We start from the raw sequence: 71,392 nt of genomic DNA on the forward strand, positions 1-71,392 counted from the left end.
AACTTAGGCCAGAACATTGAAATACTGCTTTCAAAGAATTGCTTAACAGCTGTCCCAATTCAACTAGTGTTGACCTAGCAACAATGACTTTCTAAAAGCTAGGTAATGGCAGAGTAGAATGGTGCATACCTGCCATCCAACACTGGGTATGTGAGGTAGAAGAGTCATGAGTTAAGAGGATGTGCCTGGCTACACAACCTGGGCTACACAGCAAGCCCAACTAAACAAAACAAAATTAGACAATAGGCCAGCCTCTTGTCAGTAAGCACACACCTGAAAGTCTCTAGACAGTCATACTATGGGGACCCCATTTCTGCCAGACTCTTGCCAGGTTCTGAAACACAGTCTGGAGTTATGGCAGCAGTAAGAATAAAGACACTAACAACTAGCTGTTATTCAAGCAAGAAGCCCCAATAGCTCAAGCAATTTTTATTTATACAAGTTCTAAAGCAGTCAAGCGTGAGTAGTTTCAAGTTGTTTCATTTTCCAAAAATCACAATACTTAGTCATTTTAGTTTCTCTTTCACACTCCCTTGTTTTCACTGACCTTTACCCATGTCCAAGCATTATTTAACCATTACCTTGTATCTAACCATAAATTTTATATTGCAAGCCAAATGATTATATCTATCCAGGCACATCCTATCCATACTGTACCTAGGCCAGCAGACGTAAGCCCTAAGACTAATCTTTATTAACAGTATGCTATATTTTTAGAGTAAGCAGAGAGTATGATACTATACCTAGAATATTTTCCAGGTATAAGTCTAATAATTCCTAAATGGTTTACATACCACTTTTACAATAGCAGCAGTTCTTTTGATAGGGTCCTGTTCTTTTCTTAAACATTCACAGAATAGTAATAATTGATGTTCGCCCGATTCTTAACTGTTAGGATCAAGTTTCATTTCTTCCTGGCAGTTCCTACTTTCACTTTTATCTCCAAAGGGACTGGAAGATTTAGAATTTTTTGTTAATTTTTTGGCCCCAAAGAGATGTCTGACCTTTCCCACCCTTCATCTTTTCCCATAGATTTTTAATAGCATCTCTTAAGAAATCAACTCCTAAATGCATGAGATGTATTAATCTCTTCTCTAAAACACTTAAGTAAGCAAGGATCATTAACCTAAGTGACTTTCTCCAGCTTATTCATGATTGTAGAGACAGCCAGTAGTAGGGAGAACCAGTTTCTACGTTCAAAAAACAAAAAACCCAGGTTCAATAAACTACAAACTTTAGAAACTTTAGAAAATTTAATAAAGACTCTTCCGAGAGGCTTTTGTTCCTAGTAAATTCAACTGCAACCATGACTGACAAAGGAAAACTAAAAATTACCTTAAGAGTAAACAGAGCCAAACCCTGGAGGGTCTGGGGCCCAGGGATCTCAGTAACATTCCCACTGGCCCTTGCCAAGTGGGCAGGAATCTCCAAAGGCCTCATCCTGAGGACCTCCATTTGCAAAACATGGTTACAGCATGGCTTTTCACATTTCCACAATATTTTGTTGATTCCTAAACCTACAAGCACCTGACCAACAATCCCTAACCTCTTTGCTTCCCTAAACCCAAATGAGATCAGTGTTCATGGCTCTGCTGTCTCTAGCTAGAGCTGTGTGTTCCCTTGCTGAACAGCCTGTTCCTCCGGTTTCATACCATGGTTCTTCTTTCAGCTTCTGGATGCTAAGGTAATCCTGGAATTGATCCTGGAATGCAGGTTTAATCTCTGCTGTCTGCCAACCCTTACTTAGGCAGGACTTACCTTGCTTGGGAGAAAACTGGCTAGAGAACAATCACCACACACCTGTAATTTGTCAAGAGCTGGGTATTCCTGGCAGCAACCTGAGCAGTGCCTTGATTTTGTTGCCAAGATGGCAAAAAACTTGCAGACATGGCAGTGGGCAGTGTGCCCAGAATGTGTCTCTTCCTAACAAGCCATGATAAGGGACAGTGAGGAACAAGCTCCAGATAAAGGAATGGCACTTGGAAGCTGATACTCCTCCCAATGACCAGCTTTGTTACCCCTTAGCCTCTTTGGCAGTTGGCAAGCAGCTCACTTTTATCATTAGTGGGCTGAGGGGTGGGCCCATGAAGAATGTAAACACATCTTCAGCTAAGCATAGAGAGATCTCTTTATATTATACTACATGAGCAGCCCGAAGGTTTGAGGGCACAGGTCAAATTTCAATCCACTAATTGCTAGATGAAATTTGTAGCAAGCAACGGCATCCTGTTAAGTTTTTCTTTCTCTAAAAGACATAGACAATAATTGTACCAAAATAGCTTCAAGGGAAGAATTGGATGAAGTCATGCATAAGACATTTAAGGCTAAGCGTTGTTCATTTTATGACCACATAGGAAAATGTGGTGTGCTCCATTCAGTTAGATTGTTTAAAAATGCCTTGCCAGCATAAAACATTTCCCAGCAAGCTTTGCTGCAGGTTATGGTCATGTGACTGAGAGCTGGTCCTTTTGATTCACCATGAATTGGGACTGCTGCTTCCTAGTGTGCATTCTTCATCCTCCCATGATGCCCTCAGACATACACCAAGACAGACCCATGACAACTTTTAAACTGAGCTGCATTACATCCTCTGGGGAAGATTCATGCACTGACTGCTCACCCAACTCCAGACTTGCCTCTTCAGTATTCACATATTCTAGCCATCAGCTTGATACCTTAAGTTGCAGACTTGATCATGGCAGGTTCCATTATCTCATAGGTGCACAAGAGGCTTTCATGGCATACCTACTGTGAATATGTGGCCCGAAGCAGACAGCAGACAGTCAAATCCAAATCTTGTCTTGACCCTGCCCCATCACCCAAATGGTAGAGCACAGTGCCTCCCTGTTAAGTGAAGATCATTAATAAACTAGTGGGACTCATTGGTAAGAGTATGAGAGGGAAAACACCATTAAGTCAGGAAAGAGAAAACTAACTGGTTCAGGCTCAGGCTTGCACAACTGGATCCCATGAGGGCTGTGCTGGCAGGGCCCTTGATTCTTGTATTTCAAGGTTCTTCTTTGGCTTTCCTTATTAACTCTTATACCGGGCAAGATGTCAACTGCAACCAACAGAAGACCCAAATGACATGTTTTGGTGTGTACATGTGTGCTAGGTATGCTCAGTGTCAAGTGTCTTCCTTAATCACACACTTCCACTGTTTTTTGGGTTGTTTTGTTTTGTTTTGTTTTTGAGGTGGGTCTGGTCTTTCACTTAATCTGGAGTCTGTCAATTCAGCTGAACTGTCTGGCCAGTGAGCCCCAGGTATCTGGCTGTCTCTACCACCTCAACTACTGTGCCTGGCTTGGAGGGTTCTGGGGAAGACTGGACTTTGGTCTTCATACATACAAAGCAAACACTTTACTGACTGAGCCATCTCCCAGGCCCAAGACAACTGCTTTGAATGGGGCTTTATGGGGGCTAGCTCCTACGTCAACTGGACTCTAGGTAGGGTTCACCTGGGAAAACAGAACCTTGACAAAATGTTTCCATTAGATTGCCTGTAGGCAAATCTGTAGGGCATTTTCTTGACTAGTGATTAATGTGAGAAGGCCAATTGGGCAGTGCCACTCTTGGGCTGGTGGTTCTGGGTGCTATAAGAAAATAGGCCAAGCAAGCCAGAGGAAGGAGGCCAGTAAGTAACACTTTCTCTGTGGCCTGTACATTGGTTCCTGCCTCTGGGTCCAACGATGACTTCCCTCAGTGATAGTGATGTAGACTTATAAGCTGAAATAAACCCTTCCCACCTCATGTTGCTTTTGGTCATTTGTGTTTTATCACAGCAATAGAAAACCTAACTAAGGCAGGTTTACTGTGTCCCACAAGAATGGCTATAGTGCAGGACTTAACCTGGTTGTCTGCCCTACCCTCCTAGACCATGTCTCTTCCATTAGCCAGAAAGCTGCTGCAGATTCCTAGAAAGCTGCCAGGGCCCAATTCTTTCAGGGACCATCTCAAGAAAACCAGGCTTTCTGGAAGACTTTCCCCATCACCTTAGGAGCCTTTCTATCACATTGCTAGAGTTTTACAACTTGTCTGTATCTTCTCCTATATGAGATCAAACTGGCTAGGGCTATCTGTACCCCCTGTGAAGACTGAAGTACACAAAAGAAGGAAAGGGACACAGGGGTTAGACTAGCAGTGATGCCTAGTCTCTGGTCATGTGCAAAGGAGGATAGCACTCAGCTAGTACTTCAGAGCACCTGTCATACATCAGACATTATGTTGAGGCCACAGCCATAAGCAAACCAGCTGCTGTCACTTCCTGATCTTGTGGAGTGATGCCTGAGATGTTATTCTAAAGATTGAGGAGATGTCTGGTGACAAGACAGTAGGTGGCACAAATGGGAACCACACACCTGGGCACCACTCTCTCCCAAGAGCACGGGGACCTTGTTAGAAAGATGTGGGAGTGACTGCCTGCAGAGCTACTGAATTGGATAAGTGCTGATGCTCCTGGCAAGGGTGCTGGCAGTATCTGGATCCTCCTCTATATCTGCAAAAGAGAGCTAACAGTGTCAACGTGGCAGAGTGCTGGGAGTTTAAAGAAGCTAAACCATGAAAGTTCTTGACTGCCGCTGTCCACTGTAGCACTGACAACACGTGGCAAATAAAACGAACTGTTCAAATCCTAAGTGGCAATAGCCATGTTTTGAGTGTTCCATGGCACAAGTGGCTGGAAGCTGCCAGACTGCAGGGGAACTTGTTCAACACATGGTCATATGCTCTGTGTGAGCTCAGAGTGATACCACAGAGCTCAATGTAGACCTCCTCACCAAGTAGGCATCTAAGAAGTCATTTATTGAAGAAAACGAAGCATTGCAGCCCCAGGATCTCAGCCCTGTGACTGCACACATACTAATCAACACCACCAATCCAATGGTGCCCGTGTTCTCTCAACCTCCACCCCAGGCCCAGGAGAGCAGGAGGTTAATAGTCTTCAATGTCCGAGTCCAAGTCTGAGCTTTGTTGGTTCTGAATCTGACTCTGCTTCCGGTACAAAGAGGCAACCTGAGGAGAGTGGGAGAAGGGGGTATCAGCAGCTCCCCAGTTAGCTCCCATCTCTACAGCTCCTAGCCAGAACCAACCCTCTACCCAGGGCCTCACCTGGTCACTGGTAGTGGCCTGCTCTGGCTGCTTGTCTTTACGGACACGGATGAACCGAGGAAAACGAAGAGAGATCCCTTTTTCTTTGTCCACCTGTGAAAGAGGATAGTAGTTGGGGAGGGGCTCTGCTGGGCTCCAACTGCAGTAGGCCGACAAGTGACTCCCTATCTGATCTCTTCTTTCCTGACCTGGGCCTTAACTCAATGGGGGTGTCAGCATTTTTGAAATCTTGGTACCTGATGTACTGTAAAACTCAGAAAATACAAGATTCTATACTTACTTATGTTATTAACATCCTGATAACCATGAGTGCTGAAAAGCAATCAGGGATTTAACGTCAAGAGTTTTCAGGAGCCAAGCAGCACTTACCACAGCTCTCTGTGAACACAGGTGCACAAACTGGCATTTCTGTGAGGCTTACATGGGTGATATGCCAGTTATTCAACTATGGGTGAGTCATAGTAAGGTAGGACAAACGTAGCTCCTTGCACTTGGTGCCAAGGGTCCTGGTTCTCTACTGTATAATAAGTATAAAAAAAAAATTTAATGAGATAAACCAAGCCTGGTAAAACTTGCTTGTAATCCCAGGTGCTCAGGAAGATTAGGTGAGGCAGAAGAATCTCAAGTTCAAGACCTGTGTGGGTTAATGAGAACTTGTCTCTAAATAAACAAAGATAACAAAAATACACAAAACAAAAACATAGGGGGAAAAAAGAGGGGTATGGCAAAGCAACAACACCTCAGAGAAAGGACTAGGTTCAGAAATAAAGCCCCTACCTAGAATCCCCCAGTGAGGGGCTGGGGGGGGGGGGGCATGGCTCAGTGGTAGAGCCCCTGCCTAGAATCTCCCAGTGAGGGAGGGGCTGCGGCGTGGCTCATGGGCAGAGCCCCTACATAGAATGAGGGGCTGAAGTCATAACTCAGTGGTACAGCATCTAGAATCACACAGTGAGGGCATTTACTAGTCAAGCAGTTATCTTAAGCACCATAGAAACCCTAAAAACCAACAACAGCAAAACCCTAGGAGGTCTACTTTGTAAAATACAAGTCTGCTTCTACTCAGAAAGTACATACCAGCCAAGCTTCAGGACAGGAAGAATACTCAAAGAAAGAACCCTTTAAGTTCAGTCACACTATCTCCTGTGTGCTGCTCACTGACTGCTGGATCCACCAAGACTATATTACTGATCTGTTCTAACATATGGACATTAGCCATGGAATTGTAAAACATGGTACCATGATAACTAATTCTGAGTAACTTAAATCATGAAGGAAACACTGGTGAGTCATGCTGAACTTCTTTTTAAAACTAGGTTCTCAAATTACTTTGGAGACAAAGGTGAGATGCTATCAAAGGGAGCAATGCCACTGTCTTCTTTTATAGCTGAGAATGATGTCTAACACCCAAATATACTCAAGGTTTTTTGATTAGTATACAGGAACAGCACATCCCAAGGTCTCTCCCCATCACCTCTGCCTTCCTTCCCTTTGAGAGTCCTTCCCAGACCCCAGAACTCACCAGACCCCGTGCAGCAGGGTAGATGGGGGACAGGGAAAGATCAGCACACTTCACCTCCCACACAATGCTTGGGTCCAGCCAATGGTCTGGGGCCACTGCCCCATCAATCCTCACATAGGGGCGTGGGGTAGGCAATACCAGGGCCTGCAGTGAGCAAAGGAAAAGAAAATGAGTTTAAATCTCAAAGCCAGGGCCAAGGCTTAGAGGGATGGAGATTAGGGATGAGAGAAGGGGAGAAGAAAATGAAGCAGTCCTTAAAGTCAAAAAGCTAGACAAGGAATATCAAAGGGAAATGGGAAAAGGAAGGTGACACATTGGGACTGAGACGGACACTAAAAATAGAGGCAGAAGTCCAGAGAAACAGAGACCAAAGATACAACACACAAGGGGAGGAGAAGTTTTTGAGGGGGGAAGCTCAAGCCTGGGAAACAGCAGAGAGATTTCTAAAAATGGGATAGAGATGGGGTCAAACCTTAAGATACCAACACACAGGGCAGAGCCTCACACCCTAAAATGCCTGAGCCCACTAAGAAAAATCATCCTTCTTTAGAGGCTCATGGCACTTCTCAGGGAAAACTACCAGAGCCCAACGGCCACATGTGTGCTGGGCTGGGACATGCAGTCCCTTGGATAACATCACCAAGAAGTCGCTGGTAGATCTGGGACTTGAACCTGGATGTTCTGGGATCCCATGAAGCCAGAGCCCTACACAGAGTTAAGTGTGGTGAGAGGCACAGGGCAGTCACAGGGCGCACCTGCAGGCTCTGGTGATGTTCCTCCAACTCCTCATCGCTGAATCCAGTTCCCAGCTGCAGGAGAAAATGGCAGATTAGAAATTCATCTGGCTAGCTGGTCCAGCACTTAATCCTGTTCTGCCACCTCCTGAGATGAAGTGATGTTATTGAGCTATCAGCCACAATTCCCTGCCCTGAAAGGCTGTAGTTTTCATGTACTGTCCTTTGTTTTCTAAAAAAAAAAAAAATAAAAAATAAAAAACCACTCTCCTCTGTTGATGCTCTCCAATGTTTAGGCAAGATCTCTACCACTGAGCCACATCCCAGCCCCTCACTGGGGGATTCTAGGCAGGGGCTCTACCACTGAGCCACATCCCAGCCCCTCACTGGGGGATTCTAGGCAGGGGCTCTACCACTCAGCCACATCCCAGCCCCTCACTGGGGGATTCTAGGCAGGGGCTCTACCACTGAGCCACATCCCAGCCCCTCACTGGGGGATTCTAGGCAGGGGCTCTACCACTCAGCCACGCGCCCAGCCCCTCACTGGGGTATTCTAGGCAGGGGCTCTACCACTCAGCCATGCCCCAAGCCTCTCACTGGGAGATCCTAGGCAGTAGCTGTACTGCTGAGCCACATTCCCAGCTTCACACCCAGAATGGCATTGGCCTTCTAATTCCCTACCTCCCAAGTGGCTGGGATCATAAGCTTGCACCACCACTTACCACTCCTACTCTTAACATTACCAAGGCAATGCTGTAATGGGAGTAGTAACAGTCTGTGCTGGCAGCTACCTGTAACTGCTTATGTAAGTTTCTAATTAGACAGGTGCTATCTGTATTAATGGCCTTATTATTTCTTGCCTTCTACCATAACAATAGTGCTTTTAAAACTCTACTCTAAATAAATATTATAAAATGGTAACATACTAGTGCCCAAAAATATAACAAATTACAAGCTACTAGATCACATGGGTAAACATGTAAATTGTCACTCATTTATTCAAAGTTGATTGAACACATGCATAATGGCATGCATGATGGCAGGTACATCCCAGAGTAGAACTACCTACATCCCTCCCAATTCTGTGATCAGCACCCAGTGCCCAGGACCTTGCATATAGCCTGAAGCTCTTCACTCTCCTCATCATAGGCAGCCAACAGGAAGCCTCCATACCGGCCAGCCCGCTTCCCCCGGCCCAGGTAGGCACCAATCACCACAAGGTCCAGAGTGTCGCCCACACCGTCAAGGTAGTCCTTCTTCAGCTGGAGGAGGGAAGTAAGGAATAAGAGGGGCAGAAGGGCAGATGGAAACTTGCTACTTGAGGTTTGTACTTAAGAGCTTTGAGGAAGAGAAGCAAGGCTCATGGGAAGCTGTAGGCCAAAGTGTTTTTCAGTTTGAAGCAAAGCAAATGAGCTGGAAGTGTGTGAGGGGCATCACCTTTTATCTTTCCAGGTTGATCTGGAATCTGGATCCTCCTGCCTCACCCTCCAGAATGCTGGAGTTATATAATATGGACCACACACCCAGCTTGGAAATCATCTTGTTTTCCTGTTTGCTTCAGTTCCCAAAGAGCCAACGTTAACTCACTCAATCCATTCCTTCACACTTACCCATCCATTCAAGACATACTTATGAAGTACCAGCTGGGTGCCATACAAGTACTTAAGATTATGGGGAAAAAAGTGAACTATTGCTAAGTCAGGGAAGGTTTGTACACAATGGTCTAATTCTAGGCAGGAGAAACAGACCAGAACAAAGGAAAAAAAGTGTATAGCAGGACTGGATTGCACAGCTCCCAAGAGCCTCCATCTGTCATCTTATACCAGAAAACATTACCCCACTCTCCACATTTATATCCAAACATTCACTAGCTTATTCTCAAAAAGCAGCCAAAGGACCCCTGCAAAATGACAACAGGATCACATGACTTTCACTAAGCTCCTGCTGGCTTCCTGAAACCTTTAGAAAAGAATCTAGTTTCATCTCACAAGGCCCAAGGTGCTACAGTCTTACAGCCTGCTCCCTCTGTGTCCAACAATACTAAGCCTACTCCACCTCTAGACCACTGCACCTGTGGCTCTCCTGTCCACCTACTCTACCCTCTTTACATAACCCACCCCTTCCTGCTGTCCACTGCTGGGCCCAGATGTCACTTCCAGAGAACTCTTCTGAACTATGCAGGGCCTCTCAAGACTCTCCCTAACCAAGCTCTTTCCATGAGCTCATCAGAGGCAGGTTACCCTGGACACAACCTAGAAGCCTCCCCTTTGTACACCTCATGCAACAAGGACACAAGGACAAGGGACATGAAGACCAGACTTGGCTTCCTCACCCTGATATCCCTAAGGCTTAAGCTAGGGAGTTCACAGTGAGTTCCTGGAAGAGCCATTAACCACGCTTTCCTTCAGGAGGACACCTGACTGGGGTAGAATCATATAATGGAAACCCATACTCATTAGGGAGTGGATGGAGACTCTGTGCACAGTAGGGATAGACATCCATCCTGGGAAAGACAAGCAGAGGTCAGAATCACCTTGAGCCAGTTGTGTGACCTCTTGGCAATCTCATAAGTGGCATCAACATCCAAGGTCTTCACCATCAGGCCCTCACAGGAGTCTGTGGGAAACATGGAAGCCTAACTAAGGAAGCAGTGGCTCACAAGACATAAGCAGGCAGGATTGCAGGCAAATCTCAGGGTTTGGGAGCTGGGAACATGGTCAGCACAGGTACAGCAAAGCTTCAAACCTTGGGAGAGAAGAGTAGTTATACTCACCCTTCACGGACTGCTCCAAGAACTCAGCAATCTGCTCGGTGTCCTTGGTATCCAAAGAGGTGGTGAAGACAAACTCACCCTCTGTCTCCACGAAGTTCTCACGGAGCAGCTGCCGGCGTCGAGACAGGGGCTGGCGAACCAGGGACTATGAGAAAAAAACGTAGACAACACTCAGGAAACAAAAATGGTGTAAGTCCAGACCTTGACAGCATACAAAAGGGTCACACGTAATGATGTGGTTATAGAACACCTTGGGGAAGGACGAATCAACAACAAAAGCTGTATTAGAGCTTTAACTGCAGATGAAGGAATCAGAGAAAGGCAGATCCCACTAGCATGCGGAACTCAGAAAGACCTAGAGGGGAGCCACCGGCTTCCTGGTGACAGATAAACACTTTGTGGAGTTATAATTTAGTTTTTGCTTATTATTTGTTTGTTTATCATAGTATGCAGATGCAGGTATGGATATGGCATGGCATGCATATGGAGGTCAGATAATTCTGTGGGGCCTATTCTTTCCATCCATCTTCACATAGGTTTCAGGGACTGAAGTCATGTCATGAAACTTGCCTGTTAAACACTTTTACATGCTGAATGCCAGGCCCCAGTTACTATATTTTTAACCCTGCCCAACAAGGGTTAGGACCATGAAGTCCATATACATATCCAAGAGGATCTTCACTATGCTAATGAAGGACTGGAAATCACCTTCTAAGTGAGAAACACATTAGTCAATGGAATGGTCCTTCAATATCTATAGAAGCCCTGCCCCAGATACCAAAGTTCAAACATGTTGAGATAGGTCCTTTATAAAACATGGTTCAGTAAGCTGGGCAGGGGTGGTGCCTGCTTGCTAACTTAGGAGGTTGAGGCCAGATCACACACACACAAACTTTATACATACAAACAGGACAGATATAACCTGAATGAGATGCTATCTATCCATGGGAAGGCTAGCCTCTGCTCATCTTTCTTCTCCAAGGTAAACTCATCTGTCTGGTGGATACAATATGCACTCTATGGTTCAGTTGCCAGGACCATATAGAATGTCCTGATGGCCCAGTAACAGACTCAGATCAGGACCAGTACAGAGATTTGACTGGCACTGGCCAGACAGAAGATATCAAGAGGGCTGGTGAGATGGCTCAGTGGGTAAGAGCACCGACTGCTCTTCTGAAGGTCCCGAGTTCAAATCCCAGCAACCACATGGTGGCTCACAACCACCCATAATGAGATTGGATGCCCTCTTCTGGCATGTCTGAAGACAGTTACAGTGTACTTGTGTATAATAATAAATAAATCTTAAAAAAAAAAAAAAAAAAAAAAAAAAAGGAGACAATGCCGGGGCCTAGCAAACACAGAAGTGGATGCTTACAGTCAGCTATTGGATGGATCACAGGGCCCCCAATGGAGGAGCTAGAGAAAGTACCCAAGGAGCTAAAGGGAACTGCAACCCCATAGGTGGATCATTATTATGAACTAACCAGTACCCCAGAGCTCTTGTCTCTAGCTGCATTTGTATCAAAAGATGGCCTAGTAGGCCATCACCAGAAAGAGAGGCCCATTGGACTTGCCAACTTTATATGCCCCAGTACAGGGGAATGCCAGGGCCAAGGGGTGGGGGTGGGTGGGTGGGGGACTGGGGGGGGGGGAGTGTATTGGGGACTTTTTGGATAGCATTGGAAATGTAATTGAGGAAATTACCTAATTAAAAAAAAAAGAAAGAAACAAACAAACAAACTACAACAAGAAAAAAAAACAAAGTGAAAGAACAAAGACATAACAAACAAACAAAAAAGTGAACTTATGCAAAAACAAGATCTTAGCAGGTTAAAAGCAAATTGGCACCTCCATAGCTAAAATCTGGAGTTCTTAATGCCATCTTCTAAGCACCAAAGGGTATAGATGGACCACCTATAGAGCTTGGCCACCTGCTGCACATACAGCTTCCCTGGTAAACTTGGGCAAACTCCACCCCCACAGCTGAAGCTTTCCTTCGAAAATTTCTCACTGCCTTGACATTTCTGATATTAGATCATCTCCATAGCAAATGGGCTTTTTCACCTTCTAGTTTTTCAAAATGGCCCTTCTGAACATTTTCACAGGAACTCTGATCCTCCCTGGCCTCAGCAGGTCTTCTCTCCATGACCACCTCCATCTTGAATCTTTCATGCCTCTCAAACCATTACAGCTTAGGTATTTGGAACCCTGCCATGCTCTCCTGCCAGCTGAAAATGTAGCCCAGCTCCCTTGAACCACAGCTATGTCAGGTCTGTGTGCTGATCCACACAGATCCTTTTCCTATAGTCCCAGTGATGTGCAGGAAATGCCTTTACAACAGTGCTGGTCTCTCTTATCAGCTACAGCTGCATCTTCAGTGCAAGCCTGCAAATCTTCCTGCTTAGAATTTTTTGATGCTTGAATTCAGTTCTCTTAAAGTTCTATGGATTAGTGCAGAATACATCATGATTCTTGGCTCCCTGGTGGAGTCCCTGTTCCCCTATGAAAGCACACAAGCTGGGCTTCTACTATAATATTTTTGTCTCAGAATTCTTGTCTTCTCACCTCTACAAAGAGGTTCTCCCCAGAGCAGTCACAGATTTTGTAGCTCAAACTTCCAAGTTCTTTCACATTCTAGTCATATATCAGTTGTGTAAGGACCACAAAATCTGCTTTATCACAAGAGTTCCACTCCTTAGTAACAATTTTGGTTCTGTATGTTTGTTTGTTTGTTTGTTTGTTTCTGTTGCTGTGATAAATGTTGTTATGTATGAAGACTTCAAAGAATAAAAAATAAAATACTCTGACAAAAGAAAAAGAAAAAAAAAGATATCAAAATAGAAGCAGAAAGACGAGGCAAGAAAAGAATGAGAGATCTCACCACTAAGCCCAACCCCATAAGCACACAGGATGATTTCTCACCAGGCTGAGGTGAGAATGATTTCTGATACCCTTAGTGACCATTTTCAAACCTTCAGTCTCAAGAACCTTAATAATCTTTTTTCTTTCCTTTCCTTTTCTTTTCTTTTCTCTTAAAGAAGAGACTAGAGATATTTATGAGACATCAAGTCTCATAAATACTGGGCACATACTTTACTTCTGAGCCCCATTCCTTCACTAGGGGATTCTACGCAGGTACCATATCAGTGAGCAACACCCCCAGCTTGTTAAAATATACTTGAGGACTCTAATTTAAAGAGTTTCTATTTAGGGGAAAAGGATTGTGGGGGGAAGGGGGGAGGTCACACTTCTTGATATTTGTGATACAGAAATTTGAAACTTAAAGACTTGTTAATTCATTAAAAAGCAGTACATCCAACACACCCAACTAGCATTTGATTTCCCTTTTCTGTGTTCTGCAAATGAAGCTTGGGTCCTTGAGCAAGCCAGGCAGGCAGGTAGTCTACTTCTGTGCTATACCTCCATATCTCCAAACAGCATGTTTCATAAAACACACCTCTGTTTAAAAATGAACAGTGAGAAGAGGAAGTATGGCTCAGTGACAGTATACAGACCCCTTTGTTCAAGAGAATAGAAGCTGGCTTTTTCATAGTTCCTGCAGTCATGGCAAGAAAAACCTACTTCATACAGATGTGACAGGAAGAAAAAGCATACAAATGTAAAACCACGAGAGGAGTCCTCAAAAACACCCTGCAATAAAGTCTGAGGGCCTCTGGCCTCCAGAGCCCATACTTCAAGAGAACCACTGCCTGAGCAAGACATCCCAACTCTGTGCTAGGGTAGAATCAGAAATGGAAACCAGACAGACAGCTCCAAGCTCACTCCAACCTGCTACCGTGTGACCTGTCACAAAGCAGAACTCACCTCTCCGTTGAGGTAGATGAGGTCAAAAGCATACAGACACACTTGCACCTGTATCTCCGATGCATCAACCTCCTAATTGGAACAGAATAAAAGACCAGGCATGAGGGGAGGGAAGGTGGCATTCTGTGTCCTATCTCACTATGTCTCAGGCGTGTACCATTCCACACCTACCCCTAGCTAAGGTCACACTGCCTAGGAGGAAGCAATGCTACAGGCATTAGCCCAAAATGAGGATGACTCTTGGGAAATCCTGACTTCATCAGCCTCCCTTGTAGCTAATGATGATAAAATGTCACAATTCTAGCCAGCTGAGACAAGATATGTGACTTCCCCAATAAGGCTTTCATAGTGAAATGACATATACAGAAAAAGGACCCTTCTATCTTTCCTAACTGGGATGCTGGGATAAGACTGTGATGGTTTGGACAATGGTGGCCACTTTGCCAAAGCTAGCAGATCTACATCCAGATTTATTCTGCCCCTTAGAGAACCAAGTAGAACCTTAAAGTCAGGACTGGGAGGAAAAAAACAAAGTGTGGCACTGCTCCAGAAGCGTATGGGTTGATGCTACCTTGCGCTTGCGCGTGGTGAGTACTTGGAATGGTTGGATCTGCTTCTTTTCCCGGTCCCAGGCCACAGCCTCAGTGTCCAGAATGAAAGATGTGACTGACGGGTGTTTAATCTACAAAAGGAAGAGGTCAAAAGACAGGCCAATGAATTCCTTTACCTTCCCATTGTTCTCACAAACCACAGCTGACATCAGCAAGACACAAGAGTCCTCACCAAGGTACAGTAGCTTTCCTGATGACTTGTCATTTGGTACCACAGACCAGACACAGGAGTAGCAGCCAGAGAAACTTCCCTCTTCTCTTAACCACATTCAACTTCCTGTGAACCCAGTACTTCCACTCTGAGGTCTGCCTAAGCCAGACTGTCTCCACCTCACCACACCCTGCCTCAACCACCCCAACTGCTAGTCTCCTGTCCTGCACTGACTTTAACTACAATAACTTGGCCAGTACACAGGGTAGTTGTCACAAACCCTGATTATTATGGCTGTACTTGCTGATAAAAATGGTATGCCACTTCCCTGAGTCGTGGAAAACTCTTCATCAGCCCCTGATCCTCTCTCCTTGCCTGGTCCCCTCAGCCTCTCTTCACTTGAGCACATCAGCAGGGGTCTATGTCTCTAAGGGACAGGTATCTCAACAGCACTGAGCCTCTGCAGTGCTTGTCTTCCTCCCGACTCCCTTTCCTGTGGTCTGCCTTCCCTGGAAAGCCTTCTCTTCCCAGGTACAACGTCAGGAACTGTCTTTCAGACAGAGCTAGCTGTGTGGTTTAGGAGCACTGCTTTCTTGACAATTCAAAAAAAAGTCCAATCCAAATCTACTTGTTCTTCACTAGGGGTAGGGATTGAACATAGGGTCTTGGGTAGTACAATGTCAGGCAAATGTCTCTATCATGAGCCATGCCTTCAGCTCCTCACTGGTGCACTCACGTCAAGTATACCTCCAGTTTCTCATTGTTTAAGACTCTAGATTAGTGTTCTAACCACCTAGCAGTAGTGCAGCCACAGTTATGGTTCTTACTCAGTCACAGATATTGGACCTATTCTTCAGAGTCCACTTTGCCCATCACTTATGAAGGCAGCAAGCCCTGGCTACGGTACCACAGGCCACAGCAGATGCCTAATCAACACTTGCTGAATAAGAATGGGCATAGAAGACAACATACTGCTTAAGGCCACTTCTGGAATACAGCAAAACTAAGATGTGCTCAGTGGTTAAGAGTGATGTACTTGAAGAGGATTTGGGTTCAATTCCCAATATCTACAAGGTGCAAAGAAACCCCTGGCCTAAGGCCCAGCCCTGCTCTGCCTCTGAGCTTCTTATAAAGCTCCAGCTGCTCACAGGCCTGTGTCCTTGAGATCCTCTCTCAACCTCACCACTGGACAGCCTGATCCAGGATTCTACTAAAGTCATTCATTGGGACCTGTGTTAGACTGTATCCACAGTGGGGGGAGTGGGCTGGGTGGGACAAAAGCCTAAAACTCTCATTGGTTCTGTCTGGAATGTAGTGGCTATGGGGAGACAAAAATGGTGATAAAAAACTGACCAACCAAAGCTAGTGGAGTCAGAACAGCCTACACCTGCCTCCAGATCCAAGAAATAAGCAACATCTGCTCAGGCCACACTGAACCAAGTTTGTTATATGCAGATATATATTTTCCAGACTCCTCCTATTCCTCCTAATGAACCCGACTCCCACAGAACCAGGTTGGTCCAGAGGGGCCGAACTATAACCCAGCAAGCAGATGCTCACCTTGGGGATGCGGCTGATAATGTCAGGATACTTTCCTGTGTTGTCTTCCTGGTTCCTGCTGAAGATCTTCACCTCTCCACCTTCCAGAACATGTATCTACCATCATAGAAGAGGAGGAAATCAAGCAAGTCTTTCCTATGTGACACTGTCTTCAGATCTCACCTTCATCCATAGGTTGGGAAGCTCAAAGAGCTACTACATAGATCTGAGCAAATCACCTCAAGTTTCCTGATACCTGTAACCTGTATCTGGCATTCACCATCTTTCTTTTTCCTACTTTTTAAAACTTATATTTAAATGAATGAGTGTGTGTGTGTATGCCACTTAACCTACAGTGAGAACCTTCCTCATACAGGAAGGGCGATGCTTGCCCATACCTGTGCTCGCTGCCCATCGTATTTATATTCGCAGGTGAAGTCGACCTCCTCAAAGCGTTTTAGGACCTCACTGACACCCCGAGTGGGATGAGCCAGCATTGGTTTAAGAGGGACCCCTGGGAAGAAAGAAAGCAAGTTAGGGGGGGCAGAGGAAAGGCAATAGATAAGGAGTTAGGGGGAGAGGCAAAAGCTACCAATGTGTCTTTGGACCTACTACTCACTTCTGCTAACATAAGGGAGAGGACTACCCACATTTCAGAAGAGAAACTTGGGTCCTCATACCAGCCTCCCTGGAAGCTAATAAAGGCCATAAATAGGCACAGAAGTAACAAGTAACAGAACGAGTAATATGGTCACATCAGTCATATCCTTTCCCTGATCATATAGGTTTTAGAGTGAAAGGAAGTAAACAGAAGGACGAGATAGAAGGAACCCAGATCCCTAGATGAACACTGGAGCACAGCCACATGCTGCTACAGCTGCCTGCCTTGTTCTGATCATGTATGTACATAGCAAATTCTCTGTGGCCAAGCCACTGCCTTCTGGAATTTTTTGCTGCTGCACTCCATGTCCTGCTCAGTTCATAAGAGAGAGCTGAAGGGGAAAAGACAAGGGCATCAGCAAAGGGAAGAAGTACTCAGAAACTGTCTGGGTGTGGTTGTTCACACAGAGAAAATAGCTGCCCCAGCTTTGAAGGCCCATGGAGTGATACCTGGGCTCAGCTTGCAGTGCTCTGGGAGATGTTCCAGGCCATGTTCCAGCAGCACAGGGATGATTCGATCCAGGTCAGGAACCTCACTAGGGATGGGTTAGAGAGAAGACAGCAAGATGACAAGGTCTTTTGTTTTCTTCCATGGTGCTGGGAGAAGGGGTAGAACCCAGGCCTTGGGCATATGAAGAAAATATTCTGCTGCTGGACTATACCATACCCACAACCCAGCTAGGACAGACCTAAGCAGGCAGTGGCAAACTCCAGGGTGTGGATTCTAGGCAAGCACACTCTTAGCCGCTCACTGGTAGATTCTAGGAAAGCAATCAACTGCTAAGCCACAACCCCACTCCTTGATTTTATAAGACAGGATCTTGCTACATATCCCAAATTGGCAGAGAACTTGAGATACCAAGGGTACACTGGGATTTCAAGTGTATACCACCACACCCAGCCCATAAAGGTTCTTTCTACAAACTCCTAACTTGAAAATTCTGTCTACATACAAGTGCAAGAATAGAGATCCCTCAGCCCATGCCTGGGCTCTACTTATCTCTATGACCATGTCCCCAACTCCTGTCACCAGGTGTCCTACTCTTAGTCACCACACATCATGCTGATTGTTTTCCTCAGCATGCATCCTCCATTACCCCTTGCTCATGTCCCAGTGACTGTGTCCCACTCAAGGCTATTGCTGACTTATTCAGCTACCCTGGGACCAGGCAGAGTGGGTTAGACAGAGCTTGGCAGATGGTGGATGCTTCAGAGGCTGAGCCATTGGAAGATCTGTGAGAAACTCATCACTGCTATGTGCCCAGCACCCAGGGAAGTCAGGAGCAGATCAAGTGGGTTGGGGACATTTATGGAACGACTCACTGTCCCTCTTTCCTCAGGCATGGTCACCAGGTCAGTTAATGGTCCTAGGTCAGCTGCCGGCCAAAGTTATATATGGCTCACTATAAAGCCCTAATCCTCTCTGTGCTGGTAATGTCTATTATGAGTAGTCACCAGCCTCTTCTCTGGGTACCTTAGGGCTTTGGCTGGAACTCTGGGCATCTTGTGCCTGTAGTCCTCACATGCTGTCTCTGCCTCTCACCACTCACAACCAAGCATCATATCATCCCTGGCTAGACCATAATCCCTTGTTATTATGAGTCCCAGGTCAGTCCCTCATGTGCTGGTCATTATTCTCCTCCAACCCTGCATCTCACCAGAAGGTCTGCTTCAAGATCATGCCTTGTTCTTCCAACCACATCTTTCTGGCCTCTGCTGTCTTGCCCTTCCCAGCATCCACCACAGCCGTGGGAAATTCTATGAAAAGACCAACCAGCAGCTTAGTAATGAGCAAGACCCCTCAGTAATTCAAAGGTCTATGGTCACAGAGGGTGATGTGCATGTGACAGGGCAAGGAATGAGGTAGGCTGCCCAAGTGCATTCTCAAAAGAGAATGTGGCCATAGATGGGAAAGAGAAACCCTGATAACACAGTGATGGGATAAAAATGGGCCAGAGCTACTCACCTTGGCCAGGGGGTGTGAGGCTCACAGCCTGGGCAAGAGCAGCCAGCACCGACTGCTCAGCTAGGCCAAGGCGCAGCCGCCCACTTAGGGACCTGAAGATAGAGCAGCAGGTGTGAGTTGAGTGGCCACTCTCATCTTGCCCACCAAAATTTGCCTGTTCCTATCTCCCAGCCTCCACCTTTCGTGGAACCTCTTCAATATTTATTTTACAAAGCCTCAAAGGGACCCAAGATATCATATAATCCCTAAAAGATAAGGATATCAGGGTCAGACAGAGATGGCCATGACTGATGGCCACTGGGAAACAAAGCAGGAATTTCACAGCCAAGAGGGTAGAGGCTTGAGGAGGGCAAGTCACAGGCAAAAGGTAAAACAGAACCTGACTCTTATAGTGGGTGTAACAGTTAAAAATCTGAGCCAGCCCAGGCTGGATAGCTACACTGCCTGCACCCCTCCTCTATCAGCCGCTACGCTACATTCACTCCAGTGGTGACACACGCGACAGGCCCCAAAAACCTGGGTACTGTCCCGAGGCGAACCGTGGCATCCTGTATAAGGAATGCTCCAATGTCCTTGCTTTAGTTGGTAAATGGATCTGGGTGCTTTCCCTTAATATTGCTTTATTATAAGTGCCTCTATTTGACATATAGCTAAGCTAGATTTGGAGGGCAAGTCACAGGCAAAAGGTAAAACAGAACCTGACTCTTATAGTGGGTGTAACAGTTAAAAATCTGAGCCAGCCCAGGCTGGATAGCTACACTGCCTGCACCCCTCCTCTATCAGCCGCTACGCTACATTCACTCCAGTGGTGACACACGCGACAGGCCCCAAAAACCTGGGTACTGTCCCGAGGCGAACCGTGGCATCCTGTATAAGGAATGCTCCAATGTCCTTGCTTTAGTTGGTAAATGGATCTGGGTGCTTTCCCTTAATATTGCTTTATTATAAGTGCCTCTATTTGACATATAGCTAAGCTAGATTTCTCATCAGTCCTAGGCAGTCCTTGAGCCGACCAAGGGCTTTGAATTCAGTAAGAATGTTGCCTATCCAGTGACATTCAGAATTGCCTCTAGTATAGTAAGAGAGTGAAAGAAATCAGGCATTACTATCTACTACACAGAGTTAGAAATTTCAGGGCAAGCTACATCCATATGCAGGAATTTACCATTATCTAGGAAGAAGTAAGTTTGCGATCTAAGGAGGAACCAAAATAGATACTTACAACTATAGATAGCTGAGTTACACCCATACACAGGAATTTACAATGGCCTAGGGGGAAGGTGGACTATACAACAGACTAGAATAGGAATTACAGCAAGGGCACAAAGCCCTAGCCCCTGACTTCTAAGATAAAGCTGACCTTGAGTGGGGCAGCTTTTGATCCCAGTTGTTAACTTTGAATTTTATTCCAGCTGGTTCCTGACAGTCCTTTGTGTTTGCATTCCTCTGTTTTGTGTTTGTGTAAGAGTCATAAAGGTACCTCACTGTACCTCACTGGTGTGTCATCTAACTTCCCTATTTTCTTCTGTATAAAAAGTTTGATGCTCGATGTGACACATTACATTCAGATCCACACTCCCGGTTTGTCCCCCATTCTCACCCATCTGTCCGAGACCCTGATTCCCATGGATTGAGGGGGGCCAACTGGGCCTGGTCCATGGCAATCAGCTCCATTGTATTAAGGATTATAGATCTATCTCACATAGTGGCTGGGAGACTAGATGGGGAGACTAGGTACAGGGCAGAACACACTTCAAGAGAGATCAGTAACGTTCCACTGTCATGACAGCTTATGCTGAATGCAGGCAGACATCAATAATCAACCACAAAATTTACCCTTGAACTCAAGGATCCTTCTCTAGGCAGCATCACCAATGGAGAATAGTTAGCCCATGATATGTATGGTTTGATATGAAATGTTCTCCACAGGCTCATACTTTGAATGCTCATCTACAACTTGGTGATACTATTTGGGGAGGCTGTGAAAACTTCAGGAAATGGGGACTACCCAATGGAAACAGGTCACTAGGTCACTATTTAAGAGGTTATACAGGTCTTGGTCCTGGTCTTATTCTGCTTCCTTGTCTGCTGTGATGTGAGGAGCCTCCCACACACACTCCTGTTGCCACAAACCCTACCATGCCTTTCCCTACCAAGATGGACCCAAACTGTCCAAGTCATGAACTAAAATATTCCTTCCCTCCATCAAGTGGTCTAACCATAGTAATACAAAGGTAACTAAAATGGGCTTCCAATGCAAAGTCAGAACTGGGTCATGTTATTTTTCTCATGAGAGGGCAATCAGGGTGTCTGCAGTGTCTGCAACTGCCAAGTACTCATAAGCTAGACCCATATGCCTCCCCACTCTCATGAGCCCCATGCTTACCTGGCAATGTACCGGGCTTCTGAGTGGCGGCAGGCAACAAAAAGGCCCTTGATAATGTCCATCTTCTTGGCCATGGACTAAACAAAGTAGAGAATAGGCAAGAAACCACCAGAGAACATTTTTTAGCTTTGGAAAATCTGCCTCTGCCATGATCAACCACCACAACCTGTTGTAGTGTCTTAATCTGAGAGCAATGACAATGAGCCTCTCTCCCTTTGTCCAAGCATTAACAAGTGTCCTGACACCCAAGAAATGCTAGGTTCTCCAGAGAAGAACAAAAAGAGACACTGTAAGTTGCACAAGCACAAAAGCACAAACAAACACTAAGGTACACAGTCCCCACCACAGGCTTTGTTCTGGGTCTTGGGACATTTGGAGGTTGGGATAAGCCACCCTGCTCTACTTACAGCACTGCCAGTGAGCCGGGCAATGTCACAGAATTTGGTGAAGACTCCAGAAATAGTAAGTGGAGGTGGAGGCAGCATGAGTCTCTGAGTGCTGCGGCTGTTTTCGGCCACCAGCCCCACATCCCCCTTCTCAGCTACCTCAGCCCGGATGGACTCCAGCTGACGACCTTAATAGATGCAGCAGTGGGGAAGAAAGTGGAAGAGGACACTGCAATAACCTGTCTCTATTCATTGGCTGGATGTTTCTCTAGCTATCTAGAATTAGGGGACTTCCCCTTGTCTACAGATTGTTTCATTGGTACAACTAGTAAATGCCTGCTCCCATTAGGTCAGTGTAAAAAGCCTAAGCAATGGTCAGTCTGAGAAAGACAAGGAGCTGTGTGAGCACAACCAGACTGGGAGTCATGTATAGACAGAACTAAAACCTATGGGGTGGGATGGGGCCAATGGAAGTGGAGAGGGCTGCCTGTCCAATCCTTAGTTGATTTCTAATAGTCCCTCTTGTTTATTGTGTTTCTATTGTTCTGTCTTTTAAAAAGTATGATGTGTGCCTTGACCTTGCTTAAGTTTGAAAACAGAATCCTAATTTGGAACAACTGAGGTAAGAGCAGGAGGCTGGCAAGATGGACAAGCAGGTAGTCAAGATAACTCAATGGTTTCCATCACTCCTCCTCTCCATCCCACAGCTCTTATTCCAACACAGGCTGTGCCTCCCCACCCTGTATTGCCCAGACCTAGAAACTGTGGCCTTGTCAAGTACTCTTTCATTGGCCTCTTCCTCTATCTTTATCCCCCAGTCCCAAGTTTTTCACAAACTTCAAGTGACCCCCTCTTGTTGGATCCCTCCTACCTGTGGCCTGGGCAACTGCCTTGAGGAGAACACCATCACCAACACCCAGCTCTAGTCCCTGCTGAGGTGGACCGAGGCGGTTGAGGCTGAGATAGAGAACAGGGAGCAAGTCTGGAGGGGACAGGGCCACCACAGAGCGCAGCAGGTTGCTCAATGTCTCCACCATCTTGAGCCTGGAAGAAAGGGCCAGGATATGTTCACCTATGTCAAGGTCAATGAGGTGTTGCATCCCAGGAAGTACGAAGGAAAAATGAAAAGAAGAGAAAGGAGAAGGATAAAGAGCCAAGGGAACAATGACAGCTTGTTTGTGGAAGGGTGACTGTGAAAAAATAACAATGAAGATGATCACTGACAGAGAACAGCAGCCATGCACAGACACTTCCTCAAAAAGGCATTGGCTTTAACCCCTTTCCATCACTTTAACTGATGGATTCATGCCCACTCTGAGACAGGTGACATTATTGTCCCCACTTTACAGGTAAGAAAACAGGCACAGAAAGACTTGCCCAAGGTAAGGAAGCTAAGAAGCTTGGCTGAGGGTCAGGCCAAGGCTGTCCACTCTAGGAAACTTAAGCCACTGAAAATGATGGCCATGTTTCCTGAAAATGCTGTTTGCCCAACTTACGTGGTCTAACTAAAGAGCATTGTGAGCTGGGGATATAGTTCAGTTGCTAGAATGCTTGCACAGCATATATAAATCCCCATATAAACTGGGGTGTGGAGACTACAGGCAATCTAGTACTCAAGAAGTAGAAGCAGAAAGAGCAGTTCAGGGCCAGCATGAGCTACATGAGACGGTCTCAAAAAAAAAAAAAAAAAAAAAAAATTAAAGAAAGGTTGTATTTTTCTTAGAATAGCCTAAAGAACAATTCTTTTAGAAAGGCAGGAGGAAAAAAGAGAAACACAGAATCACCTCATCACCCCTGTGCAAAAACCACAGGAATGGATAGCTGAAGCAGAAAAAAAAAAATCAACTGCTGGATATTGGGATGTACAGACACCTTCCTCCCCAAATCCATGTCTGCTCAGCTCTAGAATGTGACATATCTGGAAGCAGGAACTCTGTAGGTATGATTAAGGATGGAAAGAAAAGCATGCTAGATAAGGGTAATCCCAAAATGCAGGGCCTCTCAGAAAAGGACGTAGTGATGCATATTAGCCTAGAAATGCCAAGGCTGGCTGGAGTCCCAGAAGCTGGAAGAATTTGGATCAAGTTCTCTCTCTAAGCCTTAAGAAGAGTTAACCTGCTTGTCAACAATCAAACTGTTACTTCAGGCTTCCTGCAATGTGGAGAAATAACTTTCTCTTGTTTCGGCTGGTGAGATGGCTCAGTGGGTAAGAGCACCCGACTGCTCTTCCGAAGGTCCAGAGTTCAAATCCCAGCAACCACATGGTGGCTCACAACCATCCGTAATGAGATCTGACTCCCTCTTCTGGAGTGTCTGAAGACAGCTACAGTGTACTTATATATAATAAAAATAAATAAAATCTTTAAAAAAAAAAAAAAAAAACTTTCTCTTGTTTCAATTCACCTAGTGGCAATCTGTTTCTACTGTCCTGGGACAGCAGAAGTGAAAGAGTGGGTCAAGGTTAGGAAAGGAACAGGAAATGATAAGCTCACAAAGACTCCACCAGGTTGGCAAGAGGGAGGCTGCACAGTGAAGCAGCCAGGCTCTCAGCCTTGGGGACAGTTGAACAATGGAGTACCAGACCAGTGACATCACATGCAGTGAAAAAACATTGTCTGAAACGAATTCTGAGGAAACGGGCTACAAATCCAAACTGAGAGCCACTGAAACCTTCAGCAGTAGCAAAGTCACAAAGGACACAGACAGATGGAGGGGATAGGCCAGCTAAGCAGCATAGGTGAGAATCCAACAAGAAACCAGGACAGAAAAGGGCAAGTGTCACAATGCAAATAAAAGTGGGAATCCCTGTCACTAACAGCTGGTGTCAACTTCTTGATTCTGGTCATCTTGCTTCTGACCATCAACAACTCAAAGAAAGTCAGTTGTTTAAAAAAAAAAAATCTGTACCCCAAGATTTTGGCTCATGGGTCAGAACAGAACAGCCATCCTGCAGTTCCCTCCAAGTAGAGAATGTATGAGATTCTCCAAAAGCTGTCTCCCTCTGTTATGTAGATAAACTCAATCTCCTTAAAAGACAGAGATATAAGTTCTTCCCTTTACTCATGGGGGAACTGAGGCTTAGAGAGGGAGACCAAGGCACCTGCCACAGGCACACAACCAGGAACCAGGGCAATGCTAACTGTCTCCTTGGCGGTCCCACCCAGCGGCTGCTGCAAGCTACTTTCTGGACTCAAGGTCCTTCCCATGACCTCCATTACCTCACTTTGGGGTTACATCCCAGGGGAAGTTTTTAAAACATTCCCAAGGAAACATTTCTAAGGACAAAGCATTGAGGGCAGCCTAAAGATGTATTAAAATGAAGGAATTACATGTCAGGAAAGCTTAAACCAAAATGGAGAACTGAAAACAAGGCTGAGGCCAAATGTGGTACACGCCATAATATTTATATTGCCTACATACACAGAAGAAAACCCTAGGTATGGGAGGCCAGGAAAAGATAGCATGTATAAGAGGAGAAGAGCAAAGGTGCCAGCATCGACAACTGATGCTAACACAGAGCACCACTGGGAGGGAAGGCTCTGCAGGAGAAGCACAGTAAAGTCATCCTCACTGTAACCAAGACTAGACTTCCCTTCACTTGAGATGTAGAAACAAGACTAAAGTCACTTTGTGTGACACATCCCCTGTAGTTCCTAGAATCTGTTTCCTAACCCTGCAGATGTGGCTGACCCTGTGTCTCACATAAGGACATTCAGCCTTTGACACTGACAGAGGAGGTCATCTGAAAAGGCCCAGAATGGCACAATCAAGTTACAATCAACAAGAGAGAATTCTCACAGTGCATTAGTGTGAAGACATCTGTGTTCAACTACATTCATTGCTATCTCAGCTGCAAGCAGCCTTTGAGCACAGGCTGAACCCACTTAGACCAAGAGACTACACCATCAAAAACTATGCTGTAGCCAGGTGTAGGGGTCCAGATCTTTAATCGGAACACTCAGGAGGCAGAGGAGGTGGATCTCTTGAGTTCAAGACCAGCCTGGCCAACACAGTGAGTTCCAGAACCACCAGGGTTACATAGAAAAGCCTTGTCTCAAAGCCAAAAGGAAAAGAAAAGAGAAGCTCAGGGTCTTCTCAGGCTGGGCCTCAAAATTACATCACCCATTTTTGTGAATGGACAATGACCACGATGAGAAGAGGTGAGGAAGGAATGAAGGGCAGGAAGCAGCACACATGCCATGCAGAGTCACAAAGAACCTGCCCCCATGCCTGAGTAACTAATTACCTAGCAGAAACCTCCTCAATCTTCTCAAATGTCCGGGCCACAGCGAGAAAAGGGACCCTGAGAAAGAAAAAGAAAAATGATAAGCACTTGAATAGGCCATAACATCCTGTAGCCACCCTGCCTCTTCACATTTTCCTGAGGGATAAATGCAGAGGCAACTATCCACTATCCCTTCCCATAATTCTCCCAAAACAGAGATGGGAGAGATGTGACAGCTCTTCCAATAGAGGCCAAAACAACAGCCTGCCATAGTCACGGGGGCAGAACTTAAAGCAGCATGGGAAGGCTAAGCCCTTACTTCTGGCCATGTTTCCAGCAGGCATCTTCAATGGGATGATAGTCATTCTTGGAAGGGTTATAATTTGTTGGATCCAGGGTCCTAAGGAGGCAAAAAGAAGTTGAAATTGGGTAACTCTGGGTCTAAAAAATGTTTCTACTATGTGTTGGGCCTGGCTCACAAAGCCAAAGGTTAACACATTCCTGTCTCCTCACTGCTGACAGAGAGGCCCTCAGGAGATTCCAATGTAGATGTCTGCTACTTCCAGAGCATGCACTCAACCTGGTAAGCTCATTATGGTGGAATCAGTATGCTAAGAACTGAGGATAGAGTGCTGGTGGTACCAGAGGGAAACCAGAGGCTTAAGATTTTGTCTTGGGAACAACGCAGAACCACTCTAGGAAGGTGAGTAGGGGTAAGGGGCAAGAATTACTACCATGATTACCTTGCTGCATGCCCTTAGCCCTTTGGGGAGGGTCATACTGGAAGCTGGAAGTCAGAGAAAATGCCAATCCGTGGGTATGCAAACTCCCTAAACAGTTCTTACTCTGCCTGTATCCTAAGGCTTTGCAATTGGTCCAAAAGTGTCTAAAACACTGACCAATGACCAAGCCCTGCAAGAGGAGAAAACCCAAGCTAGGGCTGAGTCATGGACTTGCAGAAAAGAATGTGCTAGGAGATGTTTCTCAGACCTGGGCACTGACTCACCCCTTGGTCTCTTCCTTCCTTAGAGTGCCTGACTCTTCTTGTTTGACTTCAGTTTTCACTGCTGGTTTTCGGGGTGCTGCAAGGAAAGACAGAAAGTAGAAGGTCCCTACTCCTCAAAGGCCCAACTCCCGTGCCTTATTCAGGCATCACTGCCTAAATAGAGCCCCACAATCTGCTGCCCACACAGCCCAGATGGATAAAGATGAGAAAGTTGCTCACTGAAGAAACTGCTCAGTGTCTTGGCACCTCTAGCAGGAGGTTTGCTCTGTTCCTCTTCCTGAGGCTTCAGTTTCACTCCTGCCTTACACACTGGAATGTTCTCTGTCTTTGTCAGGGTTACTGACTCTGAAATGAGAAGGGGTAGATGGTGATACAAACAGTGTTGGGGTTGGTTTTGTACACTCTGCATTCAGATGCTGAGTTCTGTACCCCAAGATCAGGCTGCAGTCTGGACATGGGGATTGTGTTGACCAATGTGCTGTGAAGAATGTTCCCCAGTAATCCCTGACGGGTAATTAAAAAGCTAGAGCCTGTGACTGGGCACCAGAGAGAGGAAGGTAGGACTTTGGATAGAGTGAAGTGATCTCAGGTAGGGACCACAAGGGAGAGAAGGAAAAGAGATAGCAGAAGACAGTTGCCATGAGGCAGGGTGGAAGATGAGAATGGACCACAAGTGCATGCCAAGGGAAGCTCACCCTGAGAATATACATGGAAATAGCAAGACTCAGTTGGCAGGTAACAGGCAATTTATCCCATTATTAATAGACTAATCAGGTTACAATAGCTCAGAACTTGCACAACATAATACCAGCAGCTTGTTAATAAAATCTGATGTCTCTGTGTCATTTATTCTGGAGCAAAAAGTATAGAATGGGGCAGAAACCTCCCATAAAATTACCACTCACTATAAAGTTTCTAGCACTAAACATTAAAATCCCAAAGTCATTGCACCCTATGAGTGGAAAATTGAGCAATTTTGACCTTTCTCCGTCTGCTATGTAAATATAGGGCCTCTCTGGCCTAATGTTCACTCCTCAGTGCTAGTGAAAGCATAGCTGACAATGGTCCAAAAATTAAAAACTTAGGAATGGTAGTGAAAAGAAACCTCATCACCCAGTTGAGTGGCCATCACTGTGAAATACCAGCTTCTCAGGACACTGAGGTAGGGGAATTACAAAACTACAAAGCAACCTCATAGTAAGATCTCAGACAAACAACCCAACAGACAAAAAGACAAAACAGAGCTGGGGTGTGACTCAGTAGTAGAGCATCTGCCTAGAATCCCCCAACGAGCGATGGAAACTTGGCTCAGCAACTAGACCACTGACTGCTCTTCCAGAGGTCCTGAGTTCAATTGCCAGAAGCCACATGGTGGCTCACAACCATCTGTAATGGGATCTGATGCTCTCTTCTGGTGTGTCTGAAGACAGCAACAGTGTACTCACATGCATAAAATAATTAAGTAATTCTTTAAAAAAAATAAATAAAAGAATCCTCCAGTGAGGGGCTGGGGCCGTAGCTCAGTAACAGAGTACCTGCCTCTCCCACTAGTGAGAAGACTGAGGTATGGCTCAGAATTAAACATGTGCCTAGCATATATCAGGCCCTGGGTTCCACTACCAGAAAAAAACAACTAAAATCTTAGCATGATTCATGTATATGTATATGCCTAAAAGTGTCCTTGAAAAAGTGACCATGACATAGAGGTCTCAAGGACACCAAGGAACAGAAGCTGCAAGAATACTCCCTCTTCTAAATCCTGCAATATCCTAAGCTTAGATATTGCGCTTAATAAACACCTACTCAGTTTGTTGTGTCTGACAGCTATGATGTCTAAAAGCATTTTATTTGAGGGCTCTTTCCTCTCTTCCCACATGCATGGGGTAAAATAAGCAATAAACCCAATAGTAAAAGCAAAACCTCTGATTTATCTTGGAGTTCACACTGACCCCAAGTTGGGGAGTCTGTGCCTTGTTTCAGTGAACCACCCTCCACAGACAAGTGATGCCTCAAGCAGGATCAGGAAGCTAGAGGAATAAGCAACTCACCAGGGGACTTTGTGGGCTCAGAGGGGACTATGAGCTGGTCCCCCTCCTTTTCTTCCTTCTGTTTTACATCTTCAGCCTCTGTGAGGCTTTCTTTTGGGGTCTCTGTTCCTCATGACAGACAGAAAAGTTAAATGGAAGTGAGGCCTAAAGGCACTCCCACCACCCAGTATAGTCTGAAGCAAAAAGGTCACAAGTCCAAAGTCTGCCTGGACCACAGAGTAAATCCCATTTTTAGTTTGGGTAACTTACAAGATACTGACATGTAACTCAGAAGTGGAGCACCTGCCTATCCTGTACATTTTGATTTACAAACGTACTAAAAAGTCATACCACCAGGGTAATGATAAAATTACAGACACTAACCTGGGGGAAATTTGCCTTAGAACAAAGATGCTCCTCTTTTACTAGGAGATACTCAGAATTGCCAAAATCGCCAACTGAAAGTCAATTTTTTTATTGACTACAAACTGCCAATAGGAAATCAAGCCTCCTCTAAATCAAACCTGTCATGGGAGACTGAGCCATATGGAGATTATTATTATTATCACATGAACAAGATCCTGGCTGGGTCACCAACTGCAACTGGTAAATCACACATAGCCCCAATGATCAATAGTTCCATCTCCATGGCTGTTTCCCTGCATTGACCCCAGGATAAAGAGAACCCTCTCAACAGTACAACAATCTAGTCTCCACAGGAACACAGTGACACCTACTGGACACTACACACACAAACATCCTGCTCCCTCACCTTCTTTCTTCCTTCTCTTAGCTGTTTTGTTTTTGTCCTCATTCTGCTCCTCAAGAGTGTCTTGAACTGTCCGTTTGGGGAGCTGCTTCCGCGCTGGAAAGGTAAAGAGAGCACTGTAGCTGACCACCAGTTTGTCTATGTCTGCCCCAGTGATCAGACACACTGCCTGATGAAACCAGAGACTTAGAAGGTTCTGGATCCCCATCCTCTTCTTACCTATCATAGCCACTACCCCAGCGTACACCTCATCTTCCCAGCTCTGAATCTGTGACCTTGGGTGAGTTATTGATTCTGTCTGTCGCTCCCTTTCTTGCATTATGAGAAAGGAAGCAAGCTTCAGTAAATGATAACAGGATGTACTCAGTGCCTCAGCATGGTGTCTGAGAACCTTGAGGATCCAGCCACTACATTCCTCTCTAGCTCGTGCCCACATGCTATCCTCAAGCTGCCTCTTCATACCACACTGTACTCTCTAGAAACACCAGTGTTAGAATTCCCACACGTGTCCTGTTTTCCTACCTCTCAAAGTCTTTGCACCTGTGACACCTATGCCTTTTCTGAACCTTCCCTAGGCAACATGGACAACTGACTTCTGAGTTCCCGGAGCAGACCTGTGAACAGCTCTGCCCCCAGGGAAGCATTCAGGAAGCTGCATATGTGATATTAAACTTGAGTGTTTAAAGGAGAGGAAAGCAAAGCCAAACTGGAGAACCTAGTTCTAACTATACACCATGATCTCAGTACAATTTCAATTCTAAATTACGAGCAGTCTTTTTTTAATGCTGAGTGTGGATTCATATTCATTATAACTTAACTAAATCTGGAATTCCTGTGACTGTGAGGGTTTCTGTTGAGTTTTAATTGTGGAGGATTCACCCTGAATTTGGGTAGTACCATACTATGGGCTGGGAACCAGGTATATATAAAAACAAAGGAGGAGAAGGTGAGCTGAGCACCGGCGTTCTCTGCTTCTGCTTCCTGACATAATCCTGCTGTCATGCCTTCCCAATCATTATGGACTGCAATGTCAAACGGAACCAAAATAAACGCTCCTATCTTTTACATGCTTCTGGAAGGTATTTTGTCACAGTATGGGGCGGCTAAGTTTTCCAATTCACACATCGTGTTTAGGGTTTTAAAAATAGCATTCCATAAAAAAAGCAGATTCCCACACCCAAGTTGCTCATGGGAGACTGGAAAGACGTCCCTTGCTGAGACCTGCTTTCGTGGAGCACCCTGTATGTAATGCTTGGGTCCAGAGGTGTTGCAGAGTTTAGGGTTTTCACTTTCATGTCTGTAGACGGCACTGACTGAACTGAATAAGTTCTTAGAGCATGCACCGGCTTCCCGATGTCCACTAATTAATACACTGAAACTTTACAAGTACCCATCTCGGTCACTTCAAACCAGCAGAGCATGCTCAGTCCTCAGGTCACATATGCCCTCACCTGGCCCTTCCCCATACCAATTCTTCTACTTCCATTTAGGTCTCAATGTCTCAGGTGGATTCTCTAGAATGTTCTCCAGTCTCTTCATTCAGTGTCCCCTTGATTTCTATGGTCCCTGTGACAGAACTCCAAACTTAAGTGACCCACATGTCCCTAATTCACTCATACAACCTGGAATTCTCTTCCCTTCTCCTATCCCACCTGGCTCCCTTTGCCTTTCAGGGCTCAGCTTAGTTACCTGCTCTTCCAGAAGACTCCATACTTGCACTCTTGTGTTTCTACTCAGAGCCTTGTGCAGCAACGATCACTCCTCATGACAATCACAATTTCCCACATATACCAAGCACTGACTGTGAGCCAAATCAGGTCCATGCACTTTACATGAATCAGCTTTTAATCCTAGCACTTCTGTGCAGTTGGCACTGTACTTCAGGCCACCTGTTCCACCAGTAAAAGTAACCACACCTCTGCAAAGGTGAGGTTGCTTGCCAAAGGTCACACAGCTCAGAGACAGTTAACCATGCTCACCACCACAGTTCTACCATTGGAAGGACCATCACCATGGGTAGTATGGATATAAGGGATGAAACTGGCCTGTCCTTACCAGTTCGACGCTTTGGGAATCCTGATGGGGAGATGTCCATGGGGGAGCTGCAGTTGAAGAAAGGACTGTTCTCAGGACATGTGTCAGGGCTGGGAGGAGAACTCTGTTCAGAGTCTGACACAGGCTTCTGAAAGGAGACAGAAAGAACAGTTCTAAAATAAAGAAGATGCTTGTCATCACCTGGCAGTCGCAGCTACCACATGCTTCAGAGCAGAATGGACTCAGCCTCTCAGGTCTAATGTCATTTCTGGTTCCTTAGTCCCATCCCCAGCCAGGCCACCTTCTCTCACCTAGGTATCATTAGATCCACATTCGTAACTTTTAGTGTCCCAGAATCACGCCATTATGAAAACCAATATTAATTCTGTTTCTTAAAGTAACAGAATCTTCCTTTTACACTTACAGATATGGTGGCCTTACTACAGATCTACCAACTTCCCTTGGAGTTAATACAATCATGGGCCTGCCTCCTTTACAACTAGTGTGATGTGGTCATGAGACTAAAGACTGCATTTTCAGCCTCCCTTGTAGTTTCAAGATCCAAGGAGAAGACTAATTCTTGCACACTATCCCATGATGCCTACCATACACATGGCATGCACTTGCATGTCACACAAACACAGACACACACACAAGCTATAAAAATAAAATTAAGTAGAAGAGGAGTCACAGGAAATGTGACCACAGAAAACACAGAAAGAGAACATAAGAGTGTCTCAGCTAATGGAGAAACAGGCTTCTGGAAAAAACGAAAATGACATGGATGTAGTCTTCCCCTAGAGGCTCCAGAAACAAAAGGCCTTGTCCACTCTTAAGATAATCTACTCCAGGTACCTGACCTACGTAATTACTGGATAACTGTGAAACAGCCAGCACCACAGGTATGCTCTCCATGAGGTACTTGAGGTATGATGATGTCAAGGGGCCAAATGAGCCCCACCTCCCAGAGAAGAGGTAGACTGGAACCCTGTTCCCCAACCGTCCTGCTTCAAAGACCAACAGCAGAGACTGCCAATCTCCTGAACAATGTCCCCAGTCTTCCTGTATAGCTACTGTACTCAGCTGCATGGGTGAGTAGGAAACTGGTAGGCTTGAGGTCAGCACGATGGCTCAGTGGGTAAACGTGCTTGCTGCACAAGCCTAGAGACCAGAGTTCAATTCCTAGAACTCATTAAGGAGAGAATACCACAAAGTTGTCCTCTGGCCTCCATGTGCACAGCAAGGATATACACAAATACACACAAAAATTAAATTTAGAAAAGAACCCAGTAGGCTACTGGAACCTACCTGGACTTTGGGGGTGCCAGGGGCTTCATCTTCATCCTCCCCTTCACAGCTCAGAACCTGGGCTACCTTCCTTCCTGTCCTCTTCACTGGAGAATCACTCTCGGGCACCACTTGATTCCTCTCCTTCAGCGCCACCCTGGAAGTAAGGAGGGAGATGGTGGAGCACATGGCAGGCAGCATGGGGAAATCACCCACAAAACTCTGCATTCCCTTCTGTTCCATTTCAGTGAGCAGTGAGCATCTTCCAAGTGCCGACATGGCATTCACTTTTTTTAATTTTCCCTTTTGAGATGGTCTCATGTAGTGAGGTCTGGCCTCAAACCCAGTAAGTAGCAGAGGCTGCCTTTGAACTCCTGAGCTTCCTGCCTACACCTCACCAGCACTGAGATTATGACGTGTGCCACCACACTTGACTTCATTATATGTACTTAAGTATCCTTCCCTCCCTTTCTTTCTCTATCCTATGCCTGAGGCATCCTGTGAGGATATGTCATGAAGAGCGGGTGGATTTCTTGCAGGGACAGGCTTGACACAAATATACATTTGAAGACCTTTTTCTTAGTCAAAAGAGTTGCAGCAGGAGACATCATCAGGCAACAGCATAGTAGCCTGGAGTCTTACATGAGGAAAGGGACACTTATTCTAAGTCACTGTCCCCTTGATGGCAGCTCTGATCTCTCAGCTTATGAGATACAGGCATGGTGTCATGCATGCTGGTGGCAGTCACTAAAGTGCCGAGTGTCCTCAGAAAGCTCATGGTCTGAACAGAGGCCATCATGAGGATAGCATCTCCTTACTTCCTGGTCACAGGCACTCATCCTATACAACTCTTACAAAGAGGGAAGCAGGCTCATGCCCAGCACCACAGAAAGAGTCCTACAAGCCTTCTGGAGCGTAGAGGAACAGCTATCCACTAGGTTCACGTCAAAACCCAGGGTCCTGAGCTCTGGCTGACACACAGAAAATACTTGACAGCTGTTTTTTGAGTAAATGCATGTGTACAATACCATGACCGTACAACATACACAAGCTATTTACATATATAATAGTCTCACTTTTGTTACTTAAAAGTAAGCTAAAGGTGTTAGTGAATGAGTATGGAGTGCATGTCAGGCATTGTTCTAGCCACTGGAGCTCTAACAGTGTCAAACAGGCAGACCCTGTGCTCTCGTATGATAAGACACTTACCCAGTCCTGTCCTCAGGTCTATTAAACATCTAATGTGTCTGCTAGATGATAAAATAAATGTGTTTGCTAGAGCACTGCAAACTGGTCATAGTGCTTCCTCTGGGAAGGATTAATGGAAAGAGTTCAAGAAATCTTAGATTAAACAACATAAATCCATTTATTTTCATGTGTATGGGTGCTTACATGTATATCTATGTACCACAGGAATGCCTAGTGCCTACAGAACCCAGAAAGTGGCATCAGATGCCCCTGGAACTGGAATTACAGGTGGTTGTGACCACCACCTGAGTATTTGTAAACTGAACCTAGGTCCTCTGGAACAGAAGTAAATGCTCTTAACTGCCAAGCCATCTCTGAAGTCTCTAGATTTTTATTATTATTATTATTATTATTACTAACTATGTGTATGCCTATGTGTGAATAGGTTCAAGTGGGCATAGGTATTCCAAGAAGCCAGAGGTATCAGCTACTCTGGAACTGGAGTTACAGGTAACTGTGAGCCACCTGACATGGGTGCTGAGAAGCAAATTGTTGTCCTCTGAAACAGCAGTTTGTATTCTTAACTACTATACCATCTCTCTAGCCCCAAGGTCAAATTTCTTCTTAGTTGTCTGAGTTAATGTTTTCACAATTACCATGTATAATTCCTCATAGAGAGACCAATGTCAGACACACAAAAATACCTACACACATAATTACACTTACATGTTAATTAAAAGCAAAAGCATATTTAAATATATTAGTATAGAACTATAACACCCACAAAAGGGAAACAACCTAAATATTCTCATAAATTAAATGCTAAATAATTTCTTTAGGATAGCCATAGAAGGGAATACAACATAGAAAGTAAAAGAACTGAGCTCCTGTGTTCCTTAACAGAAAGAAAAAATCCTCTGTGCTATAATGTTAACAACAGCAAGCTGATGAACAATAACATATAAAATATACAGCATGACCTAAGTAAATCACAGAAAAGAAACATTCTGATGCACTTGCACAGAGCAACGTGCACTTGCACAGTGACCTACTTCAACATTTATAGCTTGACTACTGCATGTGCAGAGTGCCTTCCTGCAGTAAGCAGTGTTACAAATGGCACATCTGGCCGGGCAGTGGTGGCACAGGCCTTTAATCCCAGCATAGGGAGGCAAAGGCAAGTGGGTCTCTGTGAATTTGAGACCAGCCTCGACCACAGATTGAGTTGCAGGATAGCCAGGTCACACAAAGAAACCCTGTCTTGAAAAAACAAAAAACAAAAAGGCACATCTGTTTACTCATTGACCCAATGCAGAAAGCCTATCAGATATTAGGTACCTTTTTACTCGTGAGGAAGCTGGAACAAAGGAAGTAAAGTTTCCTGCTCAGCATCTCAATTTGGAGATTATGAGCCAAATGTATTCACATCCATACACTGGCCCAAGGGTGATCATGTTACCCAAACAAGGCCACCCAGCATCTTCCTGAGAATGTATCAATCAAAATGTGGCCAACATCGCTACCCAATGGAGAGTCGGGTCTAGAATGAATGCAAAGCATGTGCAAACAGAACCCTGACAAGAATTCTGTTGGCTGTCTGCTATCTAAATTAAGTATCATTTTGAGGCCTGATACATCTGAAGTAGGTTTTTAACACATGCAGACAAAATAATCTTGACTGTTAAAGGCATATGCTGTCCTAGTCCCTTACATACTTTGGAGGGGGTTCCTTCTCTGTGATGCTGCTGGGTGTCTCCTTCTCTGGCTTCTTCGCTTTACCTTCTTTTGTGGGTTGAAAAAATGACCTGGAGGAGCAAAAGGGGTCGAGTTATTAATAGCACTGATGCTCTGCATACCTGGACAGGTACCAGCCATGCATATTCCTCTACCTTTGTAAAACTTTTAGGAGTGTTGGGGGGTGGGGAGGGGGGAGACAATGGTAGGGATTTAGTAGTTCAGTGGAAGAGGGCTCCCCTAGCATGGGCAAAGACCCTGGATTTTATTCTGTTCTGGACTCTTGAGGGCAGGACAGAGTTTGGGGGTGGGGTGTAAAAGGCAAGAAAAGAAAATAAGAGATCAAAAAGCATATAAACAAGAGTTGTTATCTCAGGACAGACCATACTCAGTTTCCCATCACATGAGTGCCTGGGGATTTGTGCTTCCCAGGTATCTAGTAGGGTGGATGATAAGGTCTGAGTCTACTAGTATCTCTTCCATCCTTTATCTGATACACCCTTCTTTCTCTTAGTACATGAGTGACCAACACTTATACCTATGATACACATACATATAACCCAAGCCTTGAAAATTAGTACAGTGCACTGCACACCTGTAGCCACCATGATTGTCCCAAGCCAAAATTTGACTATAAATAGCTCTGGGTCAGAAAGGAGAGAGAAGGATGGCCAGGAACCAGACTGGACAGCCCAGAGACCCAGGATAGAACTGAACACAACTGGCAGACAAAAATGTCAACGAAATGATTCATAATGATATTCTGCTATACTCAGATTTATGCCTAGCCCAATTATCATCAGAGGCTTCATCTAGCAGGAGCAGATGCAGAGACCCACAGCCAAACATTAGGTGGAGCCAGGAGAACCCCACAGAAGATGGGGAGGAAGAACTATAGGAGCCATTAGGGTAAATGACACCAGGAAAACACAGCCCACAGAATCAACCAAGCCGAGTTCATAGGGGCTCATAGAAACTGAAGCCGCAATTACAGACTCTGTGTGGTTCTGAGCTAAGTCCTCTGTATATAGGTTATGGTTGTGTAGCTTGGTATTCTTGTGAAACTCCTAAAAGTAGGATGGGGTATCTCTCTTTTGCCTGCTCTTGGGACCCTTTTCCTCCTAGTAGTTTACTTTATCCAGCCTTGATATGAGGGTTTGTGCCCAGACTTATTGTAACTTGTTATGCCAATTTGGCTAATAACCCTGGGAGGCTTGCCCTTTTTCTGAAAGAAAATGGAAGAGGAGTAAATTGAGAGGAGGGGCTGGAAGAAGTAAAGGGGTAGGGAGTGGATATTCAGTAAGGATGTAATCTATGAGAGAATATGAGAGAAAAATAAAAATAAATAAAAAATAGAGAGAGAGGTACCCTGGAATTGCTAATCTTGGGAGAGCCAGACTGAGAGTAACATCAAAGGTAACACAGCTGACCATAGAGAGATAGACCAGGCAACATTTTGGTAGATGGATCTAACCAAGCCTACAACTATGGAAACCAAGTGCCTTCCTCTTTCACATTCTTAAACATGAAACACTGCATTAGTACACAGACCATGAACTAGCACTGAGGCTGTCCTGCGCACTGAGGGAGGTTTAGTGCATGTCTAACTTCTGTCCGCTAGATATCAAAAGCAATCCATACCCTGCAATTAATTAATTAATTAATTTCTCTCATGTCCCAGTTCCCATTTTCCAGACTACTCAACTCTAGGAAATTTCAACTTCAGGTCTCCCTCAAGGTCTTCTCAGAAAAGGCAGCTATGAAGCAGAAAACCCAGGGTTTTAGAGAATGAATTATGTGGACACTCCCTCTTGCAAGGGAGAGGGATGTAAGAATCAGGAAGCTCAAAACACTGAAGAGGCTCAGAAAGTTATAAGACTCACTAGCCCCTCCCCAAGGTTTACATAAGTAGTTCAGCAATTGCTGAGGGTGAGGGGACTCTTCAGTGGAATTGCCTGCAGGTTGAGCAGACAGCTCCAGGGATGCAGCTTTCAGAAGTCACCACCCATGCTGAAGTGGGCTTAGGAGTGATGTAGTTGCCTCTGATGCATCAGCTTTCCTATAGTTAACACCATATAACTCACTGTTTTACTAAGCTAAATTTTGGTGGAATCATTTCTTTGGCTTGTCATCGATGCCCTTATCTGGGGTGAATGTTAGTTCTCATTTTCCCAGGAAACATCACAACACAAAGTGCCTTGAGCCTTACATAATACTTCTCTGCATGTTGGCAGCAGAAGTCTCTCCTTTCCTCTCTTGCTCTTTTTTTCTCATCAGTTGTACCTGAAAAAGAAATACAAAGACCAGCTAAGGATATTGGCTGTGCCAGAGACTAAGATTTGGGGGAAAGGGGAACACAACTCTTAAGGAAATAAAAGAACAAGTGTAATCAGGGACTGCAGAGATGGCTCAGTGGGTAAGAGTGCCTGCTGTTAAAGGAGAGAGAACATGAGTTTGAATCTCCAACACCTATGTTATAATAATAATAATAATGTCAGGCAGGCATGGTTGTACATGCCTGTAAACCCAGCATTATGGGGTAGATACAGGTGGATCTATCTTAATGGTGACTGCTCTCCATAGAATGAGAAATTTTTACTGACATTTATTTTTTTTTCACATTTTTAATTCTTTGAGAGTTAAGTTTCATTATCTGCCCCCTTCCCCTTTATATTACTGAAGATAGAACCCAGGCAGAGTCTGTTGCTGCTAGGCAAACACTCTATCACTAAGCTATATCTGAAGCCCTCCTTGGCTGCCAAATGCCAAAGGCCAGCTTCCCTTTCCAAATGTCCATCTCACCTTGACAACTTCCCTCTGTCCTCCCTGTTCAAGTTTCTCTGCCTCTTCAACTCCATACACACTAAGCAACAAGACCTGACCCTCCCCTACGTGTTATCCCATCCGTGCCCCTTCTGGCAGCCAGGCTCACCTTTTCCCTGGCTCCCGACACTCATCGCGCCAAGCTTCTCTAGTCTTCAAATCGGACCACTATCTGACTAATGACGTCACCTTGCTTTCATTACAAGCGTCCCATAACACCAAGCATCCCACACCGATGGACAGCAGGCGTCCAGGGTGAAAAACCACACTCAAGCCTTCCTTCCGTCCTCAGGCCGCTCCTCTACTCTTGGCGCCACTAATTCTGATGGCCACGCCCACCGCCAGGCTTTCTCCCTAGTCACGCCCTTCCAAGCCGCCACCAGTCCTCCGCAGACGCCAAAACTGCTGCGGCCTTGGTCAACCAGTCAGCCAGTGGCTCTCCCTGTACACGGCTCCTTGCTGCACTCTCTCCTGCGCCCTCGGTCGCCGCGACGTCCCCATTCCCGTTCCGCTGGCCGCACCCGGAAGCTCACTGGCGACAAGCGCTCGGCACTCTCGCCGACCCCAGCCCCAACCCCGTGCCCACGTCCCCACTTGCCTCTCCAAATCACTTTGCTGGACGCCGCCACACTCGCTCGCTCAGAGGCGCAAACCCGAAACCCCCAGATTCGCGCCACACAGATTTCGCGCGCACTTTGGCGGGAGGGGGCGGAGCCGGAGACGAGCGAGGGCGGGGCCTAAGAGTAGCGCGTGCCGCAACTATCGCCCGGAGGCTGCTGGGAGTTGTAGTCTCTAGAGCGTGAGGCAGCCTAGAAATGGGACAGAGGAGGGAGAGGAGGGGCGCTGTCCCGCACAGCATGCTGGGAAGCGGCCCCAAGCCTGTCCTCCCTGTGGATGAGCCGGTGAGCCTGCGAGGTCGTAAGGGTGACAGTCGGGGAGAAGAGAAGGGTTGGAGGAAAGCCACCTTGCCAGGCACTAGGGGAAGAAAGGCGGGATACCGCGCGGGGCATCCCGGGAGCAAGGGCCGGGCTGGGCTTGGGCGCGAGGCATTGTGGGAGGTGGACGCCGCTTTGGGTTGGGTAGGTGAGTTGAGGGGGAGGGGGCTGGAAGGGTGCACAGCTTTAGGAGTGGAGAAGCACCGCTATGTGGGATGGTCAGGCCTGGAGGAGCAGCGGAGAGACGGGTTGAGAGAGTCTCGAGAGGTGGGAACTGGACAAAAGGGGCTGTGCAAGGGACAAGAGGCTCAGCGGGACGTGGGGGGCCGGGGGAGCATTAGTAGTGAAGAAGCCCATCTGAGGACAAGGCGCCGTGTCCAAAACGAAGATACACATTGAGAATAGTAGCTATTTCTGGGAAGAGGGGACTGCAACTTGGCCCAGGAGGAGAATAAGTCTTAGGAGTATGGACCAAAGATGACTATTGGTGACACTTCTGAGTTGAATTTGCCACAAGTGGGCCACACCCCTGTAGGCGAATGATCCCTGACTGGACATGGGCAGCACATCTGGAGATAAGAGCATCTTTGGGAAGCATAAACCACAGATCAAAGTAGCAATTCAAGGCAGTCATATCTGAGGGGCAATAGCTGCACATTTGATACACCTAGGGAGAAGAAAGGTGTATGAGGATTATGACTGGGATGAGAGATTCATGCCTTAGCTATGAGAGTAGATATGAGTTACACTCAAATGTAGACTTGTGGGAAAAGGGAGCTCCAGGTGAATGGGACTACTAGATATTATCACCAGGCATAGGACTCACATCTGGAAGAAGGAGAAATCTTAGCAAGAAGCTGGGAATACATTTGCAAAGATGCTCACAGCTGAGCTAAAGGCAAAATATGTAGAACTGATTCCATTTGTACCTAGAGGTCACATCTAAGGCAACTGGAACTAGGATTGAAATTGATTAAATGCCAACTGAATCTGGGAAAGCAACAGGTGAACCACAAAAATGGGATGGAGATTCCTATCTGGAAAGCAAACAATAAAACCACTTTGATTTGTCTGAGACGTACCTGAGGCAGCAGTAGCTGATAAGACAGTCTGATAATGAAATTGTGGTAACCCAGGTGGAGATGGGTCTGATGTCCAGCTCTTCTCCCCACTTCTACTCAAGGTCCCAGGATGGAGCTGACAGAGCCCTTACCAAGCACAGCTGTGCAGAAGGAGGAACAGGAATTGTTGGATCGAACTTTCTTCTCTTGGGCTGAGTTCAGCCGCTTCTTCGACAAGTGGTGCCAGCAACGACTGGTAGTCTTCTCGGTGAAGAGCTCCACACGTGTGGCACGAAGCCCCTGGGCCAACACGCCCCCCCTCTACAGGCTTATCCACGTGCTCAAGTACAGCTACGTGCTGCTGGTGTGCAAGGATGTGCGCATGCCCAACAAGTCCACAGCGTGGTGCGTGAGCCTGAGCTGTGACCCTACAGGGGGAGGGGAGCAAGGGGTGAGCCAAACAGAGCTTCCAACCCACAGGTTTAATACCAGGGAGAGAAGCCTACTGATTCTGCCAAGTACAAAAAAGCCAGGCAGGACAGATTCAAGGAAGGATACTTACTGAGATGGAGACTGAGCCAGGAAATAAATAAGACTCAATACAAAACAACCCAGACTTGATATACAGGGTTTAGTAGAGGTCTTTGTAGAGAGTGAGAGGCATACTGAAACAAGCCAAAAGACAGGGGAGAATTGATTGTCCCCCAAATACCAGAGCCAGCTAGCGAAGTTGGTGGGCCAGGTTTTGCACGTCTACAAAAAGCAGCCTGGAAGACTGAACTGTGAAGAAAGCCATAAGAAAGGAAGATATCTCCAGTCAGTGTAGAACCAGATCCTGTTCTGGGAGCTGGGGATATTTTAGACTAAAATCTACCCATCTGGAACTTTCTGACTGACCAGAAGATTCGTGTTAAGAGTGAGTTTATAGGTAGTTCCTGGCAAATAGGTAGTACCACCAAAGGGTTGGTAGATAGTCAAAGGGAGCCAGTTGGGACTAAGGAAGTCTTCCTTGAATATAGGACATGACAAAACCATGCTTCTATATAGCAAATGGTCAGCTGCTGGAATTCCTTTTAGAGTTCCAGTTTCTGCCTTATTCTACTATTTACTGCATCATGCTCAGAGCTCCGCTGTTCTGTCCTGCCTCTCTGGTGGTCCCTGTGTATGTCTGAGAGAGAGAGAGTTTGAGAACTTTAGTTTGAAGCCATGGATAAGAACAGAGTACTTAAGAATACAGGCTATGCCTTTGAGCTGCCAGATTCTAGCCCTACCGCTTACTGGAGTAGGATACCATTGGGCAATGGGTTACACACCTCAAACCTCAGCTTTCACATCCCTGAAATGGGACTGTCACATGTATACTTGCTACTGAGGACCACTGTGAGGATATATGAGCATGCATAAGAAAGCATTTTACCCATGTCTGGCATCCAGGGCAGCCAATTAAGTGATAGTTGTTACCAAAGTAGGGGCACAGACTCAGGACTGGTGTCAACCTATAATTATGGTCATGGAGAAGATAACATCACCTTCCTGGGCCTCAGTTTGCACATCTGGGAAGCAAACACAGAAGTATCTGTGTCATAGGTTTTGAATAAATGAATTAGAACCTATTAATTATTTGGAAGGGCATCCAACATGGAGTAAGCACTCCATAGCTGTTCTTACCCCAAGTATATTGACATTTGTTGTGGGGGTATGCTCTGGTTCTTTCTTGTTCTTTGTTGTAGGAGTGGAGCTTCAGAGGTCTAGCACCAGAGCAACAACCTCAAGCATGTGTCCTCACTCAACTGTCTAGTGAGTGAACACTTGTAAAAGAGACAGGCCTAATCCAGAATCTGCCTTTGCTACCAGGACACAATTCAACATTTAACAACCATTTATTGAGTACTTCTTGTGTGCATGCTGGGTGTTTTGAGACCACAGTTGATTATCCCAGCTCTTGAACCACTGAGAATCTAATCTAAGAGACAATGACTAAAAGAATGGAAAGAAGGGAGGAGAAAGCACAACATAGACAGAGGAAAAAAGAAATTTCAAATAGCCACATACAGTAGTGAGAATCAAGTTGAGGGTGAAGATGGGAGGTGGAGAAAAGGAAAGTGGTCCACTCTACTTAAAATCTTTTTTTTTTTTTTTTGACATGTATTTATTTTGTGGGGAAAGAGGAGCATGTCACAGTCTAGGTGTGGAGGTCAGAGAACAACTCGAAGGAGTACATTCTGTCCTTTCTCCATGTGGGTACCAGAGATCCAACTCAGCCCCTTATCAGCAAGCACCTTTACCCACTGAGCTATCTTGTTCTTGAAATCTTAGGGGAAGTTCTAGAAGAGATAACAGTAAACAGGTCCTTGGAAAGTTTTATATATATATATATATATATTTATGCATGGACAGTTAAAACACACACACACACATGGTGTTTACTATCTGTAGTTGCTGTCCCAGATGTTCTACAAATGCCAGGAAGAACAATTGAGCAGGGATTCTGTTGAATGAGAACAATGCCCTAAATTTGAGCCTGGTGACCCAGAAGACAGAAAGATTGGTTCCTTGGTGGAAAGCTCTGTGGTAGGGCGTTGGTGGCTAGTTTGGGGACAGTGACTTGAACTCATTATTTCTAAGCTCTTGCACCTCCCCTACCCAGTTGCACAAAGCAGAGCCTCTCAGATGTCACAATCCAGGGTCAGGCCATGGCTTAAAGTCTACAGCAGGGAATGTCAAAACCGGGATCTGGCAAGGCTGAGGACTGGGGCTTTATCCTTGGAATACTGAAGAGTTCCAAAAGGCTGTAAGCAGAGTCAAGAAAATCTCACCCATGCTGGCATGGTCTAGAGGACAGGGTTGAGAGGCAAGGAGGAGGCTGAGTATCTGGGGAGTATTTGAAGTAACCAACTTTCCAGAGACTCAGTAGCCTCAAGTTGCTCTCTATATACCTCTAAATTTCCAACACTAGTGGCATTTCTCCTATCATTTTTCTCTGTAGAATAGTATTCCTTAACCCTTCCTAACATACTCCAGCCTTCAAAAACACAAAGTCTTTAAAATCTGCAAGATGAAAGAAAATTATGCCAAGCCAGTAAGATGGCTCAGTGAGTAAAGGTGCTTGTCACCAAGCCTGACCACCTCAATTTGATCCCAGGGATCCAGATAGTAGAAGGAAGCAAATGATTCACACAAATTATCTTGTAAGCTCTATACTCACTCTAACACAATCTTTGTATTTGTTTTTATTTAACAATAATCATGAGGGGAACACCAAACACATGAAAACCACATCCCTTTAGAAGAATGTTTTGGGAATATTGAATTCTATTTGTTAAATGTTTTCTCACCCCTCTAACCACTGTTACATCATTTAATCTGTTCATCAAGCCTGGAAGAATAGCAGTATTTCAGCCCCAGTTCCCAGGTGAGAAAATCAAGGCACGGGGTAGTTAAATGACCCACATACACTGTTCCCAGCTCCTTCAGGAAAGCCAAGACTTGGACCCCACAGTCGTGATTACAAACGTCATGCTTTTGATCTTTAACCTACCCTACCCCGCTCATCTGAATTTCAGTCATGAAATAGCAATTAAGTGTTCCAGTGCCTAACAGTTCTGGGAATCAGCCCATTGGTCCAGTCAAGAAGGATGTTCAAAACATTTCATTTGAGCAGTGAATATGTCTTGAAATGGAATGGAGGAGAACATAGGATGCACACAGACATCCTTCACACTCACCTTAGTATGTGTTGAAATCTACCCTAGCCTGGAATTTATCAGAAAGGACTGACTTCATTAAGGAGATGATGCTGGTGATATGGTCTGAAGGAAGAGTAAGTCAAGTGAATATAAAAGGCAAACTATATCTCATGACGGATGAAAGAATGCTGGTGGCTGTAAGATAGAAAAAACATGGATGATCCTAAGATTTCAAAAACATGACAGGCAGGGCAAGGTGATGGGTGATTTTGATGAAATGAGAAGAGATGCTGAATGTGTTACCAGTTGTTTAGGTGGGATCCAACAATTCACTCAGTATACACTTGTCTTTGGTATCTGTGCATTGATTCCAGAACACCAGAGTCCACAGGTGCTCAAAGTGTGTAGCATTTGCATATAGTCCATGCATATCTTCCTATGAAATTTAAGTACCTCCACGTGCTTGTAATATCTACTGCTTGCAAGTGCTTAACCCTGTTGTACTGCTGAGGAACATGACAAAGAAAGTGTATATATAATGTAGTCAGTATAGATGGTTTGGTTTTTCGTTTGTTTCTTTGTTTTTGTTTTTGCTAAATAACTTTGATTCTCAATGGGTTTACAGATAAAACCAGTAGGTGTGAAGAACTACTATATATTATTGTTGAGCTTCTTTGAGGGCCAGGTGCTGCTATAGGTAATGGGTAAAATGAGTAATTCCTGTCCATGTGGAGTTTGCATTTAGGAGTGCTGGCATTACCCGCCCCTATGTGCAGGGAAGCAACTGCTAAAAATGGCACCTTGAGGCATCCATATTTTGTCATGTGAGATGCCAGGACCCCACAGAGGACGTGTGCTTTCTGGCAAGATGGATGGCTTCACAGATACGATGGCATCCCCTGAATTATAAGATCTGACTTAGGAGCAGAAACCGTCCAGTCTCAAAGTGACCAGACCATATTCCAACAAGTGTCTATAAACTCTCCTTAGAAAATAGAGTGCATGGAATCTCAGGAATGTACCACTTTTGGTGGATCAAATATGGCTGCATGTTGTCTTGACCTGATACCACTGTGGGCCTATATGTTTTTTACTTATTTCAATTTATGTACGTAAGAATTTTCTGATCCCAGCACTGAGTCAGGGAGATTGTAAGCTTAAGGCCAACCTGGGTTGCATTGCATAATTCTGTCTCAACCACCAAAATAGATTACTTTTCTACCTTTATATTTTACTATTTTTAAATAAGGGGGAAAGTCACAAATTATTTAGATTTTTTTCTTTTTAATCTGTGGGGTTCTTGAGTGTGCATATAGGAGAAAAGAGATATGTCATAGAAACTTTTCATCATGCTATTTATCCTGAGAACAATCACCTGTCTCAGGAGTGATTTGGAGACAATAGAAGATCATTTGTGGTAGAATCCACTATTGACATTTTCTAGACCACTAAAGAATGATCCATGACTTCCTAACAACATAGTAGGCTCTGTAGATTACAAACAAGGGCCATCAAGCTATGAAGCTTTTGGACTCCATCCAACCTGAAATTTATTTTTATAAAGTGAAAACTATGTTTTTTATTGAAACATAGCCACACCATTCATTTGCATATACTTGTGTGTATTTGCATATATCTGTTTGCAGTATATCTACTTTCTCACACTTAACAGAAAATGTTTGCCAACCTCTATTCTATGGGTTAAACCTCCTGCCAGCGGGGAAGAAATGCTCTTATCACCACTCCATAGAGAAATACCACTAAACCATATTTCAAGATGTCAATTTAAGTAGTATTTTTTGAAAATACTATGTGTGTTTTCTAAGATACTGGGATCAAACCCAAGTACTGATTTGTATTTCCTTTTCTCATTGATTGTTTACAATAATGATTATAACTCCTGAAATTGATTTCATGCACCAGGCTGTGCTCTGCACTTTGAGAACCACTGTTCCAAACTCACTCATACAGAGTCTTATCTAACAGAGTGAGCTGAGTAAACAACAGGGAAATCATTTAACAGATAGAAATCATTTAACAGATGTAAGGGTCATGGAATGCAGCAATAACAAGTGAAAAGGCCTGGGAAAAATCTATAGTCTTCAAAAGAAGCATAGGTGTGCCATTGTCATTGTCTCCTGTTTTGTAACCACCTACTGCAAAGATGGTGGCTTAAGTCTTTTGGTTTTTTTGTTTGGTTGGTTGGTTTTTTGTTTTATTTTTTTGAGACAGGGTTTCATGTAGACTAGAATAACTTTGAGGATAACTTTGAATTTCTGATCCTCCTGGAGGTGCAGGAACAAGTATACTCTACCCTTTTAGCTTCTAGCACCTACACAAGCCACACAAGTGTCTTGCTTCCTTCTCTGAATCTTTTCTCTCGCATATAAAGATCCTGGTAATGATACCAACCCCTTTGCCACCACTATAATCCAGAAGTGTCCCATCTCAATATACTTAGTTTAGTCACATCTGAAAAGTTCCGTGAACAACTTTAGGTTTCACATATAGTTATGACTAGGATATGGACAGTTGTGCGGGCATATCAATTTTCCCACTGTACTACTACTACAAAACAAAGGAATTTTTTTCTAGAGTGTAACACACATATAGGGGAATATATGCACTATGCATATTAAGCATGATACCATTGCCCAAAATAAAATACATGTGTAAAAACACTAGAATGCCTGTGAGTCAGAGGCCAGCCTGGTCTATGGAGAGAGTTCCAGGACAACCAAGGCTACCCAGAGAAACCCTGTCTCAAAATGCAAATAAACAAAACTAGTGTTCAACTCCACATCTTCCCATCTAGGGTAAACCACTCAAAGGCCACTACTATCTAGTCTAGTAAAGGTGAACTTTCTCTTCCACTGAATTTAATGTAGATGGGAATCCCACAATGGATTGCTCTTCTGTTTCTAGCTTTGATGAGGTATATCCACATTGAAGATGGTAGTGGTTAGTTGGTTCTTAGTGTTATTTGGTGTTACGTTTCTTTAGAGCGTACCAAAGCCTCTTTTCTCAACCTGTGGCTTGGTTTCAGGTTCTGGCAGGTTTACATAGTCCTGTTGTGTGCATGCCAGTCAGTGTCTTTTAATGCCCATATGCAGGCAGTCACATTTGATGAGGGTCAAATAGTATAGGGCTCCAAAGTGCCTTTGACACATCCATGACAGGTGATGTATATCTTGATGAACACTATTCTCATTATCCTTGAAGGGTTTTTCTTTTTTTTTTTTTTTTCCTTTTATTTTTAAGAAGGGGGCTAGCTGTACTGCCCAGTCTACTCTGGAACTCCGGGACTCAAGTGACCTTCCTACCTCTAGCCAGAGTAGTACCTGGATATACAAAGTTTGGAAGCAGAAATATACTATCCATTGCTTGTGGCTTTGAAAACATAGGAAGGCAAAATACATAATTACAGGTTGTGGTTGTCTCTGAGGACAGAGGGAAGGGAGAAATCATTAAGGCCTCATCTGTGGAGATGGTATTGTGAAACCAAAAGCAGATACAAGACAATCTGAAGTGTTTATATAATTTTGTTACATTTATTTACTTATTGTATGTATGGCTGTATATGTGTGTGTAGCAGTCGGAGAACAATTTTTTTTTTTTCGAGACAGGGTTTCTCTGTGTAGCTCTGGCTGTCATGGAACTCACTCTGTAGACCAGGCTGGCCTCGAACTCAGAAATTCGCCTGCTTCTGCCTCCCGAGTTTCCGGCCCAGTCAGAGAACAATTTACAGGAGTCGTGTCCTTCCTTCCAAAATGTGGGTTTCAAGGATCCAACTCAGGTCTTCAGGCTTGGTGGAAAGTGTCTCTACCCACTGAGTTGTCTTGCCAGCCCCTGAATTATTTTGCTGCAAAAAATTTCTGGTAATGATATAACAAAGGTGTGTGGTCATTTGGGGACAGAGTTAGGTGTGTGGGTGAAGACTATACCAGTGTGTAGTGTTTGCTATGTTGTAGATGTTGTTTCAGTCTTGAGGGTTTTAAGCATACCAATTATTTTTCATCTTCACAAGGATCCTATGAGACAAGTTTGTTATTAATTCCCTTTTACCATACAGAGATGAAATGCAGAAACGTGTATAAATTCACCCAGCTGGTATATTCTTAAGCCTCTCCATTCCTCTATCCTTGAAACTTAATGAGAGGAGAGGGAAGGGGGAGGGAGAAAGAGAAAACAGAGAACCTAGATTGAACAAAAGGTTGTGACAGAGGCGCTGGTGGTTCCCCCTGCAGGCCTCCCCAGCCCAGCTGCCCTGCCTTCATCACTGTCAAGCTGAGCCCTTTGCGAGATCGACTCGTGGTGACTGAGTGCCAGCTGACCCACTCACACCCAGCCTGCCCACGGGAATTCGCCTACCACTTCCGCCCAGGCCACTTGCTGGCCAATTCCTGCCTGCCAGTCCGCATCACCAACCAGATCTCCAAACAGTTTGTGGCCCCTGCTGATGTGCGCCGCCTGCTGACCCATTGCAAGGGCCCAGACCACGGGGTCCTAGATGCCCTGCAAGTGCTTGAGGGGCTCTTCCGCACAGATCCGGAGGCCAAGGTAGGGTCTCACAGGTAGCATTGGGCGGGGAGAATCACATTGACCAACATCATGGGTGGTTCATTCTTTCACCACACATCATTCATTTATTCAGTAAGCACCTACTAGGGTGCTGAAGGTGCAGCCACAGAACATCCTTTAGTATGGACTGTTGAACAGCAGCTTTCTATCCTCTGCAGACTTATTGTATGGGAACTCCAGACATGCGTGGATCATTAGCATTGAAATGTAACCGGTACAATAAGAGTCTGACTTCATTTTAATGGACTGAAAATGAAATAAGCACAAATGGCTCTTGGCTCCCTTGCAGAAGTTCTAGTGGCAGAAACAAACAAACAAAAAAAGCCCGGATAGGATGTCAATTAAGTACTAGGAGGAAGAGAATCCAAGTGAGGGAAGATGAAATTAATTTTTTTTTCAACTTGGACTATACAAATGGAAAGTACATAAACAAGTCCATTGTTTAATCAATGTTCCCAAAGTATGCCCCTGAACTCAGCACACAGGAAATTGTTATATAATGTGATAGAGTTCAAAGTATTGTAAAGCAGAAGCTAGGGACATGCAGAAATTGTAATGTACTATTAACTATCTGTTATTTATTTTTGCAGTCCTGGGACTAGAACTCAAGGCCTACTATATGCTGGGCAAGCACTCTGCCACTGAGTCATGCTCCTAATCCCTCATTGGAGGATTCTAGTCAGGTGTTCTCCCACTGAGCCATGTTCCCAACCTCTTAATGGAGGATTCTAGTTCTGCTATCCAGCATAGTAGCCATTGGCCTCATGTACTCTTGATCATTTGAAATGTCTCAACATGGTTGAGGAGCTGGGTTTGTGGTTGGTTGGCTGGTTGATTGGTTTGGGGTTTTTGTTTGTTTTTATTATTGTTTCTTTGGTTGTAGGGATGGAGTACATATAGGCACCTGAGGTTGACCTTGATTACTTTGCAGTGTGGTTTTTAAATATACTTATTTGTTTGTGGGGGGTGGGTGTGCAGGTGAACCCAGGGCACAATTTGCATGCAGAGGTCAGAAGACAATTTTCAGGAATCAGTTCTTTCCCTCTGCCATATAGGTTCTAAAGATTGAACCCTGGTCCTCTGGCTTGGTTGTAAGCACTTTTAACTGCTGAGGCATCTCACTGCCCCACCCTAACCCCTCTAATTTTTGAGACAAAGACTCACTGAACCTGAAGTTCATTAATTTGACTAGTCTGGCTACCTAGCCAATTACCTTCAGGGATCTACCTGTCTCTGCCCCCACCTCCCACTAGCTTTTTATGTGGAATCTAGGCATCTAAGCTTAGGTCCCTATACTGGAGTGGCAGGTACTTTACCAACTGTGCCATTCCCCCAGCCCAAAACTGGAGTTTTTAAGTAATTGAATTTAAACAGACCTCTTCATTAGTATGACTTTTGCATCAGGTAGCATAGAGCTGTACATGTGCAGGTAAGTTTGCATTTCTGTATTTAAAATATATTTTTTTTACATATCTAGTACACAATGCTATAAGTTCACGAGATTTCCATTCAAGTGTACTATGTACTTGGTGGACATTAGTCCCCAACCTCACATCATCCTCTTCCCTCCTTCCCCTGCTATACTCCACATCCTCTTTCCTAATAACCCTCCTTGATTTTCATTATGTATATGTTTTGGCTGTACATATGAGAGAAAAATACAGTATTTTTCTATTTCAGTCTGACTTGCTTAATATGATCTCCAGGCCCATCCATGTCCCTGTAAATGACAAATGACCTAATATTATTGTTCTTTGAGGTTGATTAAAACTCCATTAACTATAACCTGCCCCAGCTTGCACACACATGCATGACTTCATACATGCTCAAGTGCACACACACTTACACACACACCACTCAACAATGTCTATGTTGCATCTTCATTTTGGTTGGTTGATTGGTTCATTGGTTGGTTGAGGTAAGGGCCCAGGGAAGCCCAGGCTGACCTGGAACTGGCTGTGTGAACTCCTAGTCATTTAGTTTCTGCCTCCTGAATGCTGGGAGTAGTGTGCTACCATGACTACCACACACATAGTTTGTCTTACCTTGCATGCTGAAGAATGCCGAATGTCAACATCTTTCCTTCTTCCTCTGGGACTTGGTCAGGTCCCCTGAGAAAAGTCTTCTCACTTGCTGATTGGGGGTGAAGGCCAGGCTGCCACAGTCTAGCTGCTATATGGGGAAGAGACTGGATCTGGCAGTCAGCATGATGCATGTCGACCCTGCATGGAACTTGGAATCTCCCTCCTTCATTCTCAGGTGGGCCCGCTGTCCACAAGACCAGCAACTTTTTCCATTTACCCTGTTTACAGGGTAATGTACCCTGTTTACAGAACAAACCTCCAGCCACTTGGAAGAGTGACAGCCTAGAGGGAGAGGAGAATCACAGGGTTTCCTACAGCCCTAACCTAGTCTTATGAGCAAACCCTGTATTGCCTGATCCTAATGGGTTTCTGTATTCGTTACCAGTACTTTCCATCTGCCCACTTAGGTTTCACAGTTTTTGTGGGTAGGATAACCATCAGTTTCCTCACCTGCTTTCCAGTTTACAAGGTAAGTGTTGCACCTGTCATCCTTTCTCTCTTCCCCATCTTTAGAGGTTGAAAAGAAAGAGGGGTGCTCAGTCCATCACTTTGCGTAGTCTCACCCAGGCTCTTTCACTTCTACGTTCTTTTGAAAGACGTCTATGTTATAAAGCACATCAGTAATCTGAAAAGGAATTCTTTACTGTCATCCCCAAACTAGATAGATAGCATTTATATATTCCTTTCACTTTGCAGCTGTTTTTCAAGGAAGGGTATGTTAGCTTTACATCAGTATACTGAAATGCCCAAGGCCATAAACTTTACAAAGTAAATAAGTTCATTTATTTCATAGTTGTAAAGGTTCCACTCAAGAATCAGCAGCCTCATTGATTTGGGCCTCTGGCATGGTGGTACATTATGTGGGGAGCACATGGCAGAGCAAGCTGCTCAAGGCCCTGGCAAGGCAGGAAGCAGAAAAGCTTCAAGGACTGGTGTTGAGTCTCAGTCTTTCAGATGCATACCCTAATGAACTAAAGACCTCCCATAAGGTTCCAAGGAGCCCCACATGTTCATGAGCCTGTAACACTATACACCACTGTAGGATACCGCGGGAACCGAAAAGCATAGCAGAGATTGGTTTTGGACAGCTCAGAACCTGGCCCTTTTTTTTAATATGTCATTGACCAAAACAAGTAATGATACTATGCACTTGCAAAGCACATGAAGTACAAAGTACTAAGTGCCCAGGATGGAGAAACCCACAGTCGCTTGTCATGTTTTGAGTGTGAAATGTTCCTTATAGGCTCATGTGCTTGAACCTGTGGTCTCTAGTTTGTGACACAATTTTGGACGGTTGTAGAGCCTTCACAAGATGAAGCATTGCTAGAGGAAGTAGATCACTGAGGTGGTGTTTAGAGTCTTTATAGCTTGGCCCAATTCCTGTCAGAGCTCTGCTTCCTAGCTGCAGTCACAGGTTACCAGCCACTTCACACTCCTCCATATCTCCTACCCCTGCCATGAAGGACTGGTGACTCGAACTGTAAGCCAAAATAAACTCTCCTCACTTCAGTTGTTTCTTAGCAAGTATTTGGTCACAGTGAATAGTAAAATAACCAGTACATTTGACAGAGGACAAAATTGGGTCATGTCATCAAGACCTTTCTTAAGTTCTGCCAGTGTTTATACCACTTCAGCCATCCTGGAGTGGGGTGGGTATAGTCAAAGCTGGCAACTTGATTACTATTGGTATGTTCTCAAAGCTTCCTATGCATTGTGGCTGTGCTGTTTATTGGCTATAGGACAGTGAACACATTATAAACAGGTAACTTAGGTTCTTGGAGCCTCAATTTGTTCATCCGTAAATGGGGTGATAATAACAGACAATACTTTTTAGGGTTATCAGGTGTGGATTAAGTATGTGTGCCAGGGAACTGTGAAGTTTTCCTCAGATGAACAAATTTCTATTCACCCCAGATGGAGCAACAACAACATAGCCAACACGCAGTTCCACCTAAGTCTAGCTCAGGAAACTGATGGTTTTATTTAGGGTTACAGAAGCATGGGCAGTTTACAAGCAAATACACTGCTGAGGAAAATGTCTTTTTCCTAGCAACCAGTAACAGCCTACACATCCTTGGGGAGGGTCTGGTCCTCATGAGCCACTCCTCACCATTATAGTGGAACTTAAATAGCCCCAGTCTTGTATAGGTTTCAGACAGAGAGACAAAGAGGCGGAGAGAACCTCTGCTAAAATCTCAAGAGAGCATCTATCATGTCATGCATAGATGACAGAGTGGCACAACAGCGAGACAGGGACAGAAAGAGAAAGAATCCAGAAAGTAATCCCGTATATTTTAATTATTTGGCTATTGTTGTCACTCCCTCATTTTTCCTCCTTCAGGACAAAGTGGAGAGTACTATCACTCTGATATGGAAAGGAAAGGGCATAGTTGCCTATAGGGAGGTGTGAGTGGTAGTGGAAAGTGCTGTGGTTGGTCTCTACCCACTACCTGCACATACCTGAAACAATGTTCCTTAAACGTTTCCATCTCTGCAGATGCACCACTGTGCACAAAGCCTAAGAATCTGGCCTTATGCCCAAGCTACATGGACTCAGAGCCTTACTCTGCCAGTTCTCTCTGGATGACCTCAAATGAGCAAGCAACTGGCTTCTCTGTGTTTGTTTCCCCCTGTGTAAAAGGGGGGGGGCTAATTACAGTGCATGCTTTGTGAGGTTATTAAAGGGTTTGGAGGAGTGTCTGATAGAGAAGCACTTCATGCATGACTAATGTTCTCAGGACTTCATTCACCCAGAATCATCAACTTAAGATCTATTTCTCTTTGATTTTCTGCCTGTTCCACATACACACACCACAGTGCACCTTATTTATACTTTTCCATTCCTAGAGCAGTGCTCTTTATATCATGCTTGTTCCAAAACTATTTGGAAGAAGACTAAACTGATTTACATAAGAGCTCCACCTTCATCAAATGTTAGCACACCCATTAAGTGTCACCCACACAACTCTGCCTTCTCCTACCACACCACTGCTGTAAACCTAAACCTTTCTCCTAGACTTCCTAGCCCAAAGGCTTGGGCAAGTCACTCCCTTTTTGCCATTGGAGACCTTTGTGCCACTCTGGGGTTCAGTGATTCACTAGGAATCACAGAACACAGAAGCATGTTATACTCACAGTTAACAGTTTATTACAACAATATGACACACCTTAAATTGAATAAACACCTCCATGTGGCTACCCTACTGGATACAGCAGGTGTGGGCTGAACATCTTTTAAGTAAATTCAAATGACAGTGTAAATGCTGGAGACTAGAGGGATGAATCAGAGGTTAAAAGCACCGGGTGCTCAGCATGGGCTCGCTGCAGTACTTCCTTCCACCATACCATACTGTGCTTACCAAATATATCCTTGGTTCTACAAAACATGGTCCCGAGTTCAATTCCCAGCACCCACATGGTGGCTCACAACCATCTGTAATGGGATCCGGTGCCCTCTTCTGGTGTGCCTGAAGACAGCTACAGTGTACTCACATACATAAAGTAAGTAAATAAAAAATGATAGTAAAGCACTACTGCTCTTCCAGAGGATCCAGTTTCATTTCCAGCATCCACCTGGAGGCTCACAACTGTAATTCCAATTCCAGAGGCTCCACCATCCTCTTCTGCCCTCCAAGGGCCCCAGCCACACACATGATATATAGAATATGCAGTCAAAAAAACACATAAAATAATTTAAAAGTAAGTAATATCTGAAAATGTTGTAGAACTATAACTTGGGTCAATGATAAACTCAGTGTGTGTCTTTTTCTGTTTTCTTAAAACATTGAATCTCAGTACCCTTTGGAGTGCTAAGTGTGTGATTTTAGGGTTAGGTAAGCAGTGCCTTTCTTCTCTTTGGACTCTTCCAAACCTATTATTTAGCAAATATCTATGTCTTTTGGTCACCTGAGTGCGTGTGTGCATGTATTGCATGTACCTGAGCAAAACAATGCATGTTTCCATGCAGAAGGCAGAGCAGAGTACTACCTGTCTTCCTCGCATCACTGTGTTATTGCCTCAGGCTCAGACTGAAGTAAAAAGTGCTGTTTTCAGCTAGGCTGGCTGCCTCTAAACTCTCAGAATCTGCCTGTCTCCCATTGCTGGAGTTACAATCATACAGCTGTGCCCCGGTTTTTATGTGGGTGCTGTGGATTTGAATCAGGTCCTTATGCTCACTCTGCCCACTGAGCCATCTACTCAGTTGTTCATAGATTATTTAGTAGATTTTGTGAAAGCTGGACATTATTCAGTGTTTTGGTTTTGTTTTTAAGTCTTGCAGGATGAGGTTGGATTATGGCAGAATGCTGTAAAGAGGTCTCTGGTTAAGTTGGATTCAAATTCTGTTTCCACCACTGTAAGTTATTTCTTACATGGATCTCTAGCCACTAGCCCAGTACTTAAAGAGATCTGGGGCTGGTGGTGTAGCTCAGTTGGTAGAGTGCTTGCTCAATTGGCTCCCCTGGTTCCATGCCCAGAACCTCATTTAAGCCAAGTGTAGTGGTATGTGCATGTAATCCCACATCTTAGAAGGCAGACAAAAAAAGGACCAGAAGTTCAAGGTTATCCTTAGCTACATAGTTTGAGACCAGTGTAGGTGACAGAAAACCCTGTCTTGGGGAAGAGGGGAGTCTTTGAACAAATAATGAATATGGTCATTATGAACCTGGACTCTTATGAGAGTACATATTTACCACTTCTTAATAATGAGGATGTTGCTTATACCAGGCCATGTACAAGACTCATTAATATATTTCATCTCTCTAGTACCAGGACTTGCTGTTGCCATTTTAAAGATGAAATGGAGATGAGACAAGCAGCCAGAAGCCACTTAGCCAGAAAGAAGTAGGTGCAAGGCCTCAGGTGGGGCAGTCTGGTCTAGAAAGCTTTGTTCTTAACTGCTGTTCCCTCTCTCGGGACTGGGAGGAATGAACAGTCAGTTCCTAGAAGAGGAAACCCGCAGGAATGGAGGTTAAAGAGGAAACTGAGGCAGAAAGGTAAAATCAAGCCATGAGGCGGGTAGGGAGACTTAAATCAAGATCTGCCTCCACAATCTGCTGCTTACTAGTGGCCCTCAAACTAAAGCAGTGGGGATCCCACTGGAGGCTTGTCTAAGAAGATTCACAGTCCCTGCTCTAGCAGGCACAGAGGGCTTCCAGATGGCTGCTTGTTTCTTGCAGTTCCTACAGCCTGTTGAGGTCCAAGGCCCTTGCATAGACTGCTGCTGGGTGCAGGAAGGAATAACAAATACCTGGCTTGCAGCAGCAGCAAATAGGACTCAAAAGTATCACAGCGGCTAACAGTATCACACGTGCAAATGTCCCAGTATTATCAGGTCAGATCAGGATGTCCTGATCACAAACTGTAGAGAGCTACGAGGTTACACGAACTCCTGATTTTGGTTTTCTTATGTGCCTCTTGCCAATCAAAAGAATCTGCAAACCCATGAACGAATGGATTTGCATTACACGCACACGCACACACACACGATGTACTCTGACCTCTTTTCTTGACTTATTGCCCCTGTCTGCAGGTGAAGCTAGTGTTCGTGGAGGATCAAGCAATGGTAGAGACTGTGTTCCTTCTAACATCGCGCACCAGGGCGCTGCTGCGGCGCTTCCCACGTATCCTATTGGTGGACCGGCTACCTGGGTTGCAGGGCACCCTGGACCTGATGGCAGTGCTGTGTGTGGACAGCGCTGGGCGTGCACGCCAGGCTGCCTGTTGCGTGGCGCGTCCCGGCACGCCTAGCCTACTGAGATTCATGCTAGTTTCCCTGCTGCAAAGCGCTCCCGATGTCAAAGGCCGAGTGCGCTGCCTCACAGCTGGACCAGAGGTGGCCGGACAACTGCGTGCAGTTCGCCAGCTGTTGCCGTGTGCACGTGTGCAGATCTGTCGCGCTCAGGGTCTAGAGACGCTCTTCAGTAAGGCACAGGAGTTGGGTGGTGCCAGCCAGGAGGATCCGGACCTGTGGCCACTCCTGTGCCGCCTAGCAGATTCAAAATCCTATACTGCTTACAGCGAGGCGCTGGCTGAGTTGCGTTCCCAGGCTCCAACTGCCTTCATCAGATATTTTGAGCACAACTGGGCGCCCCGCCACGACATGTGGGTACGTTTCCGTGCCTACGAAGCAACCCGTGACCTGGATGCCTGTGCTCTTGTGCGAAGCCATCGCAGGCGACTCTTAAGACGCCTCAGCCCCTCACATAGTGTAGCTCAGTGCCTTCGTGACCTAGTGGCCATGCAATGGGCAGATGCAACTGGAGAGGCAGCCTCAGAGGGTGTTAATGGCGACCGAGTGTTGTTGGAGAGTGAACCCAGGAATAGGGCACAGATGGAGAAAGAGAAGGGGAGGGGCACAGAGACCAGCAACTGTGGAAGGCCTCATCGAGAGTGTGAGAAAGGGAGGAGACTGCACTTGAGAGATGGTCAAGGAGTCTGGTCAGAGAATCAGACGGTGAGGGGTCGTGAAGGGACAGGAGCCCAGCTGGAAAAAGAGCTTTTGAGAGAGCCAGAGGTCAGAGACTGGAGGGGAACCCAGATAGCGAATAGGGTAAGGGTGCTGGGGCCCATAGATCGGAGAGGCAACCTGGTTGAGTCTGAGAATGCCAAGAGTCTTGAAGGAAGGCCCTGGAGAGACGTACAGTTGCAGGAGGAGAGGGCACGGGCACCAAAACCTCAAGACTGGAAAGAGCCTCCGTTTGAAATAGAGAAGGGGATCGACGTTAGAAAGTGGAGGGAGGTCCATGTGGAGAAGCCCTTAGAGTTAGTCCCCAAGAACGGAGATCAGAGGGGACCACAGTGGGGAGCTGAGGGGCAGAAAGGGCCGGAGACTGCAGAGGAGAGAAGTGGGAGGTTTCTAGTCAAAAGGAGACGGGGCCTGGAGGACATTGTTGTTGTTCATTTAGAGGACGCAAGAGCAACAGGCATAGTAAATGGAGATGGCAGGGGACCCCAACCTGTGAGTTTCAAGAATGGAGGACAGCAGGTGGAGTTTGGGGATCCTGGGGGGAGGCTTCTAGGGATGGGGAATGGTGTACCATGCACCACCCCTGTGCAAACTGTGTTGAAAGGCAATCCAGAAAGGACAGTGAACAGGGTTGAGTCCCTGGCTTCAGGGGAGGCAGTACAGGGAGGAAGTGAAGAAGGCCCAGGGGAACCAAAGAGACTTTGCCTCCCCTGTAGAGATGAGGGAGTGGACTGTGAACTACTAGCCAAGTTCCGAGCAGCCTGTGGGCCAGATTTGGCAGATCTAGTGGCAGAGGAGCTAGCCTTCGCTAGGCAACATGGGACCCGAGGTTTCCACTGGACCGGAGCTGGCTTTGCCCTTAAGGATGGCACCTCAGACTTCTTCCTGGATGGGGCCCTGACACACTGCAGCTGTTCAATCTATGCTGCCAGATGCCTGCCCTGCAGACACCTCTTTGCTGCACGTCTCCTCACAGGAGCAGCCTTGTTCCACATGGACCTGCTCAGAGATTGCTGGGGAAGATCTCAGGAACCCTGACCCTGTGTACCCCTGCTTGCTGCCCTCCACATGGAGGGCAAGAACATAGTCTTTGATTCCAAAGATAATAGGGTTTATGCCCTGCCCGGTGGGTCACCCGAGCTCTTCTAATCACCTCCTGAGTCATCTAAAGACCTCCTCTGGCCTTCTTTCTCTACATCCTAGGGAATGCTGGCTATTATCTCTGAGATCCTGGAGCCACACCTGGGGAAGTGCTAATGGCCAGGACATATCGAAAGAACATTGCCCTGGAAAAGAAATAAATGAGGAAAAGAAGAGGTTATGAGAGACAGGGTCAGCCAAGAAAGGGATAGAGCTGGAGCAGGGGGATGCACAGAGGAGGTCATGGAAAGAAGCTAAGGTATGGGGACTGACAAGAGTAGGGATGGAGAGCCCTAGAGACTACAAGGTTGAAAGGGGAAAGCCAGGAAGAATGAGCAAAACTCGAGAAAGGATAGGAGGGAGACAAGAGACAGGGCTGGGGAAGTGAAGCATGGAAGGAGAGAGGGTGAGAAGGGGCGAAGACAGTTTTTAAAAGGAGATGACAAAGCATAGGAAGACAGAAGATGATAGGATGACCTGGGGAGTTGGCCATTTCTCAGGGTGGTGCAGGGGAGATGGCTCTCTGGTGGGACAACCTACATACTGCCTCAGAGGGAAGGGAACTAAGTGAACAGCTGTACTTTGAGATTGAAATAAACAGCATTATTTTGATCTCCAGGCTGAGTTCCTGGCTTCTGGGAGAGTGTGGGGAAAACAGGTTCATAGGAAAAACAAAATGGCCCAGCATCCGTGTCTTCTTTTTGTCTATGAATTTCTTCTAGGGTCAGATGAATTGAGGGTTCACAATTAACCCATTGTTAGGACAGCTGACGTTTCATCCTTCTTCTGAACCACTTCAGAACCATGGCAATTTCCAGACATCTGACCATGCCAAAGTCATCTCAGCAATTAGTTTGAAAATGGGCTTTTGACCAAGTTCTGGCCAATGGAGTCTCATCTCAAGTGGAGGCAAGACTCTTAGGAAAGATTGTCTTATTCCTAAGATGTTCCAAAATGAGATGATTCTAGGCCTGCTCACCACCAACCACCTCAGGCCAGTGTGAGAATAAAGCCTACACTGAGGAGGAGCTGAAAAGTGGGAGTTGAAGAGCATCTAATGTCAAAGAGATGGCTCAGCAGGTTAAAATTTTAAAATGGTTACCTTGCAAACTTTATATGAATTCAGTCCCCAGACCCCATGGTAGAAGGAGACAACAAACTCCCAAAAGTTGTTCTCTCATCTCAATATGTATACATTTGGGGGGGGGAGAGAAAGGCTGAGATTACTTAATAATAAACCATGGGTTGACTTTGGGGTTCTGTGTGCACAACTAGTACAAGGGACCTAAGTAGTAGGCTACAAAATTCAGCTTGAGGTCAAACCAACATGTAGACATGAAAAGGGAAACTTGTTGAGGCACAGAGTTGGATTTGACAGTTCTGGAAGGTATTGGAACTTCTAGAAAGATGATGCTTCTGTTTCTAGTGGATCACAAGGCACACTTAGAAAAGCAATAAAAGAATTTTAAGGTAAAAGACAACTCAGCTTTTTGAAAAAGAAAATGCCTCTGTTCTGATTAGGTTAGGTTTGATTTTGTCTTATCTGGTTTTGTCAGTTTGACACAAACTAGGGTCAAATGAGAAGCAGAATCTCAATTGAGAAAATGCTATCAGATTATGTATAGGCAAGTCCAGAACATTTTCTTGATTGTTCCTTGATCCAGGAGGGCCCAATCCTATGTAGGTGGTGCTACCCCTCAGCAGATGGTCCTGGGTAGTATAAGAAACAAGCTGAACAAGCCATGAAGAGCAGGCCAGGATGCAGTATTCCTCTATGACTTCTGCTTCAGTTCCTGCCTCTAGCTTCCTGCCTTGAGTTCTTATCTTGGCTTCCCTCAATAGACTGTAAGCTGGGATATGTAAGCCAAATAAACCTTTCCTTCCCAAGTTGCTTTGGGTCATGGTGTTTTGTTTAAGTGACCAAAAGTAAACTAAGATAGTCTCCATCCCTGTGGACATGTCTGTGAATCATTTTTCTTAGTTGCTAATTGATGTAGAAGGACCAGCCCACTGTAGGTAGTGCCATCTTTAGACCAGTTGGCCTGGACTATTTAAGAAAAGTAACTAAGCAAGCCAGTAAGTAGCATACCTCCATGGTCTCTACTTCAGCTCCTGCTTCAGGTTCCTGTGCTGGCTGCCCTTGATGAAGAACCGTTACCAGTAAACCAAATTACTCTTTCCTTATTTCCAGGTTGTTTTTGGTCATGGTGTTTATTACAACAAAAAGCAAACTAGGACTGTGCCTCCTGGAGTACACTCCAGGTGCCCAACTCATGAGTAAAATCAGTTCCTTTTGGCCAGTGCAAAACTCATCTCCTACTGAAGACCATCCCTGGGTAGTTTCTCCACAAGCACCTCATCTTGTCCTCCCACTTCATCTGGATGTCTACCACCATAACGCATTTACCACTTTAGCACTGTGGCTAATCTCTTTAAGTACAAAAACAGATTGCAGGGGCTTACATCCATGGCACTACCTATGTAGCATTCATTTGGTTAAACTCTTTATGTTACATTTTTATTGTTTGTTTATTTGTTAATTTCGTGTGGTTGTGTGGGCGCCTATGTTGCAGCATATGACAGAGTAGGGTCTTGCTTCCATGTGTGTCCCTGGGATTCAATCCTGGTTATCAGGGTTGGCAGCAAATACCCTTACCTGGTGAGCCATCTCCCTAGCCCCTTTATTGTTACAGTTTGGGAATAATAATAGTACTTACTTCAAAGGGCTCTGTAGGGATTCTAACTGTACCTGAATTTCTTCTTTACTCAAAGCGCCTTATTCATCCATTACTATACTGTTTTCAGTCAGTGACCCATGTTTGCAGTTATTATCAGTCTACACTCACACACACACTCACACAAGTCTAATTAATTCTCCATTCTGCCCCGCATTGCTGGTGCAAAGTAAGCAGTGAGTTAAAAAGATGAGAAAGAAATGACTATCTAGCCAGGCGCTGCGTTGTTTCTGTGGCAATCATACTGCTTACCCTTAAGATCCTAGCTTCCGAAACCTGTCCCATCCAATTCACCTACTGGTCACCAGCTGTAGAATGTAGAAAACTACAACTTCCATCAGGCTGAGCTTCACTCGGGTTTCTGAGTGCCTGTCCTTTGTGCTAAACTAGAGCACAAGCCCAGTGCTCAAACCAAGCTGCTCAGAATTCCCCTCCCTAGTCTGTCCTTAGCAGGCAGGATTAGGAAATTTTAGGCACTTAGTCAAAGAGAGAGTGGGTATGGTCTTTTACTACCAGTACAATAAGGGAGCCCCGATGGCTCTCAAGTTGAGAGAACTAGTGGGCCCCAGACCCTGGTCTGGTGGGGGGGGGGGGAAGAGGGTCCATGGCAACAAACGCATCTTTTTTTTTTCAATTTTTTTATTAGATATTTTATTAGATATTTTCTTCATTTAAATTTCAAATGCTATCCCGAAAGTCCCCTATACCTTTCCCCCGCCCTGCTCCCCTACCCACCCACTCCCACTTCTTGGCCCTGGCATTCCCCTGTACTGGGGCATATAAAATTTGCAAGACCAAGGGGCCTCTCTTCCCAATGATGGCTGACTAGGCCATCTCAACAGATGCATCTTATTATGATGAGGAATCTCATTGTAATGAGAAAATCCAAAGGTTGCTTTTGGCATAGTGATCCTGGTGCAGAAGGAGGTGAGGTGAGATAAGGAGGATTAGGAATGTCAGTGGGTGGGAGGGGGAGCATCCTCATAGAAGCAGGGTTCTGAAGGGGAAACCAGGAAACGACCAAAGCAAGCTGGGATGAACCATGAAGGAATGCAGTGTGATGGAGGGATTGGCTCCAAACAAAAGGAATTAGGCAAATATTAGAAAAGCTGGGATGTTTGAAAGCAGTGAAACTGTTGTGAAAGTATCTGTAATAAGATTGGAGGGGTTCTGGGGATACTGCTCAGTAGTTAAGAGCACTGGCTGCTCTTGCTGAGGATCAGGTTCGATTCCCAGCATTCACATTATGGTTCACAGCCATCCAGTCCCAGAGCATCCAATGCCCTCTGGTCTCTACGGGCACCAGGCATGCATGTGGTACACATACATACATGCAGGTAAAACACCCATTCACATGAAATAAAGAATATTTTTTTAAATAAAGAGATGTAGGGTGGTCACTGGGAAACCAGGATGTGAGGAGATAGGCGGATGCTTTGGGGAAAGTCCAGTTAGTTGTCTGTTATTGTCATGTATTTTTCTAGTCAGTTATTCTGTGCAGTTATTTGTAGGGTCCCTTATAGCTCAGGCACTGACAGCCATAAAGAATACCACAGCTAACAAGGCAGAATGTGACTAGAGGCAGAATTTCGGGTCTTTGTGTGGTACAGAAATAGGGCACTCTTGTCCCTGTGGATGTGGCTTGGGGGCAACCTGAATGAATAAGGAATGAATGAATGAATGAATGAATGAATGAATAAGGGAAACAGGAGCCCAACGCAGGAAGATGGGCAGGAATATTACTGGGAAAACAGCTTCCATTTGGGGGTTCTTAGTCTCATTAATAAAAGCATTTGAAACTAATAATTTCATTAGTATTTGAGGGGATATAAAACACAACATAGGACAGGCAACCTGTGACCTTTGGAGCTGCTGGGCTGTCGAGTTAGAATAAAAAAGAAAGCCTTTCCTTTTTGGTCAGGGTCTGTCTTAGTTAGGGTTTTACTGCTGTGAACAGACACCATGACCAAGGCAAGTCTTATGAAAAAACAACTTTTAATTGGGGCTGGCTTACAGGTTCAGAGGATCAGTCCATTATCATCAAGATGGCAGCATGGCAGTATCCAGGCAGGCATGGTGCAGGAGGAGCTGAGAGTTCTATGTCTTCATCCAAAGGCTGCTAGTGGAAGACTGACTTCCAGGCAACTTGGGTTAGGATCTTATACCCACACCCACAGTGACACACCCATTCCAACCAGGTCACACCTATTCCAACAAGGCCACACCTTCAGATGGTGCCACTCCCTGGTCCAAGGATATACACACCATCACAGGGTCCAAGAAAGCTGTCCTATTGAGCAACTAAAGTCACAAATATCTGCTTGGCAGAGAGGGGATTGGATGAGGACTTCAGAAAAAGAACAAAAATTTCCAGACTCTCATGCAAAAAGGCAGTTCATTAAGAAGGGGAAAAACAAAGTGATCCATACTTTAATCCCAGGAGCAGATAGGTCTCTGTGAGTTCCAGGTCAGTCAGAGTTACATGCTGAGACCCTGTCTCAAAGGAAAAATACTGAAAGTGGGAACTACTTCCAAGAATAAGAGTGGACTAGGGAGCTGAAAGAAAAAGACCCCAAATGGCCATTAGGCATATGACCCCTTATATGACATTTATACTTGCATTGTCCCCCTAGCATGCGTGCATGCGCGTGGACACGTGGATGTGTGTGTGTGTGTGTGTGTGTGTGTGTGTGTGTGTGTGTGTGTCGCACAAGTTCTTGTATGCCAACCAGGTTGAGGAGGGCTTCCAGTCTGAAACAGGCTCTCTTTGTTGTATGAAGCCTATGCTGAATGGACTTGCAGTCTCTCTGGCAACTGGCTTCTTATGTGAATCTTTATTTGACTGTCTCCAGCTGCAGGTTTTCCACCATATTCTTTACACATCCCCCTGTAACAGATGGGAGCAAATACAGAGACCCACAGCCAGACATGCAGAAAATGAGAGACCTTGGAGCACTCACCTACAAAGGGATGTCTAGATCAAATCCCTCCCCTCAGCACTCAGGGAACCTTCTGGAAGAAGAGGCAGAAAGTGCAAAACAGCCAGCAAGGTGAAGGACACCAAGAAAACAAGGCCCTCTAAATGAACACCATCAAAGCTCATATGAACTCACAGAGACTGAGGCAGCATGCATGGGACCTGCATGGTTCTGCACCAGCTCTTTCATATATATGTCACGTCTTCCAGGTTAGTGTTTTTATTAGATTCCTGAGTGTGTGAGCAAGTAAGTTTCTGTTTCTTGGGTTTTCCCTTGGGATCTTTTCCTTTGTTTCCTCCAATTCCAATGTGGTTTTGTTTTATCTAATTTTATTTTATTATTAGAAGAAGAGAGAAATGCAGTGAAGTAGTTCGATGCACATGAACCAGATTCAAGTTCCAGTTGTTATATACTTAAACAAACAATTGACAATTACTGACTGTAATAAAAACACAACCATCTAGAGCCAATTAGTGATTATCTAAATCAAGTTGTACAAACTAGTTAGTGACTGTGGGTATTTTCTTGATTCTTAATTGGTATTAGAAGCCATAGATGGGCTACAGGTAATACTATTCCCTAGGATAGCGATGTGGACTCGATAAGTATAGTGAGAGTGATAAGCCAGAAGGAAGCAGGTACACATTCATTTCTCTCTGCTCTCCACTGTGGAGGTGATGTGACTGGCTGCTTCAGGTCCTGATACTGTGACTTCCTCCACAATAATGAGCTATAACCTGGAACTGAGAGCGAAAATAAAGCCTATCTCCCTTGAGTTGCTTCTCTTCAGATATTTTATCACAGTAACAGAAATGAACCTATGACACTATACTTCTGTCTTATTTGTGAAGTAGGAATAATGTTTTAGTTACAGTTCTATTGCTATGATAAGACACCATGACCAACTTATATAAGAAAAGACTTATTTGGGCCTTATTATTCCAAAATGTTAGAGTCCATGACCAGCATAGAAGGGAGCATGGCATAAGGTGGCAGGTATGGCACTGGAACAGTAGCTGGGAACTTCTTGATTCACAGCCATGACACAGAAAGAGGCATCTAACTGGGGAAGGTGTGGGGCTCTTGAAACTTCAAAGTACATGCCTGTAGAGGCCCATGGTTGACATCAGGAAGCATCTCCCATCATTCTTCCACCTTATCCATTGAGGTGAATTATCCATTCCAATCAAGCCCAGAGCTCACCGACATGGCTAGCCTTGCTAGCTAGATTCCTCTGGGGATCCCCTGTCACTACTGAGTCTGAAATATTTCATAGAAGATCAACCATACATGCAACAGTAAACTTTCTACTTGCTGTATTTTTCTTAGGATTAAAGTCACCTTTCTTTAACACGACAATAATCAATGATGAGGATGGAGAAGCATGAGTTTAAGGTATAGAGGACTGAGATGCCACCCTGCCCCAAGTTTCTGTTGTTGGACAATTCAAGATGCTTGTATGTTAGAGCCCATAAAATCCTTAGCAAACCTCATGAGAAAAAAAAATTTGCACCAAGCAGGGAAAACTAAGGTTGCAGGTCACTTGGAATGAACAATGAGATTTCGAACTATAAAATGACCCCTGGTATCATTGCACCTAAAATTTGGGACCATTATCTATTGGACACTCTCTGTAACTATTCAAAGAGTTCACATTCACATATAAAGTTAATTATAATACTATTACATATTGAATTTGTTCAGTATAAAAGTTAAACACAAAGTCATATAAAATTGTTAATTTATTAATGTAGGTTTGTTTCTATGAAACCTTCCAAGTCTCATGCTAAAAACATACCATCTCTTTAAAAAAAATAGATAACTACATGCTGTAATTTCAGTACACAGGAAGTGGGTCAAGAAGAACAGGAGTCCAAAGTCATCTCCAGCACATAATGAGTTTAGGCCAGCACAGCCTACACAAAGCCCTGTCCTTTAAAAATGCCAGGCTAATCCCAGCACTCGAGAGGCAGAGGCAAGTGATTCTCTGAGTGGAACCCAGCACAGTCTACAAAGAGAGTTCACGAACAACCAGAGCCACTTAGAGAAAACCTGCCTGGAGCAACCAAAAACACACAGACAGACAGACAGACAGACAGACAAAGCAGTATCTGTCACACACAGTATTGTTACTGTGTGCGAATATTAGGCTCTCAGGAACCATGGTTATTTTTGTCAGATGTGATAAAGAATGCTCTAAGGCAGAATTAAAGTTTAGGATATCAAATTAGACATAACAGCCTCTTGTAAAAAAAAAAAAAAAAGATACATTCAGCATTTGATAGGGGAGACATGAATTTGGAAATAATTTTCCTATTGTTCATCAGAACATAAGGGCTGATGGTTGGGTAGCCTGAAGATAAAACTCTAGTAATCAGATCCAATACTGGGCTGTTCTTAGGTCTATAAAACAAATAGAAGGGGCTGGAGTGATAGCTCAGCAGTTAAGAGCACTGACTGCTATTCCAAAGGTCCTGAGTTCAAATCCCAGCAACCTCATGCTGGCTCACAACTATGCGTAATGAGATCTGGCACCCTCTTCTGGTGTATCTGAAGACATCTGCAGTGTACTTAGATATAATAATAAATAAATCTTTGGGCTGGAGCAAGCAGGGCCAACCAGAGCAAGCAAAGATCCTGAATTCAAATTCCCAGCAACCACATAATGGCTGACACCATCAGTACAGCTGCAGTGTACTCATATATACATTAAATAAAGTAAAAAATAATGAATAAATAAATAAATCTTAAAAAAAAACAAGTAGAAGGTGACAAAGGTGTTTGAACAATAAAAACCACAAAGAAACCCACAAGCAGAAGGATGCTGTGGGTGGCTCTCTTTTCAGAAGATGCATGGAGAGAGACACTGAAACTGTCGACATGCCATGTTTTCCTATTGTGTCTGAAGAGGAGGCTCACCATATAGAGGCTGGACCACATCATGAGAAACACAAACAGGATATCTCTAATCATTATTGCAGTTACAAGTGGCATGATAGAGTGATAGCAAGCCTGGCAACTTGAACTAAAGTGTTTTGAAAGAAATATGAGCTATGGACTCAATCAAAACAAGCACAGCCCAAGAAGAAGGAAGACCAAAGTGTGGATGCTTCAGTGCTTCTTAGAAGGGGGAACAAAACACCCACAGGAGAAACTATGGAGACAAAATGTGGAGCCGAGACTGAAGGAAAGGCCACCCTCAAACAGCGAAAATGGATCTACCCCAAGATCCAGCTATATACCACCTTTTGGCTTATGACCAAAGGACTATACAGCTCACTACAGAGGCACTTGCTCATCCATGTTCACTGTTGCACTGTTGCTCTGTTCATAATAGTCAGAAATTGGGAACAGACTAGAGGCCCATCACCAGATTAATGAATAATAAAAATGTGAGATGATGTGTGTGTGTGTGTGTGTGTGTGTGTGTGTGTGTGTGTGTGTGTGTGTGTGTAGCATTCATGAAGTCTGCAGGAGAATGAGGGGAGCTACAAGCAATCATCCTGAGTGAAGTAACTCTGTCCCAGAGAGATAAACGCTGCATGATCTCTCCATGTGGATGCAGGCTTTGCTATTGCCCTTGTACTCCCTCTCTAAACAAATATATTCTTAGTTCACATTTCTATAGAACATTATAGCACACAACACGCATGTGAGTATTAGTAGTTCTAACTTTGGTTAGGGACTCTATTACAAAACTAAGATAAGGATAAGGATAAGGATCATTTCAACAATTCCCTATGTAAGCTATCCAGGTATAAACTTTTATTTAGCTCCCTGCCTCTAACTTTTCTTTCTGAGCCAAATGTCAGTGTTTGGGACAATAAGGTTCCCACAACATGTAAAGGTTCCTGAAATAAAGAGGGTAAAACTATACCTAACAATCCAAATGTACAAAACAAAGTATTAACCAAAGAATTTTCTAGACAAACCAGCATTCATGCCATTAAAAAGAAACCAGATCTAACCAGGAATTGAAGTGTCTTGCCAAGTAATACAGCATGCAAAGGTAATATTTGACATGCCTTTATGAAAGATCATTTTGGCATTCTCAAGCATAGTACCAATGAAACTGATACATGTTGGGGAGATACAGACATGAAACCTCGAATTAATCCTGAAGCGTCCTAAGAGATAAAAGCAATGAGATGTAGTCACAAAGTGCCACATCTTTGCACACAAGAAGCAGAACACTGCAGACCTAGGTCTTGGCTGAGGACCACAGAGCAGCTGAGTGACTCTGTTCCAGTCCAGCTAGAGTCAAGCAAGGCCAGCCAGCATTCCAGTGCAACCTTAACCACACAGGCTCAGTTACATGCTCACCATATGCAGGGTGAAATCTAAACCCTTAAGCAGATCCTTATTCCAAGGCTGGCTTTTCAGATCAAGATCCTAGATCTGGCCATGTGACCAAACAGGGACCAGGATGGACCCAAATACTTTGAAGCTCTTAGCCACAAGACAGACAGGATAGGTTCTTTGTACAAACCATGTCATATCCATGAGACCCAGGCCCACTGTCACTCGGCTATGAATGGGGAGGAATCTAATCCACTCAGAATACTTTCATTAAAAATTTAGAAAGCTGGAAATGGCCTTGGCCTCTTCTTCTTCTTCTTCTTCTTCTTCTTCTTCTTCTTCTTCTTCTTCTTCTTCTTCTTCTTCTTCTTCTTCTTCTTCTTCTTCTTCTTCTTCTTTTCTCCTTCCCCTTCTCCTTCCCCTCCTCCTCCTCCTCCTTCTTCTTCTTTTTAACAATTTTTCTACTAGATATTTTCTTCATTTATATTTCAAATGCTATCCCGAAAGTCCCCTAGACCCCCCCTCCCCCACCCCCGCTCCCCAACCCACCCACTCCTGCTTCCAGGCCCTGGCATTCCCCTGTACTGGGGCATATATCTTTGCAAGACCAAGGGCCTCTCCTCCCAATGATGGCCAATTAGGCCATCCTCTGCTACATATGCAGCTAGAGACACAAGCTCCAGGGGTACTGGTTAGCTCATATTGCTGTTCCTCCTATAGGGTTGCAGTCCCCTTCAGCTCCTTGGGTATTTCTCTAGCTCCTCCATTGGGTGCCCAGTGTTCTATTCAATAGCTGACTGTGAGCATCCACTTCTGTATTTACTGGCATAACCTCACAAGAGACAGCTATATCAGGGTCCTTTCAGCAAAATTTTCCTGGCATATGCAATAGTGTCTGCATTTGGTGGCTGATTATGGTATAGATCCCTTGGTGGGGCAGTCTCTGTATGGTCTTTTCTTCCATCTCAGCTCCAAATTTTGTCTCTGTAACTCCTTCCATGGGTATTTTGTTCCCCATTCTAAGAAGGGACCAAGTATCCACACTTTGGTCTTCCTTCTTCTTGAGTTTCATGTGTTTTGCAAATTGTATCTTGGGTATTCTAAGTTTCTAGGCTAATATCCACTTATCAGTGAGTGCATATCATATGTGTTCTTTTGTGATTGGGTTACCTCACTCAGGATGATATCCTCCAGATCCATTCATTTGGCCTTGGCCTCTTCTATGCACAGATCTGAACACAAGTCAATATACACAGTTCATATTCAGATAAACAGATGGAAGACTGGTTGAGCTGCAGGGATGTGCCTTGGGTCTGGGTATATCATAGGTGCAAATGTCAAAGCAGCAAGTGCTCTGGAGACAAAAGAACTAGGACACCAGAGCCTGAGGCTGAGTCTCTGTAAATCCCCTGAATAAAGTAAGCTTCCCTACCATTCACTGGCTAGGAATGTAGAGTCAAAGGAACATGAGACCCTTGCCTTTAAGCTGGGTGCAGTCCAAATGAAACACTTCCCTAGAAAGAGACCACGTAGAGACAAGGCCCTCTACTTCCACTGTCCCTGGACCTTACTGAGGCCACAGGTGAAGCACACCTGTTCTACTTCAGGTTAAGCTGGGCTGGTTGTCAATCACTGCATCTGCTACTGGTGTTCTCCCTCCCCACCCCACACACTGCAGTAGGAAACATAAACTCAGCTGAAGACAGCACTCTGGACAGACACAATAAAAGAGGCAAAATGGACGGGAAAAGGAGAGTTAAAAACCAGATAGAAACAGCCACCGAACAATGTGCAAACACACAAACATGTAGCCTCCCCCAGCCTGAAGCAGGCTGGTAAAGACCATGTCCCCACTGAGGTGGGGCCACCTGTGGTGCAGCTTTCTGACTTGGCTGGGTTCTTTTGAAGTGACAACTGCCCTGCTCTTCTGCTACCTGCCTAGAGGCTGAACCTGTCTTCCTGAGACATTCCTGAATAAGCAACCAGTCTGGCAACCAAGTGCTGACAGAATGGCTCCAGGCACCAAGAGTGGACTACTGGTATGAGTGTGTGTGTGTGGGGGGGGGGGGTGGATATGAGCCTTCCCCCTTATAAGCATGGTCTCTTAGTAAACTCGCGGGACTTGAACAGAAATTTGTCTTGGTCTCCATTAATTTCTCTCGCAGTCTAAGTCTCTTTCAGCCCCAGCCTGCCTCCCAGGTATACCCGGTTCATGTAGGCCATGGGACAGCATACAACACAAACACATTCATATGCACAAACACATGAATACATCCACACCTGCACACATGTATGAGAAAACATTCACTGTCATTACCCTCGAAATAGAACAATAGAACAATTAGAACTAGAATCAAGGAAGGGGCTGCCGAAATTTATGAAAACCATTTCAGAGTCTTAGTTTACAGAGGAACCACAGCCTTGTGCAGGACCCAAATTGATAAAAGAAGTGAGCAGACTATTTCAGGCCCCAGAAGAGAAAGTTGGTAGAGTGGGTGAAAGGCCCAGCAATCTGAGAGGGTAATTACAGACACAAAGGAGAAAGTTGGCAAGGAAATTAGAACTCTGGGAGCAAACAGAAACTCTGCAGATGACAAAGACACTCAAGTCAGAAGCATGGCTGAAAACTGAAGCAGATGAGACCAAATCAAGAAGGAATTTCTAGACTTGGAGATGAC

The 71,392-nt window shown here is 45.0% G+C and overlaps 2 protein-coding genes across 8 annotated transcripts; one reads left to right on the forward strand and one right to left on the reverse strand.

Moving 5' to 3' along the window:
* Window positions 1-4,779: 4,779 nt before the first annotated feature.
* Window positions 4,780-39,461, reverse strand: Lig1 (DNA ligase 1). 4 transcript variants are annotated; one of them, XM_029480004.2, is made up of 28 exons: window positions 39,348-39,461; window positions 38,136-38,209; window positions 35,908-35,997; window positions 33,026-33,161; window positions 31,739-31,865; window positions 29,687-29,779; window positions 28,936-29,037; window positions 27,107-27,232; window positions 26,888-26,963; window positions 26,201-26,281; window positions 25,903-25,959; window positions 22,528-22,700; window positions 21,678-21,844; window positions 21,271-21,347; window positions 18,885-18,976; window positions 18,577-18,676; window positions 17,369-17,454; window positions 16,657-16,772; window positions 16,280-16,375; window positions 14,529-14,639; window positions 13,958-14,029; window positions 10,133-10,277; window positions 9,893-9,975; window positions 8,469-8,621; window positions 7,381-7,434; window positions 6,626-6,769; window positions 5,107-5,199; window positions 4,780-5,010 (listed from the first exon to the last, which is right to left on the reverse strand). In XM_029480004.2, the coding sequence occupies exons 2-28, from the start codon at window positions 38,198-38,200 to the stop codon at window positions 4,930-4,932; spliced, it is 2,796 nt and encodes a 931-aa protein (XP_029335864.1). In that variant the 5' UTR covers window positions 38,201-38,209; window positions 39,348-39,461; the 3' UTR covers window positions 4,780-4,929. The 4 variants fall into 4 exon arrangements, with proteins under 4 accessions (XP_029335864.1, XP_021022478.1, XP_029335863.1 ...); XM_021166819.3 differs by having other exon boundaries at window positions 28,936-29,043; XM_029480003.2 differs by lacking the exon at window positions 39,348-39,461 and adding an exon at window positions 38,859-39,216 and having other exon boundaries at window positions 28,936-29,043.
* On the forward strand, window positions 39,353-59,314 carry Zswim9 (zinc finger SWIM-type containing 9). Of its 4 annotated transcripts, none has more exons than XM_085842212.1 (4): window positions 39,353-39,664; window positions 40,868-41,150; window positions 48,679-48,991; window positions 56,627-59,314. In XM_085842212.1, the coding sequence occupies exons 1-4, from the start codon at window positions 39,565-39,567 to the stop codon at window positions 58,598-58,600; spliced, it is 2,670 nt and encodes an 889-aa protein (XP_085698338.1). In that variant the 5' UTR covers window positions 39,353-39,564; the 3' UTR covers window positions 58,601-59,314. The 4 variants fall into 4 exon arrangements, with proteins under 4 accessions (XP_085698338.1, XP_021024328.1, XP_085698337.1 ...); XM_021168669.3 differs by having other exon boundaries at window positions 39,567-39,651; XM_085842211.1 differs by lacking the exon at window positions 39,353-39,664 and adding an exon at window positions 39,813-39,828.
* Window positions 59,315-71,392: the final 12,078 nt, after the last annotated feature.

This window comes from Mus caroli, unplaced genomic scaffold (genome assembly GCF_978045245.1).
Source record: "Mus caroli unplaced genomic scaffold, Mus_caroli_1 scaffold_8, whole genome shotgun sequence".
Taxonomy (NCBI): domain Eukaryota; kingdom Metazoa; phylum Chordata; class Mammalia; order Rodentia; family Muridae; genus Mus; species Mus caroli.

Excerpts from the sequence above, each read along its gene's own strand:
- Lig1 (XM_021166819.3), bottom strand. The coding sequence starts at position 38,200 with ATGAGAAAAAAAGAGCAAGAGAGGAAAGGAGAGACTTCTGCTGCCAAC. Across the intron at positions 16,376-16,656 it reads ACGATGGGCAGCGAGCACAG|ATACATGTTCTGGAAGGTGG; the intron begins GTATGGGCAAGC and ends CTATGATGGTAG. Across the intron at positions 6,770-7,380 it reads AACATCACCAGAGCCTGCAG|GCCCTGGTATTGCCTACCCC; the intron begins GTGCGCCCTGTG and ends TGCTCACTGCAG.
- Zswim9 (XM_085842212.1), top strand. The coding sequence starts at position 39,565 with ATGGGACAGAGGAGGGAGAGGAGGGGCGCTGTCCCGCACAGCATGCTG. Across the intron at positions 39,665-40,867 it reads TGAGCCGGTGAGCCTGCGAG|GTCCCAGGATGGAGCTGACA; the intron begins GTCGTAAGGGTG and ends CTTCTACTCAAG. Across the intron at positions 48,992-56,626 it reads GCACAGATCCGGAGGCCAAG|GTGAAGCTAGTGTTCGTGGA; the intron begins GTAGGGTCTCAC and ends CCCTGTCTGCAG.